At 48.0% G+C, this 70940-nt stretch overlaps 2 protein-coding genes and 1 non-coding gene across 4 annotated transcripts; all 3 read right to left on the bottom strand.

The window, feature by feature from the left end:
• Positions 1–19355: 19355 nt before the first annotated feature.
• On the bottom strand, positions 19356–26687 carry LOC133753405 (melanoma-associated antigen D4-like). 2 transcript variants are annotated; one of them, XM_062184001.1, is made up of 13 exons: positions 26584–26687; positions 25386–25599; positions 24280–25113; positions 23636–23839; positions 23465–23528; positions 23186–23265; positions 22719–22810; positions 22071–22150; positions 21944–21986; positions 21488–21550; positions 20487–20601; positions 19742–20172; positions 19356–19559 (listed from the first exon to the last, which is right to left on the bottom strand). In XM_062184001.1, exons 2-13 carry the CDS (start codon positions 25596–25598, stop codon positions 19550–19552), a joined length of 2229 nt encoding a protein of 742 aa, XP_062039985.1. In that variant the 5' UTR covers position 25599; positions 26584–26687; the 3' UTR covers positions 19356–19549. The 2 variants fall into 2 exon arrangements, with proteins under 2 accessions (XP_062039985.1, XP_062039987.1); XM_062184003.1 differs by lacking the exon at positions 26584–26687 and having other exon boundaries at positions 25386–25621.
• LOC133753926 (small nucleolar RNA SNORA11) lies at positions 20829–20954 on the bottom strand. Its single transcript, XR_009865156.1, has one exon. It is a non-coding gene; the product is annotated as a small nucleolar RNA SNORA11 (small nucleolar RNA).
• Positions 26688–54043: 27356 nt separating the features above from the next.
• LOC133752984 (histone H4-like) lies at positions 54044–54382 on the bottom strand. The gene has a single exon (XM_062183313.1). The coding sequence runs from the start codon at positions 54356–54358 to the stop codon at positions 54044–54046; it is 315 nt and encodes a 104-aa protein (XP_062039297.1). The 5' UTR covers positions 54359–54382.
• Between the last annotated feature and the right edge of the window lie 16558 nt (positions 54383–70940).

The raw sequence follows: 70940 nt of genomic DNA, 5'->3' as shown, positions 1-70940 counted from the left end.
CTCCCTAGGCTCTAGTCATGAGTTGCCAAGGCTATGGAAGCCTTTTGAGTTCGCCGACTTCAATCTTATTCAGACAGGGTCATAGGCAAAGTGGAAGTTCTCGCCTCCCTTCAGAGAAAGGTACCTCCTTCTTTGATGGCCCCGTTCTTTCCACTGGGATCTCACTCACAGAGATCTTTCATTTAGGCTTTCTTTTTTTTTTTGCCAGAGTGTTTTGGCTTTCCATGCCTAAAATACTTTCATGGGTTTTTTAGTCAGATCCGAATGCCTTAAGGGCTGATTCTGAGGCCAGAGTGCTGTTTAGGACATCTGCCATTCTATGAGTCTGCTGTGTATCCCGCTTCCCGTGTTGGATCTTTCTCTCCCTTTGTTATTCTATCATTTAGTATTAGCAGACACTAGTCTTGTTTGTGTGATCCCTTTGACTCTTAGACCTATCAGTGTGATCAGTTGTGAACTGAAAGTGATCACTTGGACTAGTGAGATGGCATTGGTACATGCAATCGTGATGGGATTGTATTGGAATCCCCTGGCACATTTCTAACTCCACCGTTTGGGGCAAGTCTGATTGAGCATGTCCCAAATTGTACATATCCTGTGTTGTCCAGTGTGAAGCAATGCTATAACTAGTACTGAAACAGTATTTCACACTTTGTGTTTCTGTGTGGGTGCAAGCTGATGAAATCTTTACTTAATATATACTAAATCGATCTACTGTATATAAAGATAATTAAAAATGAATCTTGATGTGAATGGAATGGGAGAGGGAGCGGGAGATGGGAGGGGTGTGAGTGGGAGGGAAGTTATGGGGAGGAAAGCCATTGTAATCCATAAACTGTACTTTGGAAATTTATAGTTACTAAATACAAGTTTAAAAAAATCTTTAAAAAAAAGAAACACACAGGTGTTTTTTACATTCATAGGAACAGAAGAAGTTTCTTAGAAAGTGTAGAAAAGGAGGAAACTAGAGCCCACGGCCACAACTTCAAGTAACTCCCAATGCACAGAAGAATTTATAGGAAGAGGAATCAATGACAAAAAACAGGATCCATATCAGAAGGAAGAAGGCCAAAGGAGGACAGCTTCATGGAATCCAAAACATTTCAATAAGGAAAATTGGTCAGCATATTCAATGATAACTGTATAGTAAGAAAGAAAGAGAACTGTATTTTGATATCATATCATGAAAGTTATTGCACACCATGAAAAAGAACATGGATAGAAGACATGGAGGTGGATCAGGAAGTGATCTACCCAAGCAGAAAACTTATCAAAAAAGTTCTTTCAGAAAAGACGGCAGATATGTGGAATAATCACTAGTAGGGAAGTGCCATCTAGGGCAACAATTTGTTTAAGATGAATAATGGTGGAACATAATTGTGCACTGATGGAAATAACCACTAGAGAAGGAAAAATCTGAAAATATAGAAGAAACAGTGCTTGCTTAAAGGAGTTAAAATCTTTATGGTGGGAGGTAAAGCCTCAAGCAACTGGTTGTGATGGCTTTGTTAAAATTATGACCCATGAGCTCCACGCTTCATACTCCTAGTTAAAAACGTGCAGATAGCCTCAATGACAGTGGATGCCTGTAGATGAAAATGAGGGATTGACAAGGCACAGATGGCCAGAGGATGAGGAGATGTAAAGTCCATGATATCCAGACTGAGTAATAAAAGTTATTCTAGGCTGACAAATTCAGATGGTGAGAAATGCATTAGTTAGATATTATGGTATGCCATTCATAGTTTCCTGATGTGTGTGTGTTTGTGCGTGTGTGTGTGTACATTCACAAGGAGGTGGTGACATGGATAATTCCTGTTTTTTTTTTAAACAAATCCCTACAATGAACTGCATCAATAAAAGGGAGTATCTTCTGTGCAGTCTTCAAGACAGAGATGAACTCAAATGGGACTCTCTCCAGAAGGTCATATCTGTTTGGTGGGGAGCAGGGGATGGATGATTCACCTTAAACTGTAGGAAAATTTATATTTAGCTATGACTTCCTAGTACTTTTATTTCACATAATAATTTCTTCTAGTCACTTTTCACCTTTTATTGAAGTCTGTTACATATAATCTTCTGCCATGTGAGTGAGGGGTGGGGCCGTTAAGGAGTAGGACCATCACTTGAGTCATTACTTTCCTTGCATTACCATTACTTTTTAGTCCTTCTGCAATGCAAACTTTTCTTGGCTATCCAAATAGATTTGAATAGCCATGTGGAGTGGGCTCCCAGATATAGATGTGAAACACAGATCAGTCACTAGCAGATGGGTACTTAGGAGTACCTAAGAGGCCAGTCTGTTTCCAAAAACTGAATGGATGTCAAATAAAGAATCTGTAGGTCTTGAGATGAATAGCACTGGGTGTGTTCCCTCCCAGTGTGGGACACGACTGTGGATATGGGATGACCAGATGGAATGAAGATAAGGACACTTGGGTTTTTGGACTAAGGAATTCCAAGACCTGGGAAATGGAGGCATTATGGTTTCCAGGAAATGAAAGTATTCCAGCACAAATAGACTCCCAGGGACATTCTGGGATAATGGGAACAATGAGAATGGAATATGGGGACTTTAGCGAGCATTTCTGTTGTCTTTCCTCACGAATTTATGCTCTGGGAGCATTCACATGAGGCCTGGGACCCTGAGTGTCTAGCCTCTGAAAATGGAAGACAAATACAAAGAAGGCAGTTGGCTACTCATTAAAAAAAAGGCAGGGAAGAGGCTCCTCATTAATTGGGTAGGTTTGCAAAAGAAGGAAACTAGCAGAAAACTCCCTTGTCAGAAGCGAACTGGAACTGAAATAAAATAGGAGTGGGGCAGCCCTACAACCCAGAACCGTGATTTGGGCAGAAGTCCCCCCGGCTAGAGGATCACTAGAAGTTCTGTTAAGTGGTGTCACCTCCATTCTACAATCTTTATTTTTGAACCTATAAATTCAGGCAACCAGAGAAAAGCATCACATAATGGCTATTGACTCAGAGTAAATATGGTCTTCTATAGAATCTTGACACTATGCTAGAAAGCCTTCAAAAGCCCACCCCACCATTCTATAAACCTGGATACTTCAGCATGGGGTGGGGAGTGGGGACATGGTAAGTAACAGTTGAATTTAATGAGTATGAGCCCATTTTCACACTTTTTGATGTGAAGTATGTTCCTTGACCAGAAGCAATGGTATGTGGAATATTATAGAAACGGTTAAAGTATTTTGTAACTCCATAGTTGGTAGTTTTGGAAGAAACACTGCATGTAGGTGAAGGAAAACTATATCCAGAGTACCGATTCCAGTAAAGACAAAGCATTGCCATTTCCATAAAGAGAGCCTTCCAATGTAAAGAAACCTCCACTGGCTAGCCAGATGAATACTCTGGGGACTCATGATACATAAAGGGGCTCAATGATGCCTTTACTGCTTGAAGACTGGGCACTTGATGGTAATGGTAGCCAAGTCAGTTTTGTTGAGTGGAAGTTCATGTTGCTGAGCCCATACATAACCTCTCTCCCTGCCACCACTGCTACTTTTTATCATGAACCCATTAGGTGATGACAGATGTGGTTGGTGAAAGGCTGATGACTATCACTGAATGTCATCTTGTCAACTTAATTATATAAAAATACTTCTCTGCTTGGGGCCAGCATTGTGGCATAGCTGGTAAAGTCACCACCTGTGATGCTGGCATCCCATATAGGTGTCAGTTCAAGTCTCAGCTGCTCCACTTCTGATCCAACTACCTAATAATGGCCTGAGAAAAGCAGTGGAAGATGGAAACAGTGCTTGGGCCCCTGGCACCCACCTAGGAGAACTGGAAGAAGCTCCTGGCTCCTGGCTTGAGCCTGACCCAGCCCTGGCGATGGTGGCCATGTGAGGATTGAACCAGTGGATGGAAGATCACTCTCTCTCTCTCTCTCTCTCTCTGTGTGTGTGTGTGTGTGTGTTTCCTTCTCTGTCTGTAAGTCTGACTTTCAAATAAATAAATAAATACACCTTTTTTTAGATTTATTTATTTATTTGAAAGTCAGAGTTATACATACATACAGAGAGAGAGAGAGAGAGAGAGAGAGAGAGAGAGGTCTTCCATCTGATAGTTCACTCCCCAATTGGCCGCAATGGTCAGAGCTGTGCTGACCTGAAGCCAGGAGTCAGGAGCTTCTTCCAGGTCTCCCACGTGGGTGCAGGAGCCCAAGCACTTGGACCATCTTCTACTGCTTTCCCAGGCCATAGCAGAGAGCTGGATTGGAAGCGGAGCAACTGAGTCTCGAACCGGCGCCCATATGGAATGCCGGCGCTTCAGGCCAGGGCGTTTACCCACTGTGCCACAGTGCCGGCCCCAATAAATACATCTTGTTAAATGATACTCCTCTGCTGAGGTCACACTTTGTTGAGCATTAACTGCAAAGAAATATCTTATTTTCTCTCCTATTCAGAGCGATTTATCTGTCTCTCCCACAAATTCTCCTACAAACTGTTTTGTCACAAATTTTTAGTCATGTTTCAATGAAGTCCCTGACTACCCAGCTGAACTACTGGCTGCCCATGAATCAGTATATAAATCTAGAACTGACCTTTCTCCTTCTAAGAAAAGTGCACCATCAAGTGTACTGCCACAAATTCTGCCTACTAGGAAGGTTTCCCTCCTCTGTCCTTTAGGGATGTCTCACGGTAGAACTGTATGCTATAGCTGTCCACTTTCAAGTGATACCTGCATTACCATTCAGAACCAGCTACAAACAAGGCCTGAGTTTTCTCTTCCTCTGCCATCTGATCATAGGGAACTCTTCATCAGGCCATAGGTGCAATCTGGGAGAGAGAAGTCAGTGTAGTAAAAGACAATGGGCATTTGGACATGTCATGTAACTTCTTTGTGCCTTTAGAGCCAGCTTAGGCCTCATATCTCTCTCTCTCCCCCCTCACACACACACACACACACACACAACTTCCGTTTGATGATAGAGTACTCCTGTATACAGTCAACTTTCTGGCTTGATGAGTCAAATGACATCCAGTTCAAGATGGGCTGCTCAGGTCACATGGTAACTTGGTTGCCCTAGGTCATGCAATTCAGTTTCTACAAAAACCCAGTAGTAAGCCAAGTGTTGTTTTCAAAAGGAGAATAGAAGATAATGGCAGGGCCTTGCTGCAAAATCTAAAAAGTATGTTCTGTGATTCAACTACAGGGACCTGTCAAAGGCCCTAAACTAGCACCTTATTTACCACTTACACCTCAAGCACCATTGCATTTAGTGGGGATCACGTGGCCTAAGAGGCAGAGCAGATTTCATATGGGCCTAGACCTATTATTGTGAAACCTTCTCTTGTTCTGAGCCCCACTCGAAGCCAACAGCTTTAGGAGTTGTTAGGCAAATGGAGTAAAGTATTACAAGGGAGGGATGTGTTGTCTCCAAAGTCCATATTGCCCCTGACATTGTGCCCCTATCTTTGCGGGGGTGAACAGATTCAATGATTATTTCTGTACTTCAGAATGAGTATCTTGACATGCCCCATATTTATGGAAACCTGGGATTTTCAGTTAAGTAGAATACCACTGAATTTTCAGCAGAGTTATTTCCCACTCTCAGTAAATGTCTAATTAATAAGCATAATCTCTATTTCTGGATCACCATGTCCAGTTAGCATAATGTCATCAATTTCATGGGATCAGTGTTATAGCTTGTGAAATGGAAAGATCATTGAGGTCTTGGTTAAGTAAATTATAGCATAGTGCTGGACAACTGACATAACCTTGTGGTAGGACGGTGAAGGTGTTTTTCTGGCTTTGTCATCTGAAAGAAAACTGCTCCTGGGGGACCTTATGGACAAGTAAAAGAAAAAGGCATTTGACAGATCAGTAGCTGTAAACCAGGTACAAAGAAATGCGCTAATTTGTGCAAACAGTGAAACCACAGAGGGTACAGCAGCTGCAATTGGAGTAACCACTTGGGTAAACTTATGATAATCAGCTGTTACTCTCCAAATTCCATCCCTCTCCACACAGGTAAACTGCAAGCTTACTTTGGAAATATTGTAGGTTCAGCTGTAGACCATGGCAACAAAGCGAATATTATGATAAAGTGAATCAATTTTTTTTTGTTTCATAGTGCATATAAAAGCTGTGTTCACACTATGTTGTAGTATGTTATGTGTGCAACAGCATTATGTCTACAAACAAAGGTAACTTAATTTAAAACTAATTTAAAAATAGTTTATAACTGAAATGCTAATGATCATTGGAGCTTTCAGCAAATCATAATGTTTTTGCTGCTGGAGGGTTTTGCCTTGATGATGATGGCTACTGAAGGATCAGACTGGTGCTAACTGAAGGATGAGGTTACTATACTTTCTTAAAATAAAACAACAATGAAGTTTCTCATATCAGTTGATTCTTCCTTGTACAAAAGATTTATCTATAGCATTTCATGCTGTTATATTGTATTTTACCTTCAGTAGAATTTCTTCCAAATTTGGACTCAGTCCTTTCAAATCCAGCTTTTGGTTTATCAAATAAGTTGATGCAATATTCTAAATCCTTTGTTATCATTTCAACAATGTTCACAGCATCTTCACTGAGAGGTAATTGTATCTATTTTTTAATTAAACATTTATTTAATGAATATAAATTTCCAAAGTACAGCTTATGGGTTACAATGGCTTCCCCCTCCCAAAATTTCCCTCCCACCCACAACCCTCCCCTTTCCCGCTCCCTCTCCCCTTCCAATCACATCATGATTCATTTTCAATTCTCTTTATATACAGAAGATCAGTTTAGTATATATTAGGTAACGATTTCAACAGTTTGCCCCCATATAGTAACACAAAGTGAAAAAAAATACTGTTGGAGTACTAGTTATAGCATTAAATAAGAGTGTACAGTACATTAAAGGCAGAGATCTTACATAATATATTTTTTAAAAAAATTAATTAATTTTCTATGCCATTTCCAATTTAACACCAGGTTATTTTTTTTTTCATTTCCAATTATCTTTATATACAGAAGATCGATTCAGTATATAATTAGTAAAGATCTCATCAGTTTGTACCCACGCAGAAATACAAAGCGTAAAAATACTGTTTCAGTACTAGTTATAGCATCACTGCTCATTAGACAACACATTAGGGACAGATCCCACATGGGATGTAAGTACACAGTGACTTCTGTTGCTGACTTAACAATTTGACACTCCTGTTCATGGCGTCAGTAATCTCCCTAGGCTCTAGTCATGAGTTGCCAGGGCTATGGAAGCCTTTAGAGTTCGCTGACTTTGATCTTATTCCGATAGGGTCATAGTCAAAGTGGAAGTTCTCTCCTCCCTTCAGAGAAAGGTACCTCCTTCTTTGATGGCCCCGTTCTTTCCACTGGGATCTCACTCACAGAGATCTTTCATTTAGGTCTTCTTTTTTTTTCTTTTCCATGGTATCTTGGCTTTCCATGCCTACAATACTCTCATGGGCTCTTCAGCCAGATCCGAATGCCTTAAGGGCTGATTCTGAGGCCAGAGTGTTGTTTAGGACGTCTGCCATTCTATGAGTCTGCTGTGTATCCCACTTCCCATGTTGGATCTTTCTCTCCCTTTTTGATTCTATCAGTTAGTACTAGCAGACACTTGTCTTGTTTGTGTGATCCCTTTGACTCTTAGACCTATCAGAGCCATCGAACGTGAACTGAAATTGATCACTTGGACTAGTGAGATGGCATTGGTACATGCCACCTTGATGGGATTGTATTGGAATCCCCAGGCACATTTCTAACTCCACCATTTGGGGCAAGTCTGATTGTGCATGTCCCAAATTGTACATCTCCTCCGTCTCTTTTTCCACTCTTAAATTTAACAGGGATCACCTTTCAGTTAAAATTTAAACACCTAAGAGTAATTGTGTGCTAATTACAAAGTTCAACCACTAGTACTAGAACAACAACAACAAAAACAACAACAAATACTAAAAAGGATAAAGTATTACATTGTACATCTAGAGTCAGGACAAGAGCTGATCAGGTCATTGTTTCTTGTAGTGTCCATTACTATCTTAAGAGACCACTTTCTAAGGCTGGCATTGTGCTGCAATGTGTTAAGCTGCCATGCATAATATGTTAAGCTGCCAGGCATCCCATATGAGCATACATTCAAGTCCTGACAGATCCATTTCTAATCCAGCTCCCTGTTAATGTGCCTGCGAAAGCAGTGGAGGATGACCCAAAATGGAAAACCAGGATGGAATTCCAGCCTTCTGCCTTTGGCCTTGCCAGGCCTGGCTATTGCGGCCATTTGAGGTGGGAACAAACAATTCTCTCTCTGTCTCTCTCTCTCTCTCTCTCTCTCTCTCTCTCTCTCTCTCCTCCCCCCATCTGTCTCTCCATCTCTATGTAACTCTGCTTTAGAAATAAGCAGATATTTTGTTTAAAAAGAAACATTGTTATTTTCTCATCTGTAAGAAGCAACTCCTTATCCATTAAATTTTTATCATGAGAGTGCAGCAATTCTGTTACATCTTCAGTTCCCTGATAACAATTCTCTTGCTATTATCTTCCAGCTACTTCTTCCACTGAAGTCTTGAAACTCTGAAAGCCATCCATGAAGGCTGGGTTCAACTTCTTCAGTAGTCTTGTTCCTGCTTATAAATTGAATTTCTCATTAGGAATCATAAATGCTTCAATGGTATCTAGAATAGTAAATGCTTTTATATGTTTTTTCAGTTTACTTTGTCCATATCTGTTGGAGGAACTGCTATCTATGGCAACTATAACCTTCCAAAACAATTTCTTAAATAATAAAACTAAGTTATCAAAATTGTTCCTTAATGCATGAGCTGCAGAAATTACATTGTTAGCAGACATGTACAGAACTTTAATCCTGTGCATCTCCATCAGAGTGCTTGGATGCCATGTGCATTACCAATGAGCAATAATATATTGAAAATATTTTTCTTTTCTGTATAATAGGTCTCAATTGTTGGATTAAAATATTCAGTAAGCCATGTTATAAATTCTTTAGGGATTTAGGATTTTTCAGAATGATAAACAAGGATTGGCTTCAACTTAAAGCCTGCAGCCTCAGAACCCTGTGCTAAGAGATGAAGGACCAGGTCTGGTCCTCTGAGTTCTGTGTTGGCTGCTACTGGTGACAAGCCCCAAGAATCAGAGGGGAATCTCCCTAGATCCTTCAGGGTAGAAACACATGCCTCTAGGACTAGTAACCAGCAATCCCGCAGCTACAGAATGCACAGGGGCCTGTTCTCTACCCTGTGGAGCATGCTGGCTCCGGCTCTGGAAACTTCTCATGTTGGCAAGACTATCTTCCATTCCCCAAGACAGAAGGAGTATAGCAGCGGCTATGCTGCAGCAGCTCAGGTCTGGGTCTTTGGATGAAAGGTAATGTGTGTTGCTTTCCTGGAACAAAGCAGTTGCCCAAGCAGCATTCAGTCTCCTAGCTGGAATTTAATGCCACTGACAGTTGTGGGATTCTGTCGCTAGGCTGGTCTGTCTGCAGCAAAGATGGGGGCACAGAGTTTGCACATCAGCTTTCCTGGCATGATGGAGTTCCCCAACCCTGGGAGTCAGAGGAGGAGCTACGCTGTGCTTTGTGCTACTCTCTGTTCTAGCTTTCTAAGTCTCTGTGCTGCTGAGAGTTTCTGTAACCCACACTTTCCTTAAATTTTCCCTCGGTCAGTCTCCTGGAAAGGCAGTTTTTCCTCTGTTTTATTTCTTCTCTGACGCAGAGCTCAATCTAATGGATTTATTCATCTATTTATTTATTTTCATTTTAGTTGAAAGGCAGAAAGAAAGAGAGAATCTTCCAGTTGCCATTTCACACCCAAATATCTGTGGGTTGGGCCAGGCTGAAGTCAAGGGCCCAGAATTCCATCTGGGCCTCCCATGTTGGGGTTGGGACCCAAGTACTTGAGCCATTATTTGCTGCCTCAAAGCAACTGCGCTAGCAAGAAACTGGAATTGGGAGTAGAATTTGGAGGCAAAAAAGGAATCTGATATAGGATAAGGAATACTATAGAGTAATTTAACCCCTGCACCAAACCAACATTTGAGTGGGTCCATGGGTAAAGGAATAGTGGGGCAGGAAGGGGCAGCCCTATAATCCAGAGCCGTGATTTGGGCAGAAGTCCCCCCGGCACAGACACAGAGGAGAAGAGAAGGAGCCTGCCCTGTGGGAACCACGAATGAAGACCCTGGAAGTGTTCTGGGGGCAGCACATCTGAAGCTGGGCTGGAACTGAGCTGTGTAGAATGAAACCGGCGGCAGGCAGATTCCCACAACACAGTGGAGTCTAGGGGATGGGAACAGTGCAGGGGAGGCGAGGGTAGCAGGATGCTGGATTGCACAGGCAGCATTTGGAGATAGAGCAAACGGTAAGAAAGTATTCAGGGGACAAAGAAGCCTGGGTCTCCAAGCCACTAAGGCACTTGGTGTAGGTACAGAACGCTGGATCCTTCTTGGATCCTTGTACCTTTCTACTGTCCTCCCCGAAGCGGGGAAGGGAGGGGAGGGCACACCAGAACGAAATAGAATTTCCTATTTATCGCTGAACAGAGGCTGGTGTGCCTCAGAGGAAGAGAGAGCAGGCAGGTTTCTTTGCTTTCTCTTTGTCTCATCCTAGTCCCTAGGCCATTAGTCCCAGTTGCCATGGGAACAGAAACTGAGTGGCTGATGCATTCATTGGACTGTGGGAGAAAAGCAGACTGGGTCCTTGAAATGAAGGCTCCCGGGGGATGAGATTGTAGCCAAGCACTCACAGCGAAAGAATGCACAATCTCTGCAGATGTATTGATCCCTGGATTAATCTCTCCTCTTCTCCCTCTCTCGCACTCTCTCTCTCTCTCTCACTCTCTCTCTTGCTCTCTCTGACATGCTTCACCTGAGCAGAGATGTTAGCATCACACTGGCCGGCCCATGGTGTTCTAACAGGCATAGCTTGTGTGTGTGTGTGATTCTGTGAGTGTGTGTATGTGTGTGTGTGAGTGTGTGTGACTGTGAAGAGGCTTGGGAGTCAGGAAGAATCTTGGCGTTAGAGGACCCAGGAGGAGCAGTGCTCTTCATCCAGCTTGCTTGTGGGAAGCCGCTGGCGGAGAAAGGGAGGGAAGGACGCAGCCTGGGTTGGCAGGTGGAGCCTGTAGCTAGACAAGGGCCCCTCTTTGGAGAGAAGGCTCTGAGATGGGGGATGAAGCAAGGCCACATGCACCCCTCATTCTTGGTTTTCCCAATCCACCCGCGCCCCGCAAGCCAGCCCTCAGGGGGAGCGCCAGGCCCTACTTGGAATGAGGAGGCCCTTGGACCAGAGGAAGGGGAGGGCCCCAGAGACCTGGCAGATCCCATCCCCCATGCTCTGCCCCTATGGACCGGTCTCCCCTGTCCGCTGCTCTCAGTCCTTGCTCCCCGATTACACTGCCTGGCTTCGACCCTCTCCAACTGGAGAGAGAGAGAACCTCAGACCTTACGCCTTCTCTTTGCTCTCGGATCCCCTGCCCTTGGCCCTCCCCTCCCACCTCACCCCACCTCCGGCATGAGCCTCACCTGCGCTCTGCCCAGGTTCCGCACCCCATCCGGCCTCACCGTGCAGCTTGCCCAGGCCCCTCACTGCCTCCTTCCGGCTCCACTGCCTCCTCCTCTCCTGCTCCTGGCTCCTGGCCCTGAGCTTTGTCTTCCTCTCACCCTAGCCTCCCTTGCTAGGGCAGCACACCTTGAGATCTCTCATGGATGAAACTGCCCCATCGCATGTAACCAACAGCAGGTGTAGCGTGTGGGTAAAGGACGCCCGGTTAGGCAGTGAAGGGCTCCGTGGGCAACCTCACTGCCCTTGGCCGCTTTCCCATCCTGCACCCCCAAGGCCTCTTCCCCCAGCTCCCTTCCCTCTCAAGACAGGGGCGCCTGTCTTCCTCTGGCCTTTCCAGCCCCATCGCACTGGCAAGGCCCGGCACCATCAGCTGCCCGGCCCCTGCCATGGGACTCAGCACCAGGCCAAGGGGGAGCCAGGAGCAGTTTCAGCTTCTTGATGACTCTGTCCCGCCCAGGCCTTCCCCAGGGGCACCCTTGTTCATGGGCGTCATCCACCTATTCTCGCCCTCAGCCTCACTACTGCCCTCTCCTCCCTCCCCCTCCCCATTTCCTGTACGGATTCTTCCTGGAGGGTTGAGTCCATGAAGACAAAAGGACAGGTGAGGAGAGGGCACCGACATAATATTAGAAGGTGGAAAGGAGGGGGATGAAGCATGGCCGACTTGGTCGGTGTTAGAGAGCTTGCAATTCAACCAGCAGTGGGGAGGCCCAAGAGCAGCCTTCTTTCCCCAAGGTGCTCTCGCCAACCCCTGGACGTGCCTGACAGGTTGCCGTTGAAAGGGCTCCTGCAGGTTGAGGGTTCTGGTGGGGCAGGGAATTGTACAGGTGTGTCAAGACTCATTGCCACACCGGATCCCGTCTCCACTCCCCAAAGCCAGGCAATCGCCCTCCCCCAATGCTGGGGTGTGAGCACAGATTTTCTCACTGGCACAGGCTGACCAGTCCATGGAAGGGCCTTGCAGCTGCAGGCTCTGGTGAAGGCCCATATCCAAGCCAACACAGGGACATCCGTTGACGTCCGGAGAAATCTTCAGTCACTAGCTTCGTCTGCAGTTTGGTGTCTGGAACGCAGCAGACCTATGCAGCAGATTCTTCCTTGGCTAATCTGACCTCAAGACCCGAGAGCGAACACTGCTTGTGGAGCAGTTGGGGAAGATGTGGCCTGCGTCACCTGTGTCCCATGTCACTGCACCTGTTCCAGTCTGGTCTGCTGTGCTTCTGATCCAGCTTCCTGATGTGCACTTAGGAAAGAGGCAGAGATGGTCCAAGTGCTTGGGTGCCCGCCACCCACACGGGAGGTCCGGATGAAGTGCCAGGTTCCTGGCTTCAGCCTGGCCCAGCCATGGCCATTGTGGCCATTAGGAGATAGGACCAGCAGATAGAATCTCTCTCTCTCTCTCTCTCTCTCTCTCTCGTTCAGCCTTTCAAATAAATATATAAATCTTGCAAATGCAAAAGACAAGACACAGTGGAATCAGCTAGCAAAAGTCCATTCAAGATTTCTCTATGAGTCCAAGATAATTCCTGTTTTCACTATGATTTCTTTCCCTCATAGCCAGGGGTCACATGAAGAATAGTTCCCCATTTACAAACATATGGGGGATTTTCTAGAGATCTCTGTTATTCAGTCCTAGATGTGTGGCCTTTTGTGCAGAGAATATACAGGTCACCAAAGATTCACTTTGTGTGTGTGTGTGCACCCTCCTGGGATTCTAGCCCTGGTAATACCCTTATGCAAACTTCGTGGACTACAATACAACAAGGGAAGTGGCAGAACGTGAATGAACTGCTTAGTGAGCTGTCACATTGTAGACGTCTACACATTCGGGTTAGGAGGTGGTGTGCCACGGACCCCCTTACAGCACACTGGGGTCCTGATCAGGCACTCCTGTGTGCTGCCACAGCACATCCCCCCAGGTAGGACTTGAGCAGTGTAGCTTTGCCTCCCTGAGCCCTCTGTGTGTGTAACACAATGCCTCCTCACACAGGGTTCTTCCAATGCAGCTTTGATTCAGGACTGGGTGTTCCCTTTGCTGCTCTTCGGGTCGGTGCAGGGTATAACTAGCTCATGGTTTCGGTAGCGAGTGGTTTGTCCCCAACAAAAACACACCACAGCTTCTGGCTGTGCTGAAGTACGGGCTCAACTTCTCCTGGGCGGTTCAGGGTTTCCCGGTGCTGGAGAAGGCCAGGCAGCCCCATGGGGAGTGTGCACACGTACGTCTCTGGGGAACGCACATGCGCATTGAAGACAGACTTGCTGAAGCGTATTTGTGATTTTACATCGCCCATGGCCCTGGAAGTGGTGACAGTGGCCACGCACACTCAGGGGAAGGCTTTCAGAGTTGCAGTGAAGTGCCATGGTTTATACAGGCTTTCAGCAGATCCGCTCACTGGACTGAGACAGCTCTCTTAAGAAGGCCCGGGGGGAGGGGGTGGCGGACACACGGGGGACATGAAATTTGATCCCTTTATATAGGTGTGCATGTATAAATATGTGTGTGTTTGTGTATGTGCGTGCGTGTGTATTTGTCTATACCACAGTTCCTGTTCCCTCCTAGTTCGCTAAGATGCTTCATCGTAAGTGCATGTTCATTTTCTAAAAATCAGCATTTCTCTGCTTCTGTAAGGAACATCATATATTTTCCCCCTTGACACATTGCCTCTGTGCAATACAAAAAATTCCCACTCTAGAGCCACTCCATGTCTAGAATGCTCTTGACTCCTTTCTGCTGTACTTTTGTTTTTAGAAGAGAGTTGGATTTGCGTGGCTGATGCTTTGGTCAAGACGTTTCCCTCTGTGCTCTCTGACAGACAGTCCTGTGCTTTCCACCTGTGGCCTTTCTGGGCACCATCTGTGTCCGCGGGTTGTTCTGCTGTCGGTCCTGCAGCGACTCTTTCCCTCAGATTCCACACCTCTTCTCCTTGCAGGAACATTCACTGTTCAGATTGTTTCTGTTTCATCATGCCGTGCCGAGTTCCAGTCTGCACCTGATGCCCAAATCTCCCAGCTTCTCAGCATAAAGCTGCTGGCCATTCTGATGGATGAGGTCCTTACTGTCTCCATTGGGGTGCTTTCTGCTTCCCCACTTTTCCTCCGGGCAAACCCACGGCATGTGTGGAAGGCGTTGTCTTTACGAAGAGCTGACTATTGGCTGCGTCATCCTACCTTTAACTACTCTGTAGTTGTTCTCTACTTCCCTTCATCTGCTCTCTCTAGGTTTAAGATGAAGTCTCTCTCCTAAACATGTGAGGGACAGACGTGGATTGTTCATTTTCTATCTCAGGTACAGCCCTTTCAGGTTTTCCCTATTATACAATTCACAGTCTATTTCACCAGCTATCCTCTTAGAGTGATGAGTTGTTTAATGGGATATTTCTTAACATAAAGGCGTATTGGAAACTACTTTTGTTTCATTCTCTTGCCTAATTGCCCTGTCTAGAGCTTCCAGCAGGATGTTGAGAACATGTGGTAGATGCAGGTTTCCTTGCTTTGCTCCTGATCACAGAGGAAAAGCTTTCACAGTTACCCATGGAGTGGTGTACGCTTCTGATTTTCTTTCTTTTTTTTTCTTGCCAGGCAGAATGAGACAGTGAGAGAGACAGAGAGAGAGAGAGACAGAGAGAAAGGTCTTCCTTTTCCGTTGGTTCACCCTGCAAGTGGCCACTATGCCCGGTGCGTTGCGGCCGGTGTGCTGTGCCGATCCGAAGCCAGGAGCCAGGTGCTTCCTCCCGGTCTCCCATGCGGGTGCAGGGCCCAAGTACTTGGGCCATCCTCCACTGCCCTCCCGGGCCACAGCAGAGAGCTGGACTGGAAGAGGGGCAACCGGGACAGAATCCGGCACCCCGACCGGGACTAGAACCCGGGGTGCCGGCGCCGCAGGTGGAGGATTAGCCTAGTGAGCCGAGGCGCCGGCCACTTGTGATTTTCAAGAATGCCTCTTAATATGTTGAAGTAGTTTCCTTCTGCTCCTACTTGGCTAAGTTTGTTTTCTTTCGATCTTGAAAGGTGTTGCATTTTTTCTTTCGGATCCCTCCACTGCATGCATTGGGATGATCAAGAGCTCTCTGTCCTTGCTTTCTGTGAGACCTTCTTTACATTACACGAATGGACCGCATAAGGTCCTAGGCTTTTGACTGTAATGTTGAACTCGGAGTCCTGCCGTTTGGGTGAGTGGTTTTTCATCGACAGTCTTTCAGCAGATTGCTCTGTTGTTTTCTTTCCTTGTGGTCTGACCGGTGATGCTGGCCTCGTCACAAGAGTGGCAAGAATTCCCTCTGTTTCACCTTGGGAAGAGTTGCTGCCGATGGCTGCTCATTGCTGTTTAAATGTTTTGTGGACTTTGCCAGTGCAGCCAGCTAGTCTTGGGCTTTGCACGGGTGGCAGGACTGTGATTGTGGCTTCGGTCTCCCTCCTCACGAAGGGTCCCATGGATGCCTTATTTCTTCTCGACTCACTCCCTCTCCTTTGTATCTGTTTCTCCGAATCTGACCGTTTCTGCTAGGCAGTGCAATTTGTTGCTACAAATGGTTCATCGTTTCTCGCAGAACGGCTTTCTATGCGCCATACCTCTTGAGCTGTCCACTCTTTCATGTGACTTCAGTCGCTGGGGTCCTTCATTCCTTTTTCTTAGCTGCTGTACTGAAGGGTCTCTCCTGCCGTCGACCGTGTCTGAACATGCAGCTCATCTCATGGATTTCCTCTGTGCTTTCTCTGCTCTCTGTTTTGCTTCATTCTGCTCTAGTGTTTATAACTCCCTTCCTTCTGCCAACGCCAGGTCAGGGCTGCTCTTCCTTTTCTCGTTCCTGTAACGTGTTGAGGTGTTTGATTCGAGATCTCTTCTCTTCCAAGGCCAGCAATTACTGCCGTAAACTCCATCCCTAATACCGCAGTGCCGCTTTCCTTGCGTTCCCTAAGTTGTGGCAGGCTGTGTCTCTCTTTCTGCTTGTTTCTCAAGCTGTCTTGTCACATCCCTTTGGGTTTGTTCTTTGACCCATTGGTTGCTTATTTAAGAGGCTGTTGTTTCATCTCCCACAGTTGTGAATTTTCCCATTTCCCTTCTGGTGTTGCTGTCTAGTGTCCTTCCACTGTGCCCAGAAAAGATAGCGGGCGCAGTCTCAAAGTTCTGACACTTGGTAAGAACCTGAGTGTCAAACAAAGCCCCACAATGTGAAAGTTCTGGAAATCAACGCAGGACAATCTTGGTGCCAATCTTGGTGCCATTGCTCAAGGCAAATGGTATCAGCTCTGACAGACTGACATCAACAGCGAGAGACCAGATAATGTGGACCAAGTTCCATCAGATGGAGAAACCCTGCTCTTCACCACGAACAAACGCACAGGCAAACCGTGGACTGTGAGAACAGTTGCAGTGGGTACACCTGATAAAGGAAACGTGTGTAATCCACAGGAAGACTGCTACTTGCCAGTTACTACCGAGGTAATCCTGCCATTAATGAGGGGACAGTGCACACAGAGAGAAGGTGCACAGGGCCAAGGGAAGGCGGGGATGGATGAAGCTCCTTAGCAGAGGCAGTGGCGTGGCTGGGTCCCAGACCTCAGGCACTTCTCTGAGTCTGTTCCTCACGTGGACATCGTGGACGTACGGAACCCAGGGGCATCAGTGAGGAAGCAGGGAGACTGTGTGCCAAGAGCCCTTGCCCAGGGTCGAGGACAATGAGGACCAAGTGGGGGAGGAGCAGGATGGAGGCCCAACCTGGTGTCCCAGGAGGCTGGGCTGGGGGACAGGCTGGAAAGCTCAGGATGATCCTCAGGGGCGGGGAAGCAACCTGCGGTGCTGTTCAGGGTCAGTGAAGGCAGGTGGGGCCCTGAGCCTGCATCCTGACCAGGGAGCCTCCTGGGGTCTGGTCCCCATGCAGCCACTTCCTGCTGTGTGACTTCAGGGTGGGGTCTCCCCCCTGGACGCAGCTGCAGTCTCCTGATCCATGGGACGGGCGGCCCAGGGCCCGCCTCCCTCGGGGCTGCAAACGAAGGGGGACACCGGCCCAGACAAGAAATTGTTCACGAAGGGTCAGAGGAGCCTCAGATGTGACCCTCGTGTCCTGGAAGCAAGGGAGATGACTGCTGTGTTCTCCAACAAGTGCTGAGGAGTCGAGAGGGCGAGGGCCTGGCCTGGCCTGGGAGAAGGCTGTGGGCTCGGTCCCATGGACCCTGGGGCTCCCAAGGGTCCCAGGAAACACTTTTTGACAGGAACTGTGGATCCTGCTTATTCCTTTGGAAATCTCTGCGTCTGTGTGTGTCTCTCTGTGTGTGTGTACACCTGCTTTCTGTCAGCCCTGAGTGAGGAGGCGCCTGCCTCCCTGTGGCCATGCCTGACCCTCCTATGGCCCACCCACCTCGTCTGTGCCCTTCCTCAGAGCCCCCTTGCTCCTGCTCTGCCCTCCCCCACTGCAGCGGCTCTCAGTGCTCCCGCCTGCAGACAAGACGGGGAGGGTCTTCTGCAAGACCCTCAGTAAGCCGGGAGGCCTGTGGAGGGGGTGCCTGTCCAGCACCCTCTGAGTGCCGCTTCCTCCTCTTTTGTAGATGACTCCGTGAGGTCAAGTGCCCTCTGCACAGTGCTCAATCTCACACCTGTGGCTGATAATGAGGCCCCCCACTACTGAATCTGGGCAAGGCATGGGCGCACCGGGTGCACAGAGTCCCATGGGTTCCTGCCTGCTGTGTGTGCAGTTCCCACAGCAGGGCTGTGGTCCCCAGCATCCCTCGTCTCTCCCACAGCCCAAGCCTCAGGGGTGCTCCCTGCCTCCCTTCCTTTCTTCCTCTCGCTCCTGCTGACCACCCACAGATCCAACAATTGAGCTGGAGAACCAGCCAGAACCCGTGTCAGGGACCAGGCAGCCACCACAGGTGGCTGCTCTGTGCAGTCTCACACTCACGGGGGCTCCACAAGTCAGATCGGCTTTGCTGAGAAGGCCTAGAAAACCGGAATCCCTTCTGAGCTGGGGTGCTGTGCACGCCTTGTCGCCTGGGCCTCTCAGTGAGTACAGCCCAGAGAGGGGCAGCAGCTGGGTCTGGCTGGGCTGGAAGCCTTTTGTGGAGAAGGAGGCAGACACACTTACAGGCCCATCCCCTTCTCCTCTGTGTCTCTGTGACCCTAAGCAGTGACCACTGTGGTGCAATTCCCTGGACCCGGCCCTCCCTGCTTCCAAGTCCTCCACAGGAGTGCAGGCTGCCTGGGCGTGGAGCGTTTCCACATGCACACTGTGAGACCCCACCGCGTTCCCTGCCTTTAACACGGGAGGACCTGGCCTTCAGGTCGCTGGGGAGCCATGGTTGTGGGAAAGAAGCGCTCCCGAGCCCATGGGGGAGGCAGTGGCTGTGCAGGAAGTGTGTGTGCTTTCAGCGCCCTGACTCCCCCTCTTCCTGCAGAAGGGTGGGCCTCTCGCGGGAGCGTGACCTCACTGTGCTGAGGACCCCGCCCTGGGGCACTGCTGTGGGTTGGAGGAGCACAGGTTCTGGAACGCCAGGTGCAGGAGGCGGCTCCTGGTGAGGGCCTGCACACCGGGTCTGCCCCTGCCATGGGCGAGGCTGCCACCCTCGGTCCTCAGCTCCCTCTGTCCTGCACACGCACTGCTGGCATCCGAGTGGGGACCAGTCAGACCCTGTGGTCTCCCCCCGCAGCTGGCGCTCACACCGCCAAACGCGATGCTCAGGCCTTTTCGCAGGTGGGTCGCTGATCACACAGAGCCCTGAGGCGCTGCCTAGCTGGGTGTTCACTCGCCAGCCCCCTACAGCGACTTGCCCCCGGGCAAAGGAGGACGCGACCCTGTTCATTCTGCAAATTTAATGTAACACTGATACCAAAAACATGAAAGCACAAGAGAAAGCACACGAGAAAGCAGGAGCAGCGAGGAGAGCTTCATCTTGCAGGCCACGTCCGACCCCCAGGGAAAGCCACCGCCGGGAGGGCTGTGTTAAGAAGGAATCCAAGGCGGCACTCCGGCTTGGTGAGGAAGATGGCTCAGGCCATCAACGGTGTCTGTCAACGCAGGGAACAAGGGCGTGATCGCTGAGCCCGCCGCGGGAAACCCCACGGGACGTCGGCACCCCCACCTGCACCTCTCCCCACGCTCACCGCCGGGCCAGCGGCCCCCACCCTGAGCCTCCCTCCAAGGTCTCCCAGCTCCTGCACAGCCTGCTTGCTCTCCCGACAAATCTTACTGGATCCAGGAGAAGAAGCTGGCGCCGACCCGGGCGGCGTTTCTGGTCCGGATGGTGGAGCTGGTGCTGGGGCCGTCTAGGACGCTGGTGCTGGCCCCGCCGTTGCTGCCGCTGCTGACGCCAGCTCGCCACGTGGCCCTCCTGTTGGCACGGTTGCTGTTCAGGATGTACTGGTGGTAGCGGGCCCAGAAGGCAAAGGGGATCCGGGCCCAGGCGTCGCCAAAGTCCCCGTCCTCATCCCAGGTCAGGAGCTCGGCCTGGATGTCGTCCCAGCTCCAGCGGCCGACCAGAGCCTCGTCGCCGATGTTCATCTGGGCCCTCATCTGCGCCCGCGCGTGCTCCTCGGCCATGTCCACGTCCATCGTCTTGAAGGCATCGTCCACAGCCTCCAGGAAGCGAGCCTTCCATTCCCGGGGGTCTCGGTTCTGGTTCTGAGGCACAAAACAGAGGCCACGGTAACAGGGGCGCCGCCGCCTGCCACACGCCCTCCAGGGTGCAGCGAGCGACCCCTGAGAACCAGCACAAGGCAGAAGGCCGCCATCGGGCTCCTGCTGTGTGGGTCCGGCTGGGGACTTCCCTGCCCCCTCATGCTCCCGGCTGCAGCGAGCTTCTGGGAGCTCTTGGACCTTTCTCGGCCTCGGCTTCCTCCCCAGAAACTTGGCGGAGGGAGGCCGGGAACCAGAAAGGAGGCAGGCTCAGCCCTTGTTCTCTCGGGACGTGGTGCCGGCCAGGGGGACTCCCGTACCTGCGCGATGAATCTCAGCACCCGCATCTTGCTGGTCTCATGGCGGGCGCGCAGGCCCCACAGGAACTCATACTCTGGGGGGCTGCTGTTGGGGATCTTCTTGTACTCCAGGTACCTGAGGGTGATGCCAACACGAGCTCGGCTTCTGGTCCAGCGGCCTTGTGGCTGAAGTGATGAGCTCCCAGGCCCCCCTTCCACCCATACACTGCAGCTCAGCTCCTCCTGCTGCAGCCCCTGGCTCCCTCCCTAAACTCCCTGCCTGGACCCTGGCCTCCAGAGCCTTCTGACACCAGCACTGCCCTGGGGCACACGAGAGCGCCGCAGGCGCAGGCGCAGGCGCAGGCACGACAGGTCAGGAGCTCCTACGGAGGCCACAGGTTTGCTGCCCCTCCTCGCCATGACCTGATTCCTGTTGGCTGCCTTTCAGCAGGTGAGCCACCAGCACGCCCACTGCTCTGAGCCCAGCCCTACCCCGCCAGGGTTTTCTGTGCAGACAGACCGAACCCTGGGAAGGCCCCAGGTGCTAACCTACCCAAGAGGAAGAAATAGCCAGGAACAGCATCCCCAGGTACACTGGAAATTCCTGTCACTGTGTGTGTGTGTGCGGGCATGTGCGTGTGTGTGTGCGGCCCTGGTGTGTTGTGCACATGCATGCCCCAGTGAGTGCCTCCCTGCCCCCTCCCACAGTGTCCAAGGGCCATGGGGAGGGTGAGCCCTGGCCTGAAAATCAGCAGAGCAGGTTGAGGCCTCCCCAGCCTGGGCTGCCTCAGACTACTTGGCTCGGTGCCCCTCTCCTGTGTGAGCCCTTGGGGCAGGTGCACAGGGAGAGGGCGGTGCTGTGGCAGCCCTTGCCGCATCTCAGTCCGCGTCTGCTCTTGTCCCCCAGACTGGCCCAGAGCTCTACTGCCCACAGGAACTCTACACCACAGGCCCCTGACACGGGCAGCCAGAGGCCACACCCCTCTCGTGTAGTGTAACCTGTGGGCTCAGCCGACACTTACTTCTGCTTCACGAAGTCATCGGTGATGAGCTTCCTCAGGTCGCCCAGGAACGGGTGCCTCACCCTGAGGGCAAGCAAAGGAGCCCATGAGGGGCGGTGGTGGCAGTGCCCACACGTGGGCCACAGCACTCCCTGGCGGGAGCAGGAGCCTTGCAGCCCACAGGGCAGTGTCACGGGGGCGCGGCCCCACAGCAGGGGCCAGTGGCTGCCTATCAGGGTGCCCTAAGAGCGTGCTGCCCGAGAGCCCCGACTCTGTCTCTGACGTCTCTGCTGGAGACGGCGCAGACATGGGGCTGATCGGCCGCGAGCTGTCGCCATGCGCTCTGCTGAGGAACCCTGTCCCCTACCTCATGCAGGGAGCCCCCTCCCCTGCACCAGACCACCAGGTATTGCAATCCCAGGATCTCTTCTGGAGGAATTCAGCACAGAGGGGCAGGAGCCGAGAGGCCAATCGTACCCGGGGCGCAGTCCCATCTTGCGGAGCGCCTCCCAGAGAACAGCTGTGAGGGGAGACGAGGAAAAGGCTTTGGCGTGCCAGGAGGGCACCGAGGGCCAGCCTCCCGGCGGCAGGGCCGCCCACTCACCCTCGCTGGCGCGGTTGCCGTTCATGAAGATGACGCCCAGGATCACCAAGAGCAGACTCAGCCTGGGGGTGTCCTTGGTCCTGAGGGCAAAGACACAGGGATCCTGTCTGCAGGCCACATGCCCCCGGGATCGCAAGCCGGCTCCCGAGCTGTCCTGGCCCCAGCAGACTCTCCCCGGCTGTTCTCAGGGCCCACCTCCTCAGCTCCCACGGGACACACCTGCACCTGAGACTGGAGCAGGACCAGTCACCCCCGGGGCTCTGCGGAGGACACGCAGAGGAAGGAACAGACGCATGGCAGGGGGCACTGTGCAGAAACACCTGCAAGCCTCGCCTGTCCTCCCTAGAGCTGGGACCGTTCTCAGCAAGAATAGCCCCTTCCAGGAGGCTCTGCTCTGCCAGGGCCAGAGTGGGGGAGGAAGACTCCCGCTCCTTTCCTCTAAGCTCCCAGGGCCGGTACAGGGCATGTGCCCACTCCCGCCACTCCGTACCCCAACACAGCACCCCAGGAGGCTGTTGCTCTTGGACCCAGCAGTCACCGGGCACCAAGGACTGTGCGTGAGGGCTAGGCTGCGGACCTGAACCTGGGTCCCAGGTCTCCCAGGGGACACGGGCAGGAAGGGGAGGGGCCCCCTTGTCTCTCTCTTACTTTCCCAGGAGGCGAGCTGAAGAGTCCCGCGTGCATATGAGGATGTACAGGTGCTCCTCCTTGTCGATTTCCTTCAAGTGGATCCCAAATTTCTACGAGGGGAAGGCAGCAGGACGTGACATGGAAGCCCCAGGCCGGGCACCCTGTAGGTAGCCAGCTCAGGCACAGGTAGGGCTTTTCCTCGGCAAGGGGCAGCACTGGGCAGGTGGGGTCAGGGGGGAGAGAGGACAGGCAGGTCCTGCCCCAGGGGAGCCCCCGCCCCTCACGAGGCAGGAAGACACTGGGAGAGCAGCAGGGAGAGGCACCCGGGCAGGGGGCACGTGTTTTCCTGCCATGCGAGGCAGTCCGGCAGGAGCAGAGGCCACGGGTCCCTCCAGTAGCAGCATCACTACAGTGGGTCCGGAAGTGTGGCAGGCCGAGCCAGCCAGCGCTCTGAAGTCCCGGAGCTGCTCCCAGGCCCGACCCACCTTCTCCAGCGTGTAGGTGGCTCGCTCGATGATCTCGGGGAAGTGCTCGTCATATTCTCGGATGACGTCCTTCATCATGTCTGCAGCAGGGCAGAGTTGGAGAGAGCAGCCGGGCTCAGAGGCGCCTGGGCTGCTCCCCCACAGGCAACTCTGCCGAGGGCAGTGCAGGGAGGCTCCCAGGGCAAGGCAACCCCAGCCCAGGCCTGCCGGGGGGCGGGGGAGGGCACTCGAGTGAGGGGTGGCCAGCATCGGGGCTGGCCCAGGGCACAGGCTGCCTACCTGAGCGCTTGATGGGGATCTTCTTGTAGTCCTTGATCATCAGGTATTTCACCAACTTGTTTGCCTAAAGGAGGAAGAGCCCAAGGTGAGACGGAGGCAGGGTGTCCACAGGGAACTGGCCCCGGGCACAGCAGAGGAGGGGATACGGGGATGGGTGCGCAGACTCCTTACTCTCTCCTGAAGAAGGGTCACGTTGCGTGGGGGCAAGCACAGGACGTGCCTGGACGGGATCTGAGACGTGGCGGCCATCGGGGGCCGAGAGGCCACCTGAGCCCGCGCCGGCAGGGGCGGCTGTGACGCTCTCCAGGTCTGTGGGACCGCCACAGGCTCTCTCTCCTCCTCGCTGCTCTCGTGTTCCTCGTCCAGGTGCTTGGACTGCATCATTGCACAGAGGGGAGACGCAGGGCTGCCAGGCTGCCCGTGCCCGAGCGCCTGCCCCACGCCCCACCCTCAGCAGGCAGCGGCCACAAGAGTAGCGCAAGCGGCCCCTGACGCCTGTTGTGCTGTGCGCTCTCTGAATGCCAGGCCCTGGGCTGGCCTCTTCTCCCACCAGTCCTGAGCGCAGGAAGCGTGGCCCATCAGAACCTGCTCAGCAGACTGGGGTTGGGGAAGCAGGGACCTGAGGCCTGGGGGCCCCTGGAGGGAAGGCACAGGGGGAGGGGAGGGGAGGGGAGGGGAGGGGAGGGGAGGGGAGGGGAGGAGGCGAGGAGAGGAGAGGAGGGGCGGGAGGAAGAGAGGCAGGGAGCACCAGCACCTGCAGCAAAAGCAGAGGGCCCAGAGCACAGGGAATGGGGTGTGGGGAGGGCAGACCTCACCTTCTTTGTCCTCTTGCCTCCCATCCTGGCCCAAGGATCAGCGCTGTGCTGAGCGGTGGCAGCTGCACCCTCAGGCTCAGGGGCGCTTGTGGCCGTCTTGGCCTTGGCCGCAGCTGCTGCCACAACATTCTGAGGCTCCACCCAGCGAGTCTTGGCCAGAGCCTTCCCAGACTTGGTCATCTTGGGCCGGGTGGCTTCCACCTCCCCGGCAGGTGCAGCCTGGGGGCCCCCGGACGTATCGCTGGGGCCCTCTGTGGCCGCTTCCTGGGCCGGGGCCGGCCTCTTGGGGCGTGGGAAGGCCATGCCGCTGACACCTGCGGGCTGAGTGAAATCAAAGACGTCATTCTGACCCAGCAAGGCGGTCGGGGCCCGGGTGGCATCCGTCTCGGCGGCACTGGGGGCCTGCGAGGATGTGCGGGCCGCACTGGGGCCCTCGGCAGCAGCCTCCTGGGCCTGGGAGGCAGTGGGCGACGGTGAGGAGGAGGCGGCCGGAGCCCCAGGGGCAGCCATCGTGCTGGGGCCCGACATCGGGGGGGAGATCTGCGGAGAAGCAGGAGGTGTTTCCGGGGCGGCCCCCGGGGCCCTGGCGTCCGGCACGGGCTGGCTCACACGTCCCGAGGCCTGCGGTGTGGGCTGCCGGTGGTTCCCCATCACCTGGTTGAAGGACCTGCGGGCGGCAGCGGCAGCAGCCCGAGCGGCTCGGTTGGAGGCGGCAGAGCGGGCTACGTTGGCAGCACGGGCGGCCGTCTCATTGGCCAGTGTTTCCGGGTCCAGCTGCAAAGCCTCCACCAGGGTCTGGGCCAGCACAGGGTTTTCCAGTTCCCAGGGCTCGTTCTGCAAGGCCAGAGAGAAGGGGAAGGGAGGCACGTAGCCTGGCACACTTGCACCCAGGCCTCGCTGTGCCCGCCAGCCTCCTCCCAGAAGCCAGTGCCGACCACCCCCAGGACCTTCCCAGCCCCCTTCCTCTGAGCACCCGCGGGAAGGTGGCAGGGAGCTGGCCTTGGCCACTGGGAGGGTGGGGGAGGCTGGCCTTGGCCACCGGGCCCTCCCCTTCAGCCAGCCCTCCTTCCCGGGGGCAAGCAGGTGTCCAGGCCCGGGCGCCTCACCGATAAGATGCGAAGGCCCGACCCCAGGCTGCCGAAGGCTCTGAGCAGGTGGATGTCAAAGCTGGTGAGGGCGCCATAGCCACCAAAAGCACCGAATTCTTCGTAGTCGTTTCCTTCCACCATCTCTTCCTCCCTGCCCGCTTCGCCTCTGCCTTCCTCCATGTCTTCAACAGCGTAGCTCCCCGACTGCACGCTGTAGCTTCCCTCGGCCATGCTGCCAGTGCCAAGCGGAGCAGAGTGAGGGCACAGCGTTGGAGGACAGGGAGGCGAGGCAGCTGTGCGGGCAGGGGCTGGGCTCAGGCGGGAGCAGATCTCCCAGGAGGCCAGGGAGGGCGGGCGATCCTCGGGCTAGTGGGCAGTACTGCATGGAGGTGGGTGTGTGCTGGGCCCACGAGGTCAGGGACAGGGCCCTCGCCCAGAGGCTAACGACGTAGGAGGGGACTTGAGGACCCTGAAAGCCGCGTGCAGGAGTCCCGCCGCCCCCTCCCCCTACTCCCCCTCCCAGGGGCTAGATTTGCAGGGGGCTCTCCATAGGGCTGGGTCCCCAGAGTCACCAAGGGGACTCACCAAGATGTGGGGAACAAAGGACTAGAGTGGGAAGGCTGGGGCAGGCGTCCAGGTAGGGATGGTGGGGGGGGGGGGGGGCAGGGCAGACGCCGATGCGCGCACACAGGCGGGGGCAGCGTGAGGCTCCAGGCTCCGGGAAACTGGATCCCGGGGGACCCTCTGGCTGGGTCACAGCGCGGGGCTCAGCGGACTCCGGTCTCGGTCCGGCCCGCGCTGGAGCGCCGGGGGGGTGCGAGGGGTGGGCGCCTGACACCCAGGTGCGGCTGGAACTGGATGGAGCGCGACGGCTCTGGACTCCCAGCACTGGCTCTCCAGGAAGGGGCAGGCGGTCAGCCGGGCTGGAGTAATCTAGGCGCGCCGGGGTGGGGGTGGGGGTGGGGCCCCCGGGCTCCCAGTGCTCGAGCTGCTGACCGGGTCGCAGCGCGGGCTTCGGCGGGGCCAAGCTCGCACCGCGGCGCCCGGCTCTGACGGAGACGGCCGCGGGGGCGGGGGCGTCGGCGTGGACCTCGGGGCTAACGGGTTCTGCGTCCTCGGGCTCGGACTCCGCTCCGAACGGAGGGCGCGCGGGGAGGGCGCCGCGTGTCAGCCTCCACTCGCCCCGGCCCGCTGCGCCCTGGGGCTGGATCCCTACCTTCCCTGGGGCTCCAATGGCGTCCGTCCTCAGCACCAGGAACCCCGCAGCCGCGCCCTCGCCTACTGCTGCCAGCACAGCAGCTCCGACCACCCCGCCCCTTTTCTCCGCGCACCCCCCGCGGCTCGGCAGGCTGCGCATGCGCCGACCCCTCCAGCCCGCCCGCTTTCCCAACAAAAGCCCTTTCCTCCAGCTCCCCAGTGCGCATGCGGTCCCGCAGGTGGGTGGGCGGGTGTGCGTGTCGGGGCGCGGGTGGGTGGGGGGTTTCTTCTTCCCGCGCGATTCCTCCCAGCCCTGACGCTGCCGCCGCTGGCGCGCAAGCTCCCTCCCTGCGCCGCAGCTCCACCTCCCCATCACCTACTGTCCATCTCCCTGCCGTGCCCCGTGTCCGCTCAGTCCTCCTGCCCGCACACCCACGCTGCCCGAGGCGAGTCTGCGATGCCCCGTGCCCCACTCCCCAGCGCGTCCCCGTGGACCGCGCTAGAGACGGCTCCCGCAGGGTCTCCACCTGAAACACGTGGGAACCCTCAGCCCACCGAGCCAGGGCATTTCAATGGCCAGAGGGTGGCAGTCGCCATTCTGTTCCCCTCCGCTGTCCTCCGTCCCTCCACGGTCCATCTCTGTCCCCTCCGCTGACCTCCTCTGTCCGCCTCTTCTGTCCCCTCCAACGTCCACCCTGTTTCCCTCCGCTGTCCTCCTTTGTCTTCTCCACTGTCCTCCTCCGTGCCCTCCACTGCCCTCTGTCCCCTCCACGGTCCATCTCTGTCCCCTCTGCTGCCATCCTCCATCCCCTCCGCTGTCCTGCTCTGTTCCCGCCAGTGCCTCTGTTCCTGTCCAATGTCCAGCTCTGTTTCCCTCGGCTTACCTCCTCTGTCCCCTCCACTGTCCTCCACTGTCCACCTCCACTGACCTCCTTTGTCCCCTCCACTATCTTCTGTTGTCCCTTCTACTGACCATCTCCGACCCCACCACTGTCCTCCACTGTCAACTCCACTGACCTCCTCTGTCCACTCTGCTGTCCATCTCCATCCCCTACGCTGTCCCCTGTCCCCTCCACTGTCCACACCTGTCCTCCACTGTCCACCTCTGTCCCCTCCACTGTGTTCTGTTGTCCCTTCCACTGACCTCCTCTGTCCCCTCCACTGACCTCCTTTGTTCCTCCCCACTGTCCATCTTTGTCCCCTCCACTGTCCATCTCTGTCCACTTCCTTGTCCTTCTCTGTCCCCTCCACTGTCCATGTCTGTCCCCTGCTCTGTCCGTCTCTGTCCCTTCCACTGTCCTCCTCTGTCCCCTACACTGTTTATCTCTGTTCCTCTCCACTGTCCATCTTTGTCCCCTCCACTGTCCATCTCTGTCCACTTCCTTGTCCTTCTCTGTCCCCTCCACTGTCCATGTCTGTCCCCTGCTCTGTCCGTCTCTGTCCCCGCCACTGTCCTCCTCTGTCCCCTACACTGTTTATCTCTGTTCCTCCCCACTGTCCATCTCTGTCCCCTCCACTGTCCATCTCTGTCCACTTCCTTGTCCTTCTCTGTCCCCTCCACTGTCCATGTCTGTCCCCTGCTCTGTCCGTCTCTGTCCCCGCCACTGTCCTCCTCTGTCCCCTACACTGTTTATCTCTGTTCCTCCCCACTGTCCATCTCTGTCCCCTCCACTTCCCTTCTCGCTTCCTCCCCACTGTGCACCTTTGTGTTCTCCTCCCTGTTCCGGCTCTTTACCCCCAATCGGGCTTGCGACACCTGCTTCCCCAGCTACCCTGCATAGCAGCTTTCAATGTCACCCCAGCACCTGCGGCTCGCCTTCCTTTCACAGCAGCCCTGGGGGATGCATGGCTGCATCCCCGTTTGACAGACCCAGAAGCACGAACCACACAAGGCCACAAGAGAAAGTGCACATGTTGCGCCTAGGGCTCGTGTTCTCCCAGTGGTGCAGTGGTGCGTGGAGATGACGCACCCTCCCCTGCTCTGTCCGACTGAGTGTTCTCCCTGACTGCAACATCTGTCACAAACAAGCAAGGTGTGTCTTCTCCGAGGCCTACGCTCCTGTTCTGTGGTCAGGAAGACACACCTGTGGTCAGCTCCCCCCCACACCAGTATGTACTATGGGGGTGTATGCAGGTTTGGGCATTGCTCCTCGGGGTGCACTCTCTGCTCCCAAGGTCAGGCCTTTTGCCCAAAACTGACACCATCACCCTGCTCTCAAGGCCTTCCAGGTGCCTCCTGGAGTGGCCGGGACAATCAGGCATGTGTGTGTGTGTGAGCACGGCAGGCTCTGGCTCAGGCATCTGGTTCGTGGTGTTGCCAGTGTTCAATGTTTGCCCTGCTTCCTTCCAGGGCTGGAGCCTGGGGCAGCTGTGGTCCTCTGGAAGTAGGCTGGGCTGGCTTCAGAATTCCAGCCGTGGAGTGCCCTGTCTGTCCCTGGCTGTGTGAGCCCGCTCAGTCGCTGGACTTCTCTGAGCTGGATCCTCAATGTGCAGCCTGGAGAGCACATCAAGTGGGTCCTCCCCAACAGCACATATGAGGTGCTGCTTCTGGGGTGGCAGCCAGCACCGTAAAAACAGAAAACGCTGTGGCCTCATCTCAAATTGAACCTGGACATTTCGGCACATCCGTTACAGGTCCTTACCTATTGTCTTCTCTCAGCCTTGCCCGGGTGAATGGCGGGACCCAAGGTTTCATTCTCAGGGGCCAATGTGAAGCATACTGGGCTCCGTGGCTTTCCTCGGCTGTTGCGTGTCGATCTCCCCGTCAGCTGCCTGCATCTCTCGGCCCTTTGCCTGTAACAGGTGCTCTGTGAGGGAAGTACAGACCCTGTCAAAGAAACCTCGAAAACTGGGGTTTTGTGAGTAACCGCCGGCTCTGCAACTGCAGGCAGCACTGCACTTCCGAGCACGGAGTGCAGGCGTGCGCCTGCTTAGGTGACAGCTCTTGTCGCATGTCGGAGGGGCTCCTCGCAGTCAGCCTGTGTGAGGTCACTGGGTGTCCTCACCCCTCCCCTGCCCCCACACATCCCCATCTCTCTTGCTGCTCTGCCATCTTCACAAGCCCAGTAAGCGCCACCGTTAGCCACACAAGGACTCACAGCGGAAAGCTGGATTCATAGACCTCCACTCCCCCTTTCTCATGTACTCGGACAACCACTCGAACTCTCCCGAGCTGCCTCTCAGGGCAGCTCTCTCGCCTGCAGGAGTCCTGGCAAATTATCATCACATTGGCCTCTCTGCATCCTCCACGCTGTGCCCGTCACCCTGGTTGCCCTTCAGACTCTGTGTGCACTCTCCCTGTGCTGCTGCCCGTGAGCTCTAGGCAGGCAAGACCTTGGGGCCGGGGCACTGGGCAGTCAGGGCTCACCTGCTCAGGTTGCCTGCGGTCCCGGATGGTAGGTGGAGCCATGACAGAATGCATTCTGTGGTTTTGTTTTATTTATAGGTGTTTAGCTGGGATGGTACCTGTGGTTCCTCTTCATCTACGGTTTGTGCAAGGAAAAGTTCCCAAAGTGACCCGTGGGTAGACCTTGATATGCTGTAGGTGCATCCACCTGAAAAAAGAACAAAAACCGCAAAACTCTACTGGGTGCACGTTAAGCCACCCCAGCTGGTAGCCCTAGTATGCAGCAGAGTTCTTCAAACTTTTCACTGAAACCCATGCTTTTAAGATCGATGCACGGCACCACGCTTGCGTCTAAGAAGTTTCCGCATCGCTGTGCATGGAAAGTGCATGGTGTGTGATCCTGACATTGCACCTTGCCATTCTCCGGAGGGCAGAAATGCAGTGTCCCCATCTGTGGTCATATGCACGCCTAAGGGTTCTAAGCAGCACATTTGTTTTTATAAGTCTTCCGTTTTCTGTGGAGTGTGTCTGGGATGGTCCAAGAGTAAGGTGGGAGACGCAGGAGACCCAGCTAGGAGGCTTTGTGTTGTACAGGTCGGAAGTACTGCTGTGTTGAACGATGGCTTCCAGGGAGAAGGAGATGTTTCTTCCTTTGGATTCTCAGTGACTTTTGCTCCTGTCTGGCCTCTATGGCATCTGCCGCCTTTTCTGCTTTCATATCACGATGTCACCAGGGTTCATGTCACTTCTCACGCGTGTGCCAGTGCAAAAGCACGATTGTGGGCACCCGGGAGATCTGATGATGGGTGGACGCTCAAGGCCTTCCGAGTGCCAGCAACTCTCCCACAACTCTCTTTTCCCTCAGGACCTCTTTCACCGACCGCAAGTTCCCGCAAGCCCTTGCTACTGTGCCCAAGCTGGCCTCTCAGCAAACGGTGCATCCTCATTGAGGACTCATTTTCTTCCTCAGTTCTTTGACCTTGATGTCTGACAGGTGCAGATTGCTCTGCCATCCCGTGGCCAACTCACCGACTGCTCAGATTCCTCAGGTGTACCACTCATAACTAGATGTGGCCACTTCCCGTCGTCTCCCATGAGGACAGCCACGTGACTCCTTAATGCCTGTCTTTTCTCATACATGGACAACGGTGCTTCACGTGTCTGGCATTTTACTGTCACCTGGAGATGGACAACACACCTCACGGCTGGCCCTAGGCACAGCTCTTTCAGCCACTACTGACTTAACAGTGTGAGAGCATCCTCCACAGCTCATCATGACATTGCAGGGAGCAGCGTCTCTGGCCTCACCCCCAACCCCCAGAAAGGGGCAGGAGATGAGACAATTTCTTTGATGATGAAGTTTTCCTTGATGACCCTTCGTGGAAGGAGTCTGACGTTGTGCGGGCTGCTCAGCCTCTTGGTTAAGCCTGTATTTGATGCCGTAGGGCTGCTGGTGTCCCTGGAATACCAAAATGACAGCCTTGGAAGTTGACACCGCGCTCCTCCCCAACCCCTGTCCTCCCCAACCCCTGTCCTCCCCGCAGCCCTGCTGCCTGCACGCCCACTGGTACCCACACTGCATCCCTACGATCCACCCCTTGTCTCAGGAGAGGGAAAGGGACAGACTGGTGACCAAACTAAGGTGAGGGCGCTCCAGTGGCTTCTGTTTGGGAGGCGGCCCTCCAGGATAGAGCTCTCTGATACTCAGGTTGTTGCCCGTGAGCCTCCGTCAGCCTCAGCTGGCAATTCTGGCCCACGCTTGAGAAACACTGGTGCTGAAAAATACGATGGTTTTTTGGCCACTCGTTACCCTTACATCACTTGCGAAAACGTCCTGGGAGTCAAGTGACCCTGACTCCGACATTCTCATGGCGTGGGAGATTGAACTCAGGAGTTCATGTTCCAGGTTTGATGTCATGAAGGCCACGGCTAGCAGAGGGCCGCGTGCCATCTGGAATTCTTCCCTTTGTCCCCGGGAGGATTCAGTGTCTCCCCGGTGCCCCACCGTGGACGGTTCTCCGTGCACTGATAGACCGTAGACTCCGTGCTTCCTCCTTTCCCCCTTCAGCTGCAGCCCAGGCATCCGTCTGTAACCTTCCCCGTCGGTGTTTCCCACACCGACACCAGAACGACGCTTGCTTCAGAATGACGAGTGCCTTTCTGCCCCTTTCTCTTTCCCTCAGGCTTCGCCCCGCTGACATCTGAGCTACTAGCTTTTTGCCAACAGCGATGACTGGAATGAGATCTTTGCTGCCTTCCTGTGGGCCAGCGCCTTTCGTTTTCCATAGCAAATGTTGACATCTGGTGGTGAGGGGAAGAAAAGGGGGAACTTGCGAATCAGTGTCTTCCTTGCTGCACAGGCTCAGGAGAGGGGCTCCTTTACTTTCTTCCTGCGCTGACCCTCTGCTTGTCACCTTGCAGCTGGCCTCCTGTCTCTGTCCTCCATCTCTCCCTCATCTCCTCTGCCTCCTCCCTCTCTTTTTCTGCACAGACGTAGCTAGAGACCGAGAGATGACAGAGCTTGAGATGGGAGAGGGAGAGAGAGAGAGAGAGAGAGAGAGAGAGAGAGAGAGAGAGAGAGATTTACAGAGATATTGAGAGAGAGAGAGAGAGAGAGAGAGAGAGAGAGAGATTGCTCCTCCTTCCTATAGTTTTCAGTCCCCCGTCTGATTTTAACTCCATCCTTCTCTCAGTTTCCTTTTCTCCTCTGTATATTCCACCCTGGTTGTCTTTCTGCCCTTTGCCCTCCCTCACACATCAGGGTCTGTCTCCCAGCCCTGGGGTCAGGTGGTGCTGTACCTGCAGGGAGAGCTTTCCTATATACACTGATCCTGCAGTCCCTCTATCAGCTCTTCCATCCTTTCCATTTCATTTCTCAGTTTGCTCATTCATTCCTCCTACAGATGTCTCTGAGAATGTGATTTGCTTATGTAGTAAGCACTGGACTAGGTCCTCAGGATATGCAGTGAGAATAAAGCAGGTTATGTTATCTTTCACCATGGGGATTGCACTGAGATGGAGACACCTAGGTTTCAAAAAGGATCCCTCTGAAGTTTATATATCCCTGTGACACATACTCATAAATGCTGTGGAGGAAGTTTTCAGGACATGAAGAGAATATAAAATATTATGAGAATAGCAACTTTAATTGGTTTTTGATTATGCTTCATTATCATTTGTATTTTCATATCCATGATGGCTATTGTTACTGAACATCTTTTCATGTGCTTTTTTGCTACTTGTGTTTGTTTCATAACATATCTCTTGATATGTTTTCCCCTTTCTTAACTGTATTTTAGATTTTTCATGAATATTTAAATTCTTATATTTTCTGGATAGTAATCTTTAGCAGTTGTGTGATTTGAAGATATTTTATCTTCTGTTGAATTCCTTTTCTCTTTGTTGTTTGCTTTCTTTATTTGCAAAGATCTTTAGTTTGATTAAATCTCATTTGTCTATTTCTGGTTTTATTGCCTGCTTTTAGAGCCTGATAGAAAAATTATTTCCTGTGCCAATGTCTACAACTATATCACCTAAGTTTTCTCCTAGCAGTTTCACATTTTCTGCTCTTACATTTAGATCTTTAATGTATTTGGTGTCGACCTTTTTCTTGGGTAACTGGCAGTGGTATTCTTTCAGACTTCTGCATGTGGAAATAAAGTTTCTCAGTACCATTTCTTGAAGTGAAAATATTTTCTCCACAGTTTCTACTATCTTTATTAAGGATAAGTTCGTTGTAGATGTGCAAGTCTATTTATGGTGTTTCTGTTCTTTCCATCAGCCTATGTGCCTCTTTTTATGCCACTAACATGCAGTTCTGGTGACAACAGCCCTGTATTATGTCCTGAAATCTAGTAGGAACATAACAAAAGAAAGCTATAGGCCAATATACACAATAAACTTTTATGCAAAAGTTCTCAATAATGTATCAGAAAATTGAATCCATTAGCACAGTAATAAGACTATTTACTATAATCTGGTGGGATTGGGATGCAAGGATGTTTTAGCACACATGAACCAATTAATGTGATACATCCCATCAACAAAATGAAGGACTAAAATGATATATTCATCTCAACAGATGTAGAAAAAACATTCAATAAAATTTAACCTCCATTCATGATAAAAACTTTGAACCAATTAGATATAGAAGGAATATACCTCAACATAAAATGACTCTATATAACAGCCCACAGATAACAGCATGCTGACTTGGGAAAAGCTAAAGACTTTCTCTTTAAAATCTTAAAAAAGACATCTACTTTTACCATTCTTATTTAACATATCATAGGAAATGCTAGCCAGAACAATTAGGCAAGAGAAATAAATAAAAGATGTCCAAATTGATAAGGAAGAACTCAGACTGTGACTGCCAATGATGCGATCTTTTATATAGAATTGCCAAAAGCACAAACAAAAACTATTAGAAGTAAAAAATGAATTCAGCAAAGTTGCACAATATGAAATCAACACACAAAAATCAGTAGTACACCAATACTGAATCATCTTCAAAAGAAATCAAGAAGGTAATTCCATTTCCAATAGCAACAATTAAAATAAAATACCTACAAGTAAATTTAACCACAAATGTGAAATGTATCTACAATGAAAACTGTTAATCATTGATGAAAGAACTTTTAGAAGACACAAAGAAGTAGAAAGGTTTCCCACATTTGTAAATTGAAAGAATCAATATTCAAATGTTGATACTATCCAAAGTTATTTGCAAATTCAATGCAATCTCTAATGAAATATTAACTAAGTTCTTCCAGAACTAGGAAAACTTAGCAATTGTAAGATTTGTATAGAATCACACAAACACCAAATATACAAAGCAATCTTGAGCAAAAAGAAAAAAGTATGAGACAGTTCTCTAGCTAACTTCAAAATATGCTATAAAGCAGTAGTCATTAAAAGACTGCATGGCATACTTGTCTTTCTGTGCTTGGCTTATATCATCTAACATTATGATTTCCAGTTCTATCCATGTTGTTGCAAATGACAAGATTTCAATCCTTTATGTTAAGTAACATAAGCCAAGCACAGAAAGACAAGTATCACAAGATCTTACTCTTTTATTTAACGATTTATTTTTATTTATTTGAGAGACAGATTTACAGAGAGAGGTAGAGACAGAGAGAGGGGTCTTCCACCTGCTGGTTCACTCCCCAGATGGCCGCAACAGCTGGAGCTGCGCCAATCTGAAGCCAGGAGCCAGGAGCCTCTTCCGGGTCCCCCACGTGGGTGCAGGGGCCCAAGGACTTGGGATTCTCTACTTCCTTCCCAGGCCACATCAGAGAGCTGGATTGGAAGAGGAGCAGCCGGGTCTAGAACCGGCCATATGGGATGCCATTGCTTCAGGCCAGGGCTTTAACCCACTGCACCACAGCGCTGGCCCCCAGAAGATCTTACTCTTAAGTGGAGTCTTTAAAAGGCTGATTTTACAGAAGATAAAAGTATAATAGTGGTTGCCAGAAGCTGGGGGGGATGGGGGAGGGAGATAGTGGAATGTTGACTGGCAACTAGTAAATTATAGCTAGATAGGAGTAAGAATTCTGAAGTTCTGTTGCACACTAGACTGACTATAGATACTATTAGTGTATCTATTGTATGTTTCTTTGTAAAATACATAAGAAAATAGAACTTTGGATATTTTCACCTTAAATGTTACAGGTTTGAAAAGACAGATGTATGCACACTTATCATCAGATATTTTACAACTCACGTATATATATCTCAAAACTTTGCATCATAGCAAATAAATAAATAGAATTTTAGTGTTTGTTAAAATATTTGAAATAAATTTTTAAAGAAAATCAGCATTGTACTGGAATAACTAAAAACTTATAGAGAAGTGGAACAAAATAGAAATCCTAGAAGTAAATTCATGCATCTACAGCCAACTGGTCTTTGACAAAGGTTATATGAACATATATTCAAGACAAGACAGTACTTTCAATAAATATTCTGGAACATTGGATGTCCACATGCAGAAAAAATGAAGCTAGACCCCCATCCCTCACCATTTACAGAAATCAAAATGGATTAAAGACCTATATGTAACACTTGAAACTATGTGGTCACTAGGAAAAAGCAGGGAAATGGTTGAGAACATTAGAATGAATGAGGATTGGATTTTTCAAACAAGATCTGACTAGCACAAGAAATTAAGGCAAATTAGTACAGACATTCCTGATAACAGAATAGGAGAAGTTCTCAAAGACAAATCAAAAATCAATCTACCATACAACCTAGCAACCCCACTTCTGCATGTATATACACACATACTATATATGTTCATATATATACAAAAGCAGTGTGAAAAGAGACATCTGCACTCCTATGTACAACAGTCATCACAATAGATACGAAATTGAAACAAACTGTCTATCAACTGATGAAGAGATAAAGAAAATGTGGTTCCTAAACACAATGGAATACTATTCAACCATAAAAAGGATAAATTCTGTCATTTTTAACAACATGGAAGAAACTGAAGGTCATCATGTTAAGTGAAATATACCAGATGTAGAAACAAATTCTAAGGATCTTATTCACATGTGGAATATAAAAAAAAATCATGTGGAACATTCAAAATCCTCTCTTTGAGCTTTTAAAATTTAGAGAGGACACAATAACTTCTAAATTTCCAGTGATCTTTGAATTCTGTATCCCTCATTAACTGGGATTGTATCATTGCCCTCAGGGTACAGGATTTGATCAATTTTCCCCTTTAAGTTAAATGTTTTACTCTGTAATGGAGATAGGGAAGATGTATCTAGGTGTATTTGATAAATATTTATTTGAAAGTCAGAGTCACAGAGAGAGAGGCATAGTCAAAAGAGAGAGACATCTTCCTTCCCCTGGTTCACACTCTAAATGGCCATAACAGCCAGAGCTGGACTAGGTGGAAACCAGGAGTGAGAAGTGCCATCCAGGTCTCCCATGTGGGTGTCAGGGACCAAACACTTGGGCCATCTTGTGCTACTTTTCCCGTTCATTAGCAGGGAGCTGAATGGGAAGTGGAGTAGCCAGGACATGAGCTAGCCCTCATATGTAATGCTGTGGTGGTGGCTTTAGCCATCCCAGGTGGTGGCTTTAGCCACTATGCCAAAATGCTGGCCCCATGGTGGACTTTAAAGTAGTCAATATTCCCTTCCTCCAGGCTATAAGAGGGAGAGAGTTTTTTCTGGTTACCTGATTATCCTCCTAGTAAAAATTTGGTAAATTTCCTTGAGGAAAAGCATACCAAGTTTGTAGGAACATCCTGTGCCTATAGCTCCCAGAAATTTCAGATTATCAGGCTTGTCCATACTGGGTTCTTAGCAATTTAAAAATGTTCTCAAGTTTAATCTTCCTGCCGCTTTGTATGATATCTGGTGATATGCACCCCAAGTGAACAGATAAGATATGATCTCTCCCTGCAGTCTTCTGTCTCTAAGTTTTGAGTTGACTTTTTGTTCTGAACTATGTTTTCTGATAAACTTAATAAAATTTGTTAATTTGAAATCTGTCCAGAGTTTTCTTGTTGTAATGATGGGAACAATGTTCTTTCTAGCTCTCTACATCTATGTTCTAAAAGTAGAAGTGAATGAATAAATAATAGTTTTATATTTAAATTATGAAGTAACAGATAAAATGTTATTTTGACATCTGAATAAATATATGACATCTTTGTTTGATTACTGCCTAAGTGAGATTTTGAGACAACTGAAAAGGAAAATATGAGTTCTGATACTCACCGTTTGTTCTAGTTTCTTTTAGATGATCTACACATCCTTTCCTATGTTCCAATTGCCCATCCACTATCACATGATCATTCAGACATTGCTAGTGACTTCAACCATTCTCATAGACACACAAGTACAGACATTCATGAGGATATATCTGCCCTTCTTACATGTACTCAGGGTTAAACATAGACTCCTTACTTCCCTGTCTCAAAGCTTTTGCCCTATGGATTTCTAATAGAGTGAATGGCATCAGCACCACCCAGTCTTTCAAGCAGTGAACCAATCTACAAGTCATCCTTGAGGTTTCCATATACTCTTTCACCAAAGATCTCTTTAGTCAACCTCCACGATGTGTCTGCAGTCCATTTCCTCCTTAGATTCTCCAGTGTCACAGCCTTATGTCAGCCACTACACCAGGATTTTCATTGACACCCTTCTAATCCATCATCCACCCTGAAACTAAAGTGGTCTTTAGGAAGAACAAATATGTTCACACCACTATCCTAACTAAATACAATTTACTAATGGCTTTCCATTGCCCTTTTGGATAAAGTCAGCTTTTCAGCATATACTGTAAGCTCCTTCTTAACCTGGCCTCTAAAAATCTCCTCTCCTGTGTGTTCAGGTATCTCTCTTCTTATAGATAGGCCCAGACTACTATCCAGTTACTCTGTTGTACTTTTCTTGGTTCCCTGATGTCTAACAACATGCTTGGGCTAGAGAAGCTGTTCAACAAATACAATCTGGTATTATACACACATTAACACACCATGGATAAGGTATTTCAGACATTACTCAACTAATATATATATATATATTAGTTATATACATAACTATATATGGTTATGTATAATATATAAATTAGCATTTTCCAAAATACCACTCTCAAATGTAACAGAAACATGATCAGATGTTATAATTTTGATGTCACATGCACACATTTTCAATCAGAAATTTATGTCTCCCTCAGATGTCATATGTCTCACATTCATCGACACATTACACAAAGCATGTACATGCATGTAGATCATACTCACACAGTGAAATGTCACACTAAAAAGTCACATACACATTCATTGTCATATGAGGGCACATCAAAAAACTTCATGGAATTAGAAAGTTCATTTTATCTTAAAAATTTTGGAATCCGTATATAATTTTTTCATAATATGCATTATTCCTGAACTTTGTGAAGACTTTTTGTACTGCACAGACACTCAAATGATAGAAATTCTCAGAAGTTGCAACAATTTAGAAATTACACACAGTTATTGAAAGGTAAGATACACCCATGCACTACTAAACACTTTCACTAAGATCCCACACTCCTAGTGTTGTCTAGGTGTTGTAGTATTGAACATGAACACATTTTCGTATGGGTGCTTTACACATTCCTTTGTGTTATCCACACTCATTTAGAAGTCATATATATGCTGATGGTAAACTAAAATTTGAGTATCAATTTTACAAAATACTTTGAGCACATATTTACAGAAACTTCCATGAAAACCACAAAGAAAGAACAAAAAAGTTTTAAAAACTTAAACAAGAATTAAATTTCATCAGTTGGTGACGTGTATGGAAACCAGATGTCAGATGGAATCACTATGTATCCTTAGATTAAGACAAATTTTTTAAAAAATATTTATGTTTTTTATTTCAAATGCAGTGTGACAGGGAGAGAGAGAGAGAGAGAGAGAGAGAGAGAGAATCTTTCATCTACTGGTTGACTCCCCAATTGTCACAATGTCTGCAAGTAGGCCAGGATGAAGCCAGGAGCCTGGAATTCCATCCAAGTCTTCTACGTGGATAGCAGTGGTACAGGTACTTGGGCCATATTCTACCGTCTTCCTAGGCACATTAGCAGGGAGCTGGATTGGAAGCAGAGCTGCTGAGGCTCCAATTGGCACTCCAATATGAGAAGCTGTTATTGCAAGCAGTAGCTTAACCTCCTCTGCCACAAGCTGGCCCCAAAAATAAAACTGTTTTTAACTACAAGCCAAGGGCACCATGAGAATTATATCTTCGCCCTAATGTTTGTGTGATTCCATGAGCAGATGACTTTCTCATGATTATATTTGATTTTGAATGTATGCTTTCTGAATTCTCTAAAATATCAATCCAGACTTTGAATTTAGCCCTTACTACAATTTCCACAAAGAAATTAAAAAGTAATACCATTTGGTTATGATTTGGTGAGCAGCCAATAACTTCAACAACACAAACTACACAAAAATAGCAATTCTATTGAGGAAAAGCCTCTATACTATCACTACTGAAGATTTTTCCCTTCCATTGTGTTATTCCACTCATTGTGATAGCCACAGTCAATGCCATTTTCAGTATGACAGTTTTCTGACTCTTCCTTTTTCCTGCACACCTCATACTTCACTGTTTATCCCTCAAAACTACAAATGCTGCACACTCTGCTCTGAAACATAGTTTATAATTCTAATCTCTACTCCAAATTAAGCACCAGGCCTATCAATTACCTATGATTTTCAGAAAATCAAAAAGGCCAGAACCAGCACTGTGGCATAGTAGGTTAAGCCTCTGCTTCTGGTGCTGGCATCCCATATGGGTGCTGATTTGAGTCCTGGATGCTACACTTCTGATCCAGCTCTCTGCTAAAGTGCATGGGAAAACAATGAAGGATGGCCTGAATGCTTGGGCCTCTGTACCCAAAATGGATACCCAAAAGAAGCTCCCGGCTCTTGGCTTCAGTCTGGTATAGCTCTGGTCATTGAGGCCATTTATGGGGTCAATCAGTGGATAGAAGACCTCTTTCAGTGTCTCTACCTCCCTCTCTCTCTGTATGTCTGCCTTTAATTTTAAAAATAAAAATATTAAAATATTATATGCATACACATAAATATTTTCCTTGAGGTAGAGATATTAATACAATAACATGGGATTCATGACAAGGATCATAAAGTAAGGAAAAAAAGGTATATTATTATGTGAAGAGTATAACTATCTATCTATGACATCCACACATTTTTAAAACATTTTAATTCAGAATATACTTAAATATCAAAAAAATTGTAGACTTGTACAAAGAGTTCCCATATACATCACACTCAACTTCCCCTATTATAATTATCCAAAAGTAGTATGTTTGTTACAATCCATAGATCACACCCAACTTCCCCTAATTTTAATCCAAACTCCCTCTATTCCTCCCCATCACTCCCAGCCTTTAAGTCAACATTCTATGTTCATATTGAGGTTTTATTCTTAGCTCCCACACATGAGAGAGAGCATGTGGTATTTGTCTTTCTGTTTGACTTATTCCACTTAACATGATGTCCTCTGGTTAATCCTTTTTGCTGCAAATGACAGGATTACTTTTTATGGCTGAATAGTATTCCAGTCTATACAAATACTACATTTTCTTTATCCATTCATCTGATGATGAACACCTTGATTGATTCCATATTTTAGCTATTGTGAACAGTCCTGCAATAAACATGGTGGAACAGGCTTCTTATTGATACAACAATTTCATGTCTTTTGGATATATATCCAATAGTATGGTTGCTGAGCCATGTGGCAGTTCTATTTCTAGCTTTTAAAGGCATCTCCATACTGTTTTCCATAGTGACTATACTAATTTACTTTCCCACCATCAGTGTATAAAAGTCCCCCTTTTACCACATCTTCCACAGCATTTGTTAATTTCTGTCTTTTTGATAGTAACCATTCTAATGAGGGTGAGATGATAACTCATTAGTTTTTTAAACTAATTAATTAATTTATTTCCATGCATTTCATAAATACATCTTTAGGAACATAGTAATTCTTCCCATCATACCCACCCTCCCACCCACAATCTCATCCCTCTTCGTCTTCCTTCTCCTTTGCCCAGTCTTGTTTTTGGCCAATTGTATTTATTTTATTGATAACTGTCTATTCAGGTCCTTTGTCCTTTTCTTAACTAGATTGTTTGTTTTTTGGTTGTTGAGTTTTTTGAGTTCCTGATAGATTCTTGATATTAATCCTTTGTCTGATTAATAGCTTGCAAATATTTTCTTCCATTCTATTGGATGTCTCTTCACTCTACTGATTGTTTCCTCTGCTGGAAAGGAATTTCTGAGTCTGAAATATGCCTCCCAGACAGATTCTTCGTGCAGAAAATACAGGTGCACTTCCACATAGCACAGGTGCCCGTAATTCCCCAACGCGCCAAGTGGCGGGGCTCTCATCTGTCGACCTGGCACTTTGGGACTGGGCTGCGGAGGCGTGGGAGTGGTCCCGCCCGGTCCCACCCGGTCCCGCCCTGCCTTCTGTCAGCTCTGCCTTGGGGTTTCAGCCACACGGTGGGGTTCAGGACACCAACTTCCAGGTGTTTATTTGTGAGGATGAAGCTTGTTGCAGAGCCTGGTCCACAGTTATTGTTCTCTTGCGTTATTCAGAACACTCAACTTTGGACACTGGACTGCGACCACATCCAACAGAAAGAAAGCGTTCAGTAAGCTTTTAGGCAAAGATTTAGGGACATTCAGCCAAGACTCATCAGCTAATGGCATGGGGCAAATGGGAATCAAGACGTGCGTTCTAGTTACAAAGGTTTGAGCCGGGCCGTTGCTGTTGCTGCGGCATAGCGGGTTAAACCAGTGCCTGCAGTGCAGTCATCCCACATGGATGCCAGTTCAAGTCCTGGCTGCTCCACTTCCAATCCAGCTCCCTGCTAAGGCACCTGGGAAAGCAGTAGAAGATGGTCCAAGTGCTTGGGCCCCTGCACCCATGTGGGGAACCTGTAAGAAGCTACTGGTTCCTGCCTTCAGCCCGGCTCAGTCCTGGCTCTTATGCCCATCTGGAGAGGGAACCAATAGATAGAAGATCTCTGTCTCTCCCTCTCTCTCTGTAACTCTGCCTTTCAAATAAGTAAATAAATCTCTTTTAAAAAAGAGGTTTGGAGGCCAGCGCTCTGGTGTACCGGGTAAAGCTGCCGCTTGCAGTGCTGGCATCCCAGATGGGCGCAGGTTCAAGTCCTGGCTGCTCCACTTCTGATCCAGCTCTCTGCTATGGCCTGGGAAAGTAGTAGAAGATGGCCCAAGTCCTTGGGCCCCTGCACACATATGAGAGACCTTGAGGAAGATTCTGGCTCCTGGCTTCGGATCAGCTCAGCTCCTGCCATTGTGGCCATCTGGGGAGTGAACAAGTGAATAGAAGACCTCTCTCTCTCTCTCTGTCTCTCTCTCTCTCTCCCTCTCTGCCTCTGCCTCTCTGTAACTCTGCCTTTCAAATAAAATAAATAAACCTTTAAAAAAAGAGATTTGAAGAACAGTATAGTGTGCATGGAGAAGACAGGTGCAGGTGCCCTGACCTCAACCCCTCCCCCCCCACTCTGTATTTCTGGGAGCCCTGTGTTAAGAAAGGCATCCAGCCAGCCTTCCAACTATCCATCTGCCCACCCTTCCATCAGTCCTCACCCGTCCATCTGTCCATCCATCCGTCCGTCCATCCAGTCTCTGTCTACTTCCCTATTTGTTTCCTCTATGCACCCATCAATTTCCTCTACAAGCTGCAAAGGCATCTGGGCCTCTGATGGACACTGTGGGAGGTTCTGCAGACTGAGACGTCAGGCGGAGTCCGTGTCTGCAAGGCATTTAAAGATCAGCTGAGGAACAAGACAAGCGACATTTGCAAGACAGCGTGTGCGCTCAGTCTTCCAACAGAAGGGACCTGGAGTGGGGAGTGAGCACTGAGCAAAGGTATCTTCCAGTCTTGGAAAATCCAGAGGGTCCTTCCAGGTAGCTGAGCTGAGCATCACGTGACCGTCAAGGGGACGGCGGTGTGAGAAGAGGCACTCCGAATTGCAGGTGCAACTGACCCAAAACCTGAAGCACGGGCTCGCTGGGGGAACGGAGCCTTTGCCAGCTCAGCTTCTGTAACCAAATATCATGGACTGGGCAGCTCATCAAGAGGCAGTGACAAGCCCAAGTTCAAGGTGCTATCAGGGTTTACTTATGCTGGGGCCTCTTTCCTGGGTGGCAGACACCTGTGTGTCCTTATGGGAACTTCTCTCGGGTGCACATGGAAAAGAGATGGCTCCAGAGCCCCGGGGCCCCACTCTTTTGATCTCATCTCACCATAATGGCGCCCCTACATGCCCTAGTTCCAAACAGAGTCGCTTGGAGTTCACAGGCTTTCAGACATAGATTAGGGGAGCAGAAGTTCACTCTGTGACAGGTGGCGACTGGCCTCCTACATCTGGCTCTCAGGAGGGTTGGGGCAGCACTGCAAGGCAAGCGGGGTGCACTGGCAGGGGCCCTGGGCCAACGAGGTCACGATAAGCACCCACTTAGCACCCGGTGGGTGTGAGAAGGCAACTACCACTCAGTCCAGGAGACCAAAGCCAGGAACCATGAGCCACTTTCACACTCCGTTCCCTGCACACGAACCCCCTCCCACCAAAGCCCTGCGGGTCTCAGAGCTCTGCTTCCCGGGGCTTCGTCTGCAGGGTGGAGGCGTCCGTCCGCAGAGGCCGCACACCGGCCTGGGCGCCCCCTCTTGGACAGCAGGTGCTGGCTGGCGGGTTTCCACTCAGGATTCCGTCCCCTTGGAGACAACCCCAAGTGGTCTCCGTCTCCGGAGGAGGCTCAACTCTTCTCTGGGACCTGCGAACAATGAGCAGCGTGGGCCTGGCTGCTGGGCAGTTGGCAGAGGAGCCCTGGCCCCTGGGACGCAGCCTGAACGCCCTGGGTCCGCGGATCTCATTCCCTGCTGAATTTACGCAGTCGGTATCGAGTCACCGTGTCCCTTCCTGATAGTACACAAATCCTCCGAGCGCTGCAGAACCCCGGGTCTGTCCTCTGACCTGTCAACACAGCTGCCTTTTAGTGATGTTAAAAGAAACCCTGACTGTCACTCACATCACCCATTCACTTTGTTCCCTGGCTGTGACACTCTTGTTTTGTTTCTCTCGTCGCCGCCACCGACTCCCGCGAATTAGCATTCACCAAATTTATACGCGCTCATTAGCCTGAATAAATTTAAAAGCTGCTGCTCCCGAGTTTTAAAAATGTAACCACGCTTCTCCTTGGATATAATTGAGGCGTCTTTAGAAAAGTAAATTACAAGCCGGCGCTGCGGCTCACTAGGCTAATCCTCCGCCTTGCGGCGCCGGCATACCGGGTTCTAGTCCCGGTCGGGGTGCCGGATTCTGTCCCGGTTGCCCCTCTTCCAGGCTAGCTCTCTGCTGTGGCCCGGGAGTGCAGTGGAGGATGGCCCAAGTGCTTGGGCCCTGCACCCCATGGGAGACCAGGATAAGCACCTGGCTCCTGCCATCGGATCAGCGCCATGCGCAGGTCCCAGCGCCAGCCTCGGCGGCCATTGGAGGGTGAACCAACGGCAAAAGGAAGACCTTTCTCTCTGTCTCTCTCTCTCACTATCTACTCTGCCTGTCAAAAAAAAAAAAGAAAGAAAGAAAGAAAGAAAGAAAGAAAGAAAGAAAGAAAGAAAGAAAGAAAAGTAAATTACAGTCTGACTGACTCCCAAGGAGGCATTTTCTGCGTTGAGAGGCAAGGGGTCTCTTTGTGGCATCCTGTGGGCTATAAATAACCGGGGGTGGGAGAATAAAATAATAAAGCCCCCCATCAATTGTTCCTGCCCCTGTAGACTCTTCACCCCCAGCCCTCTCCCCCACACGTTCAGAGCACAGCAGCGGCTACTCCTGCTGACCAGTGGAGACTCAAGTGCAACTCTCTCGGCCATCTCCATGGGGAGCAGCAGCTCGGAGCCTGGGACCCTCAAAGCTGGGTCCAGGGCCCTGGCTCTTCAGAGCCACCCGGGGCTGCTTGCGCGAGAGGGGATTCCCTCTCGTCTGTGTCCTGAGACCCCGCAATCAGAAACTACATCGCCAGGGCCCATGAGCCCCGATGCACCAGACAGCTTGTGTCAGCTTCTGGCATTGAATAAGCTTGCGATGGGTTAGCCAAAGACCCCTGGCTCCCAACTCTGGTTTCCTCCCCCACCCGTGAGGCTGCCAAGGGAGTGGCTCCTTCCCCAGAAGGGGGCGATGCTCAGTCCCTCATCTTCCTCTTGCAGTAGGAAGAGGGAGTCCAGCCTGGAGCACTGGGGGTGGTGGACATGCAGTTGCTGTACTGTCACAATCAGCAGTCAGCCGGGGAGTCTCCTGTGGGTCAACATTCATCAGGCCGTGAGTGCCTGGACTCACCTCTGCCCAGCCTGCTGGGTCAGAACACCTGCTGCCTGAATTCCACCCTGGGAGGTGGGGGCCACAGCTGGGAGTGTGGCAGGTGTGTCCGCGGAGGCCCCCTGACACCGAAATCAAGTCCTAGAGCAACTTGGCCACCAAGGTAGACAGCACAAGTGTCCACTGCATAGCGTGGTGTGTGGTGGGGGGAGGGTGTCACGCAGTGGGGAGGATAAAGGCAGAGGTACAGGAAATCCAGTGGCGGGGATGGCGGTCCGGAGGCCACATGCAGGGGATAGCATTTCAGCAAAGGGCACCAGCCCGAGCCTGCGGGAGAAAGCTGTGACCTCCCAGTGACAGAGAGCACGGGGGAGCCCCAGGGGCACATCAGCGCGGCTTCCCCACGGGAAGGTGGGGTGCAGTCTCGTTAGGACTGGGCTGGGACGTGCTCTCGCTCCACTCAGCATCCCCCTGCTCTTGCCTACGGCAAGGGTGACTCCAGGTGTCTGGTGCAGGCAGCCAGCAACACCTCCTCCAGGCAGGCTTCCTTAAACACGCAGGATTAGGTAAATGTCCGTGTTCCTCACCAAGGCACTGCAGCGCCTCCTACCCCTGCACAACCCTGCGCTGACCTGACGGTCTCCTCCTGACTCTGGTCTTTGCCAGGCTGCCACGGCAGGATGCTGCAGAGAGATGGCTGCGGAGGCCGGGGGCCACAGCCCAGTTGGCAGCAGAAATGGAGAGAGCCCACTTCCTGGCCACAGATGGCCACCTCCTCCTGGCTTCTCTGAGCTCTCTTTCCCAGGACACTGGTCCCATTGCCTTCCTGGTGACTTCCCGGTGGCCGGAAACCATCACTGCAGGGACAGGGAGTTCAAGCTGTCGATTTCGGCGGACACATCTGCTTCACTCTGCAGCGGAGGTAAGTGCCTGGAGACTGTGTTGGACACACACTTGCTCTGCAAGGTTTAGGACACACACAGAATATTGCCAAAACTTGCATGTCTGTTAGAAAACAGCCAACTTGAACATCGGAGGTTATCCAGGATCTGCTTGTCTCAGTGGAACGCAGGAGCTAATAAAACCTTGTCATTCCAAGGAGTACAGTGAGACAATTAAGAAGAGCCTGGGGCAGGCATTTGACCTGGCAATTAACACGCCTGTCGGAACACCCACAGCTCCGACTGGAGAGCTACAGTTCAACTCCCGGCTCCGCTCTTGATCCAGCTTCTTGCTAGTGTGCACCCGGGAGGCAGCTGGTGGTGGCTTAAGTACTTGGGTCCCTGCCAGCTGTGTGGGAGACCCAGACCGGGGTCCTGGCTCCAGCTTGGGTCTGGCCCAGCCATGCCATTGCAGACATTTGGGGAGTGAAACAGTGGATGGAAGATTTCTCCTCTCTTTCTCCCCCGCCCCCTGGTTTTTCTATCTGCCTTTCAAATAAATAGATGAATGAATAAACAATATTTTCAAGGCTCTTAATCAATAGTCATTGCAGTCACCATTGATTATCTCCATCACCATCGTCAGCGCTGTCACTTGGATGTCGTCACCATCGCACCTGCATCATCACTACACCAATGTCGTCACCGTCATTGTCACCATCACAGCCAAGTTCCAGTGTCTTCTAGCACTGGGCACGAACGTGAGGAGCAGTTCCAAGTTCCTTTGTCACCAGGGCCCCCAAGTCCACCAAAGCAGGGCTCCAGCTCTGTGGATGAACTGGATTTTATCTCCTACTGTTTCCAAACGGGGCGCAATGGAAGCTGGAGTTTTCCTTTGAGCCTCGCGTTTCGGGAACTTCCCCCGGAGGACTTCACGGGACAGCAGCTGTCGGGCATCTGTGCAGACTCTCCCTCCTTTCCTGTGGCTCTTCACACACTGGGGACGGCCACAGTGCAGTCCCTGGGCAGGTGGCGCTGGTCAGGCACTGCCCAACTGCACCCTGCCTGCGTCCACTCTGGGGTTCTGCCTGGCCACCTTTGTCTCCTCCACACATTTTTATTTGGGCACCTTTGGCAAATGTTTCTTCATAAGAGGACCCAGAAGTTCCCTTGGAAGCCATAGCATAGTCCTGATAAACAGCAAAATCTGCCTTAGCATAAAGTGACTCTGAACCCAAACAACCCAAACAGCCTGTGGCTCTCACCTGACGGAGGGGCCAAGAAGGCTTGTAGGGATTTGTAAAGAGTTTCCTGCCTTGAAGAACTCAGGGCCCCAGTGAACCATCAGAAAGGGCTGCTGGCTGGCAATGACCGTGAGGAAAAGCCACGTCGGGGCATCTGCACGCCGTGTCCACCTCTTATAGGGTGTTTCCAGCGATGTTGGAGGTAGGCCTGCCGTGCGGGCATGCCCACGAGACCTGCTCACTGAAACCCACTTTTCTTTGACAGAGCCCAGGCCTGCTTGACTGATCCAGACCGGGGAAGGGCAGAGGCGTCCTCCATGACGTCATCCAAGGCTGCCTCAGTGGCTCTGAGAAATCGTCACAGACTGGGTCACTCACAGCCCCAGGTTAGAGACCCAAGGTCAAGGGGGCACAGGGCCAGGCCCCTTCTGAAGGCCTTGGGGAAACCTTTTCTTGCCGTTTCTGGCTTTGGTGGCTCCAGGCACTCCTTGGCTTGTGGCTGCATCTGTCCGATCTCTGCCTCCTCCCCCTCCCATCTCCAAACACCCTGAGCCTCCTGTTTCAATCCCCATCAATCCTATCTCTTGCCACAAAAGGCCAGATACAGACCCACAGGTTCTGTAATTAAGGGCATGACTCTACGGGGGCCGCCATTCAGCTCACCCCATGGGGCCGGGGGGCAGGTACTTGGTACCAGGTTACACCAGGGTTTGAATCAGATGAGCATTTGCAAGCTGGTGGCCACAGACGTGCGACTCTGTTCCCTGGGTCCAGGTTTTCTGGTCCTAAATGGTGTGAAGAATCTCTGGGATGCACATCCTCAAAGCGTGATTCAGGGAGGTGACGACGCTAAGAGCTACCTGGAAGTGTGCGTCCAGCGCTCGCTGTAGCCAGATCTTCTTGGCTGTGTGTTGGCGCTGACAGTGAATTCCCGTTGGTCATATTTTTCCTTGCTGGGCTCCTAGATGTCAGTTCCAGCTACACGCAGTCCAGCACTTGGACTTCCTCCCAACACTCGTCCATAGGAACGTGGATTCCTCATCTCTCCTCTGTCCAGGGACAACGAGGGACTTAGCTCTGGGCTACTGAGCTCATTCTCACACACAGTTCCCAGGGAGCTGATCGGTGCTGCTCACTTGGATTCGGCTGACATTAAAAGCCTGTGAATGAAGAAGGGCAAACGTGAGCATGGGAAGGTCAAGACCACTCCCTCCCAGAAAGTAAGCGCACAACGGCACACAGCCACGGCCTTGGGACACACTGGCTCTGATTCCATTATTGTCCAGCTTGTGGCAATGGGTGAAGTTCTTCTCAGGTTAGGAGTAGACTCTCTGGTTTCTAATCCCAACTACACTGCTTGCTTGTGAGTTTGATCACTTCCTAACAGCTTCTGTTTCTAATGTGCACTGTGGAGATAACGGTAGTGTTCACCTGGCAGAGATATGAGGAATTACAAGCTATCATACTCAGGCAGGTTCACCTAGCATCCATCCACCTGCCCGTCCATCCCTCCACCCACTCGTCCATACACACACCCATCCACACCTACCTCAATCCATCCATTTATCCATCCATCCACACATATTTGGTAAACTCAGTAACACTTGAAAAGATGTAGGTAATTGAGAAAACAGATAAAAACCAAGTACCTGCAGAAAACAGCAAGTGCTAAGACTAAACACAAACTCAGACCCAGGACGATGTCCAGCTGAGCCTTGAGGCCCTGACAAAGAAGCAAGAGCTGCATAATTTATGCATAATTTATGCAGGAGCCCTAAGTGATCTGTGAATGAAGGCTCAGGTCCTTAGCTCATGCATCACACATGTGTTAAATAGGAAGCAGCTCATTCCCTGTACCCTTGGGCCAGACATCCTTCCCCACTGGTCTCAGTTTTCTCAACTGCAGCACGGAAGAGCTACACTGGATTGCCAGCCAAATGCCATGACAGAGTCACCCCCAAGCCCGTCACCTCTCCCCGCAAAGGCCTCCAGCCAAGCTCTGATAGTGGCGTGGGCCCACTCGTGTCTCCGGGAGCTTTGGGACTTGCAGGGCGCATTCAGTAGAACAGTGACCCCTCAAGGTGTCCACGGCCTTGGACCTGAACCTGTGGTTGTGCCACTTTTCATTTAGACTTGGCAGATGTGATGAAGATATGTTCCTGAGATGGGAGAGAGCTCCGTGTCACAGGGGGTCTGGGAAGAGGGTGCACGAGGCCCAGAGTCGGGGGACAAGCTGTGAAGACAGCAGAGCACGAGAGAGTTGAAGGCGCTACGGGGCTGACTTTGAAGACAGGGAAGGGGCCACCAGCCCAGGACAGCGGGCAGCCTCAGGGGGCTGGAAAGTGTAGGGAAGTAGCCTAGCTTCTGGGAGGAATGCACCCCCCAACCCCACCCCTATCCAAATACTGATTTCTGGCTCCGGAAGCTCTGTTTTGGAATAAGATGGGAAGTTTCGGAAGAGGTAATGCGAGCCTACCACTTCCATGCACGGTGTGGGTGGGGCTGCCTGTCCCTCTATTGACGGTGCTAACAGTGCTGCCAGGAGCTAACCACAGCAGGAGGAGATGGGGCGTGATGGAGGAGTGCTCAGTATGCCCTCTGACCTCCCACTGCCACAGCCAGTGCATGGAGCAGATGGGGCGTGATGGAGGAGTTCTCTGTATGCCCTCTGACCTCCCGCCCTCTGACCTCCTGCCCTCTGACCTCCCGCCCTCTGACCTTCCACTGCCGCAGCCAGTGCAGGAGCAGACTGGTGTGATGGAGGAGTGCTCTGTGCGCCCTCTGACTCCCGCTGCCACGCTACCCGACCACAGGATTCAGCATCAGGATGGCCCAGCAGCTCCCCTGATCCCTTTCCAGCACTCTGGTGCCCACAGCCCGGCTTTGTCCAGCGCCTTTGAGCCTCTTAGCAGCTCGGGAAATGGAATTCTGAGTCTGACCCAGCTCCCAGGTCCCCCAGCCCTCACCATAGTCAGAGTCTCAGAGGCTGAACAGTGCTCCTCACTGTGTCCTGGTCTCCCCATCTCTGAACGCATGGCAGCAGGGCCGCGTCTGCTCTTCTCTGGTTTCTGCCAGGCCACCTGGACTTCCTCGTGGCTGAGCCAGCCTCTCCGGACCTGCCCCATTCTTGCGAGCCTGTTGAGGGCTGGTAGGGGTGGTCTGACCCTGAGCCCCCAAAGTTGGCCCATGAGGTCCTCCTGAGATGCAGAGCCATAGTTAGAAGCTGGGCTGCAGAGATGCAGGAACCCACGTCTGCTGCCTTAGTCTGGTGGGTTCTGAACAGTGCAAGTCATCTTCCTCAACCTCGGTGCCCTCATCTGGAAAGCAGTGGCTGTGCGCACCTCCCAGGTTCTTGTGGGAATTATGGGAGATCGAGTATGAAAATCACACAGCTTTTATCGTTGTTGCAACACAACTTCCTACTCCACTGTAATGTGCTGGGTGTCTAAAGAGCTATGATCTTTGGGGATAGGAGGGTCAAGGGGTGTGGTGGTTAAGTTTTGCTCGGGCACTCGCAGCTCATGTCGGGGTGCCTGCTTCCAATAGTCCTGGTTACTCCACTTCAGGTCTAATTCCCTGCCAGTGTACATCCTGGGAAGCAGCAGGTGACACCTTAAGTATTTAGGTCCCTGCCACCTGCATGGGAGACTTGGACTGAGTTTCAGTCTGCCAGCTTTGCCTGACTCCAGCCCTGATGGTTGTGGTCACTTGGGGAGCAAGCCAGCAGACGGAAGATCTGGAAGATCTCTCGTTGTCATCTCTCTGTCTTTCTGCTTTCAGATAAAAAAAATATCCAAGTCCTAGTCTCAGGGTCTCTGTTTGCCTTTGAAACACTCAATCCAGTCAAGAGTTATAAAGCCAGTGTCGCTGCACTTCCAGCTTGTCATCTGCCGTGCCTATGTCAACTCGCTCTTTCTCTGGCGATGTTGCGGCTAAAATGCTGAGCCCTGACGACTCCTGTGTTTTCTTGAGCAAGGGTCCTGACGTCTCTGTTACTGCATCTCCTCAACTGGGGAAGAACCGGATTGAACAGCCTCCTCTTGCAGGCTTCCCCCCAGCCTGGGGCCCCACAGTCCCGAGGAACATGTGGCCTTCACCTTGAATTAGCCAAGGTCCATCTGAATTTGGAGTCAACATTTACATCTGAGGAAGATGCTAAACTCTACAAGGTAAGTACATTTTAATAACAAGCATTGGGCAGGGAAGAAGACCATCAGGCCTCCTGCCGTGTTCTGCAGAGAAATGACCTCAGCGAGCTGGGTGGGGACGAGGCTGAGGGAGACCCAGGCCCCTTCTAAGGACAGGCGTCCATTTGAAGGAGGATGAGCAGGTCTCTGGGCACGCGGGTGAGGAGGTCCAGGGGAAGCCCTTGACCCTGCAAAGGAGGGTGGACCCAGCAGGTGCTGGGGTCACTCTGATCAGTACCAGGACCCTCTCAGCATCACTCAGAGCCCCCAGGACCAATCAGGAAGACCATTGCAAAATATCGGATTCCAAGGGGAATGAACACTGAGACTATTTCCTCCTAGGGAGTCCAACTGTGGAGTAGAAACATCTAGAAGAAAGGCACACATAAGGGCACCCACCCCAATCAGAGAATCTGGAGAGAAAACAAGACTGGTGTTCATTTTAACAATCTGTGGCGCAAGGGGAGAAGGAGAGACGAGGCAGGCCTCCATGGCTCCCCTACTCGCTAGCTATGTGGGGTGAGCTTGTGTCCACCTGACAGGGACCAAGGGAGTCCAGAGAGAAAGGAACTCCTGGGCGTGTCTGCCAGGGCTTGCAGGTGGGGTCGGCATTTGAATCAGTGGCTCCAGCGAGGAGTGAGCGGGCATGCTTCACCCCATCGGAGGTGGGACCAGAGACCACAGGCAGGGGGGTCTGGCCACAGACACAGGGGGCCTCACCTCCCTGCAGCAGATCCATCACTTCCATGGCACTGTGAAGCCACCAGGCCTCGGCGGCTCTGCTGCCTCCTCTCTGCCATGCGCAGGAGCAACTGAACCCAGGGTGGAAGAAGACACCGACGTAAAGCATTTTACAAGGTTCCGAGGCTATATATATATATATATATATATATATATATATATATATATATATATTTTTGCCTAGATTTGCTTTTGTTGCCTGTGCTTTTGGTGTCTTATCCAAAAAGTCATTGTCTATAACAATGTCTTGAAGTGTTTCCCTATGTGTTCTTCCAATAATTTCACAGATTCTGGTCGTATATTTAGGTCTTTGGTCCATCTTGAGTTGTGTTTTGTGGTGAGAGTTAGAGGTCTAATTTCATTCTTCTACACATGTGTGTCCAGTTTTTCCAGCACCATTTATTAAAAAGATTCCCCTTCCTCCAATGCATGATCTTGGCCCCTTTGTCAAAAATCAGTTGACTGTATGTGCATGGATTAATTTGGGGGTTTTTATTCTGTTCCATTTATCCATATGTCTGTGTCTCTGCCAGTACCATGTTGTATTAATTACTGTAGCTTTGTAGTATATATGTTTTTTTAAAAAAACTATTTTCTTTCTTTTTAAGATTTTTAAAAAATAGTATTTGAAAGTCAGAGTTACACAGAGAGATAAAGAGAGGCGGGGGGGGGGGCGGTCTTCCATCCGATGGTTCACTCCCCGATTGGCTGCAATGGCCAGAGCTGTGCCAATCCAAAGCCAGGAACCAGGAGCTTCCTCCAGGTCTCCCCCGCGGGTGCAGGGGCCCAAGGACCTGGGCCATCTCCCACTGCCTTCCCAGGTCACAGCAGAAAGCTAGATCAGAAGTGTGGCATCCGGGCCTCGAACAAGGGCCCATATGGGATGCCATCACTGCAGGTGGCAACTTCACCCACTACACCACAGCGCTGGCCCCTCTGTAGTATATCTTGAAATCAGGTATTGTGCTGCCTCCACCTTGACTATTTTTTGCTCAGAATCACTTTGACTGTTCTGGGTTTTTTGTGGTTTCATATGAATTTTAGCATTGCTTACTCTAATTCTGTAAAGAATGTCATTGGTATTTTGATAGGGATTACATTGAATCTGTAGATTTCTTTCTTTCTTTTTTTTTTTTATGGCCCTGAAAAGGGCCTTTGGGTGAGGTTCCGGGGCCGTGGGGGCCGCTCAGCCACCGAAGCCGTAGAGCGTGCGCCCCTGGCGCTTGAGCGCGTAGACCACGTCCATGGCCCTGACCGTCTTGCGCTTGGCGTGCTCCGTGTAGGTGACGGCGTCGTGGATGACGTTCTCCAGGAAGACCTTGAGCATGCCGCGGCGGGTCTCCTCATAGATGAGCCCCGAGATGCGCTTGACGCAGCCGCGCCGGGCCAGGCGGCGGATGGCGGGCTTGGTGATGCCCTGGATGTTGTCGAGCAGCACCTTGCGGTGGCGCTTGGCGCCGCCTTTGCCGAGGCCCTTCCCGCCCTTGCCGCGACCAGACATCTCTATCTGCTATCAGAACCAGCTCAGGAGTAACTGAATCTGTAGATTTCTTTAGGTAGTGTAGTCATTTTAGTGATATTAATTCTTCCAATTCATGAATGTGGAATATCTTTCCAATTTTTTGTGTGCTTAATTTCTTTCATCAGTGTTTTATAATTTTCATTTTAGGAATCTTTCTTTAATTTAATTTATTCCTAAATCTTTACAAAGCTTTGTAGCTGTTTCTAATGGAATGTCTTTCATCATCTCAGCAAAATCATTATTGATGTATAAAAAATGTTTATGATATGTTGATTTTTGTATCCTGAGACTTTACTGAACTGGTTTATTAGTTCTAACAGCTTTCTGGTGGAGTGTTTACATGTTTCCATTTACAAACTCATGCCATCTGCAAGCATGAATATTCTTACTGTCTTCTTCCTAATTGTGATGCCCGTTATTTTTCTTCTCCCTAACTTACTAATACCTCCAATACTGTATTGAAAAGAAGTGGTAAAAGTGGACATCCTTGTCTTATTCCAGATCTGAGGGGACATGTTTTCAGTTTTTCCTTATTCAGTGTGATGTTGTCTGTGAGTTTGTAGTGTAATGCACTTGTAATTTTGAGGTATGCTCCTTCTATACCTACTTTATTGAGGTTTCTTTCATGAGAGGATGTTGAATCTTTCCAATGCTTTCTCTGCATCTATTGAGATGATTGTAGGGTTTTTGTTCTCCATTCTGTTGATGTTATTTAAAACAACTATTGTTTTTAAAATGTTGAATCAGCATTGCATATTTGGGATAAATCCAACTTGAACATGATGTGTGATCTTTTTGATAAAGATTTTGATTCAATACGATAGTGCTTTGTTGAGAATTTTTGCATTCATGTTCTTCATGGCTGTTGATCTACAGTTTTCTTTTTGTGTTATATCCTTGTTTACTTTTGGTATTGGAATAATGCTGACTTCATAACAAGAGTTGGAAAGAGGTCTGTCCTTTTCAATATTTTGGAAAAATTGCTTCTCAGCCTTTTGGTTAAGACCCAGTATAATATTTTGGAATAACTTGAAAACTATTAGAATTATTTCCTCTTTAAATGTCTTGCAGAATTTATGTGAAGCCATCAGTTCCTGGACTTTTCTTTGTTGGAAAATTCAATTCAATTCAATATTGTTACTTAGTATTGGTCTGTTTATATTTTCTATATCGTCTTCTTTTTTTAAGATTTATTTATTTACTTGAAAGAGTTAACACAGAGAGAAAGGGAGAGGCAGAGAGAGAGAGAGAGAGAGAGAGAGGTCTTCCATCTGCTGGTTTACTCCCCAATTGGCCGCAACGGCTGGAGGTGCGCCAACCTGAAGCCAGGAGCCAGGAGCTTTCTCAGGATCTCCAATGCGTGTGCAGGGGTCCATCTTCTACTGCTTTCCCAGGCCATAGCAGAGAGCTGGATTGGAAGTAGAGCAGCCGGACTTGAACCGGGGCCCATATGGGATGCTGGCACTACAGGCGCTGGCTTTACCTGCTATGCCACAGCACCGGCCCCTCTATGTCTTCCTATTTTAATCTTGGAAGGTCACATGTAGTTGGACATTTATTCATTTATTTGAGATTTTCTTCAATTTGTCAGTATGTATTTGTTCATTATAGTTTCTTCTGATTATTTGTATTTCTGTGATATCAGTGGGAGTGTATCCTTTTTCAGCTCTAGTGGCATGTTTTTGAGTTTTTTCTCTTTTTTTCTTTGTAAATCTGGCTAAAAATCTGTCTATTTATCTTTTTTAAAAACTAGCTTTTGTTTCTTTGATCTTATTGTTTTTTAGTTTCAATTTCATTTATTCCTGCTCTGATTTTTGTTATTTCTTGCCTTCTGCTAAGTTGCATTTTGTTTTATTCATGCCTTTCTAAGTTATTGAGATTCATAATTAGATTAATAGGTTTCTAATTTTTTTCAAGTAAACACTTATTGGTATAAACTTTCTTGTTTTTTTAAAGATTTATTTATTTATTTATTTATTTGAGAGGTAGAGTTACACACACAGAGAGAGAGAGGTCTTTCTTCCATTGATTCACTCCCCAAATGGCTGTAACAGCTAGAGCTGCGCTAATGCGAAGCCAGGAGCCAGGAGCTTCTTCCAGGTCTCCCATGCAGGTGCAGGGGCCCAAGTACTTGGGCCATCTTCGCCTGCTTTCCCAGGCCATAGCAGAGAGCTGGATTGAGAGTGGAGCAGCCACTTGAACCGGTGCCCATATGGGATGCCGGCACTGCATGCCGTGGCTTTACCTGCTATGCCACGGCACTGACCAGCCCCTCCCAGTGTTTTTGTATTTGATTCTATCTCTCCCTTTAAATCTAATAATATTTGGTTTCTATAATAAGGCAATATTTTGTTGGCTGCATGTGTATTTCTGATTGTTATATCATTTTGCTAAATTGAACCTCTAACTGATATGTAATGTCTCTTTTTAAAGTTCTTTGCTTTAAAATCTGTTTTATCTGATGTGAGTATGGCTACTGCCTCTTGTTTCTGGTTTCCATTTGCATGACATATCTTTTTCCAACCCTTCATTTTCAATCTGTGTGTATCTTTAACTGTGATGTGAGTTTCTTGTAGGCAGCATAGTTATGTCATTTTAAAAAAATCCATTCTTCAAATCTGTATCTTTTGACTGGTGAATTTAATTCATTCACATTTAAGGTTAGTATCCATAGATAAGAACTAACTCCTGTCATTTTATCTTCGGTTACTGGTTGTATCTGCTCTGTTCTTAAGTTTTGTTCTGTTCTATATTTTCATGATGGTTACTTCTAATGTAGGACTCTCATCAGGAATTATTTTAAGGGTGGTCAGGTAGTGATGAATTATCTGTTTCTGCTTGTCTGGGAAATATTTTATTTCTCCTTCACTTCTAAAGGATAACTTCACTGGATATAACATTCTAGTTTGAAGTTTCTTTTCTTTCTTTTAAGACCTTGAATATATCATCCCATTCTCTTCTTGTCTTCAGGGTTTCTGCTGAGAAACCTGCTGTTACTCTAATGGATTTTCATTAACATTTAATTAGACATTTATCTCCCACTGTTTTTAGGATTCTCTCCTTGATGTTAACTTTTGACAATTAGACTTACAATATTGCCTTGCATAAGGTCTTCTTTTGTTGAGTCTGTTTGAGGTTCTTTGAATTTCCTTTATCTGGATGATTGTATCTCTTTCAAGGCTTGGGGAGTTTCAATTATTGTTTCATTTAGGAGGTTGTCAATGCCATTTTCGTTGATATCTTCTTCTTTTTGTAACCTTAAATCCCAAATGTTTGTTTGTTTAATGATCTCCCATATGTCACGTAGGGTTTATTCACTTTTTAAAATTCTTTTCTCTTTATTTTTGTCTGGGTTGTTCCAAATGTCTTCTCCTTCAGATCAGACATTCCTTCCTCCACTTGGTCTATTGTGTTGTTGAAACTCTCAACTGAATTTACATCTCATTGCTTGAAGTTTTGGCACCAAAGTTTCTATTTGCTCATTTATCGCAATTTCTATCTGCTCAGTGAATTTCTCAGTCATGTGGTCTATTTATTTCCTAATTTATTTCAGCTGTCTATCTGTATTCTCTTGCATTTCATTGAGCTTCATTAGGATCAGTATTTTAAAATCTTTTTTAGACATTTCATAAATTTCCTTCAGATCAGAATTTATTTCTGGAGAACTATTGTGTTCTTTTGGAAGTGCCATGCTTCCTCACTTGTTCACCTTTCCCATGTCCCTGTGCTGACATTTGTGCATCTAGTGAAACAGTTTCTTCTTTACGGAGAAAGTTTCACTGGAAAAGATTATTTAGGTGGAATGCAGGGTATCACTTGGGTTGTTGATTTGGCTCTGATTTTAGTTGAGTGCAGATGTGTAACTTCTAAGTGATTAGTTTTTATCAGTTCAGCAGTGTCTACGAGTGTCACCATTGTCTTGTCTGCAGCAGGTTGTGGAGGTAGAAGTATAACTTTGAAGTGGATATAGGCTTCCTAGGTTTTTTGTCTTCAGTCTCCAGAGAGTTGGGTGTCAATCATACTAGGGTTTGTGATGGCTAGACCCTACATCTTGGTGTTGCAGAACACAAAGCAGGTTCTTCTCTTGTCCCACCCGGCAAAGGTGAGTGATATTGTAGTTAATGGTTCTTAGACTGTATGATGTGGATGGAACCTTCCTCAGGCCCTGTTATGAAAGTGTGATTGGTGCTGGGTCTTATAGCACCAAAATTCTTAATCACTAATTGGAGAATGTGAAAAGGACCTTGTCCCAGTTCTACAGGATGGCTACAAGGTATACTGGGGGATTTATGCTGTAAGGTGTGGCCTGGAGTGGTGGAATTCAGGTAGCTTTTTCCCTAAGTTCCTCAGGGTAGATTTCAGTGACACTGGGGACTCTAGTATTGAAAGTCACCATCCTAGCATTGCAGGATACATCGGGTCTTCCCTCAAGTCTCAAGGGCAATAGCCAATTTTGTTGGCAATTGTGGATTTGCAGCCACTAGGCTGAAATGGAGGAATAAGATAAGGCTCTCCAGATACCTCAGGTGAATTTGAGTTATTCTAGGAACTGTAGCACCCGTAGTAATTGTCCCATATCTACAAGGTACAAGCAAATCTGTGCACAGGTTCCCTAGGGCATTAAGGGGTTGCACTGGGGATTGTGCATGGGGCACCCAGCACTGTGTGTAAGGAGACACAGTGGAGCCTTCCTCAATTGGATATTTTATGCGCTACTGGTGGTGCTGAGCACCAAGATGACAAGGGGAACTTTCCTGGAATATGTAGAATGAGTGAGCGAGGCTCCAGGTGCAGAGGGCTTGCTCTCTGTGCTTGGAAGTACACTGTTGAGGTGGAGCCAAGATGGCAGAATAGTGAGGGCATGCATTGATTGTCTGAGAAAAGATAGTTTAATAACAGTGGAGTTACTGTAGTCTCAGGGAAAGGTTCGGGAAAAAAACTGCAGAGGAAACTCTTCCGGATCTAGTGGATATGACATGGAGGACCTATGGGGAGAGCAAGGGCACCTATGGTTTGGCAGTCCAGCCATGGAGTCTACACACCAGCGCTGGAAGGGGAGGGGAGGCGAAACCTCAGTAGCCCGATACATTGATGGGGAACCTAACAGAGCTCCCATCACAAGCCACACCCATCACAAGCCTCTAAGGATCCATCAAAAGCAGACAGTCCACTTAATCTGGAGTCATAGTATGAGAAAAACCATGACAGCAAAGAAACCAAAGAATATCTCCACAATGCCAAGCAACGAACGCAGAAACAAAGGAAACAAGAACAAGGAAGACACTATGACGCCCCCAAATGAACAAGACACCCCAATTCAAGATTATGAAGATGATGAGATAGAAGAAATGCAAAAAACGGATCTCAAAAAGTAGATAAGAACATTAAGAATTTCTCAAAAACAGATTCTTGAACTACAGAAATCTTTACTGGACAGGATAGAAAATCTCTCTCGCGAAAATGAAATATTAAGGAGGAATCAAAATGAAATGAAACAACTAGTAGAACATGAAACTGTGATAGTGACGAGAAATCATAAGAAATGAAGAATTCAATAGATCAAATGACAAACACATTAGAGAGACATACAAACAGATTTAGTGAGACAGAAGAGAGAATATCGGACGTAGAAGACAGAGCACAGGAAAGTATACAGTCAAACCAAAGAAAAGAAGAGGAAATTAGAAATCTAAAAAATATTGCGAGGAATCTATAGGCTACTATTAAAAAACCAACATTCGGGTTCTAGGAGTTCCTGAAGGCATGGAGAGAGAGAAAGGATTAGAAGGTCTTTTTAGTGAGATACTAGCAGAAAATATCCCGGGTTTGGAGAAGGACAGAGACATCTTAGTACAAGAAGCTCACAGTACCTCTAGTAAACATGACCAAAAGAGATCCTCACCACGACACGTAGTAATTAAACTCACCACAGTGAAACATAAAGAAAAGATCCTAAAATGTGTAAGAGAGAAATAATGTCAGACCACTCTCAGAGGATGTCCAATTAGACTCACAGCTGACTTCTCATCAGAAACCCTACAAGCGAGGAGGGAATGGTGAGATAGAGCCCAGGTACTAAGAGAAAAAAAAACTGCCATCCCAGAATATTATATCCTGCAAAGCTCTCATTTATGAATGAAGGTGAAATAAAGACCTTTCATACCAAACAGAAATTGAAAGAATTTGTCACCACTAGTCCAGCACTGCAAAAAAATGCTTAAAGATGTGCTACACACAGAAACACAGAAACACAGCCATCAATATGAAATAAAGTAAAGGAAGAAAACCTCACAGTAAAAGATCACAGGAAGCTCAAAGCATATATTAGAAAATATCTTTGGGAAAATGGCAGGGCAAAGTTACTACTTATCAATAGTTACATTGAACGTTAATGGCCTGAACTGTCCAGTTAAAAGACACAGGCTGGCTGAATGGATTAAGGAAAAAAACCTATCTATTTGCTGCCTACAAGAAACACATCTTTCCAACAAAGATGCATACAGACTGAAAGTGAAAGGTTGGAAAAAGATATTCCATGAAAACAGAAACCAAACAAAAGCAGGTGTAGCCATATTAATATCAGACAAAATAAACTTTAACACAAAAACTGTTAACAGAGACAAAGAGGGGCACTATATCATGATTAAGGGTTCAATTCAACAGGAAGATATAACTATTATAAATGTATACGCACGTAATTACAGGGCACTGGTTTATTTAAAAGATACATTAAGAGACTTAAAGGGAGACTTAGATTCCAATACAATGGTACTGGGTGAATTCAATACTCCACTCTCAGAAATAGACAGATCATCCGGACACAAGATCAACAAGGAAACAGCAGATTTATTCGACACTATAGCCCAAATGGATCTAACAGACATCTACAGAACTTTCAATCCTACATTTAAAGAATTTACATTCTTCTCAGCAGTGCATGAAACCTTCTCTAGGACTGACCACAGACTAGGCCATAAAGCAAGTCTCAGCCAATTTAAAGGAATTGGAATTATACCATGCAGCTTCTCAGACCACAGCGGAATGAAGGTGGAAATTAGCAACTCAGGAATCCCTAGAGACTATGCAAACATATGGAGAATGAACAACATGCTCCTGAATGAACAATGGGTCATAGAAGAAATCAAAAGAGAAATCAAAAACATTCTGGAAGTAAATGAGGGTAACAACAAAACATATCAAAACTTATGGGATATGGCAAAAGCAGTGCTGAGAGGAAAGTTTATAGCAATAGGTACCTACATCAAGAAATTGGAAAGGCACCAAATGAGCTTTCAATGCATCTCAAGGACCTAGAAAAACTGCAGCAAACCAGACCCAAATCTAGTAGGAGAAGAGAAACAATTAAAATCAGAGAAGAAATCAACAGGATTGAATAAAAAAAAAAGTACAAAAAATCAGCCAAGCAAAGAGCTGGTTTTTTGAAAAAATGAATAAAATTAACACACCATTGGCCCAACTAATTAAAAAAAAGAAGAAAAAAAGACCCAAATCAATAAAATCAGAGATGAAAAAGGAAATATAACAACATACACCACAAAAATAAAAAGAATCATCAGAAATTACTACAAAGAGTTGTATGCCAGCAAACAGGGAAATCTATCAGAAATGGATAGATTCCTGGACACATGCAACCTACCCAAATTGAACCAGAAAGACATATAAAACCTAAAAAGACCCATAACTGAGACAGAAATTGAAACAGTAATAAAGGCCCTCCCAACAAAGAAAAGCCCAGGACCTGATGGATTCACTGCTGAATTCTACGAGACATATAAAGAATAACTAATTCCAATTCTTCTCAAACTATTCAGAACAGTCGAAAAACAGGGAACCCTAACAAATTCTTTCTATAAGGCAGCATCATGTTAATTCCTAAGATGGAACTAGATGCAGCAGAGAAAGAGAATTACAGACCAATTTCCCCAATGAACACAGACGCAAAAATCCTCAATAAAATTCAGGCCAATAGAATACAACAACACATCAGAAAAATCATCCACCCAGACCAAGTGGGATTCATCCCCGGTATGGAGGGATGGTCCAATGTGAGCAAATCAATCAATGTGATACACCACATTAACAAACTGCAGAAGAAAAACCATATGATTATCTCAATAGATGCAGAGAAAGCATTCGATAAAATTCAACACCCTTTCATGATGAAAACTCTAAGCAAATTGGGTATAGAAGGAAAATTCCTCAATACAATCAAAGCAATTTATGAAAAACCCACGGCCAGTATCCTATGGAATGGGGAAAAGTGGGAAACATTTCCACTGAGATCTGGGACCAGACAGGGATGCCCACTCTCACCACTGCTCTTCAATATAGTTCTGGAAGTTTTAGCCAGAGCCATTAGGCAAGAAAAAGAAATTAAAGGGATACAAAATGGGAAGGAAGAACTCAAACTATCCCTCTTTGCAGATGACATGATTCTTTATTTAGGGGATCCAAAGAACTCTACTAAGAGACTATGGGAACGCATAGAAGAGTTTGGAAAAGTAGCAGGATATAAAATCAATGTACAAAAATCAACAGCCTTTGTATACGTAGGCAATGCCATAGCTGAGAAAGAACTTCTAAGATCAATATCATTCACAATAGCTACAAAAACAATCAAATACCTTGGAATAAAATTAACCAAGGACACTAAAGATCTCTATGATGAGAATTATAAAATATTAAAGAAAGAAATAGAAGAGGATACCAAACAATGGAAAAATCTTCCCTGCTCATGGATTGGAAGAATCAATATCATCAAAATGTCCAGTCTCCCAAAAGCAATTTAGAGATTCAAGCTATACCAATCAAAATACCAAAGACATTCTTCTCAGATCTGGAAAAAAATGATGCTGAAATTCATATGGAGGCACAGCAGACCTCAAATAGCTAAAGCAATCTCATAAAACAAAAACAAAGCCGGAGGCATCACAATAGCAGATTTCAGGACATACTACAGGGCAGTTATATTCTAAACAGCATGGTACTGGTACAGAAACAGATGGAAAGACCAATGAAGCAGAATAGAAACACCAGAAATCAATCCAAACATCTACAGCCAACTTATATTTGATCAAGGATCCAAAAACAATCCCTGGAGCAAGGACAGTCTATTCAATAAATGGTGCTGGGAAAACTGGATTTCCATGTGCAGAAGCATGAAGCAAGATCCCTACCTTACACCTTACACAAAAATCCTCTCAACATGGATTAAAGACCTAAATCTATCACCCGACACCATCAAATTATTAGAGAACATCGGAGAAACCCTGCAAGATATTGGCACCGGCAAAGACTTCTTGGAAAAGACCCTGGAGGCACAGGCAGTCAAAGCCAAAACTAACAATTGGGTTTATATCAAATTGAGAAGTTTCTGTACTGCAAAAGAAACAGTCAGGAAAGTGAAGAGGCAACTGAAAGAATGGGAAAAAATATTTGCAAACTATGCAACAGATAAATGATTAATAACCAGAATCTGCAAAGAGATCAAGAAACTCCACAATAACAAAACAAACAACCCACTTAAGAGATGGGCCAAGGAACTCAATAGACATTTTTCAAAATAGGAAATCCAAATGGCCAACAGGCACATGAAAAATGTTCAGGATCACTAGCCATCAGGGAAAAGCAAATCAAAACCACAATGAGGTTTCACCTCACCCCAGTGAGAATGGCTCACATACAGAAATCTACCAACAATAGATGCTGGAGAGGATGTGGGGAAAAAGGGACACTAACTCACTGTTGGTGGGAATGCAAACTGGTGAAGCCACTATGGAAGTCAGTTTGGAGATTCCTCAGAAACCTGAATATAGCACTACCATACAGCCCAGCCTTCCCACTCCTTGGAATTTACCCAGAGGAAATTAAATTGGCAAATAAAAGAGCTGTCTACACTTCAATGTTTATTGCAGCTCAATTCACAATAGCTAAGACCTGGAATCAACCTAAATGCCCATCAACATTAGACTGGATAAAGAAATTAGAAATTAGAATACTACACATAAGTTAAAAAAATGAAATCCGGTCATTTGCAACAAAATGTAGGAATCTGGAAAACATCATGCTGAGTGAAATAAGCCAGTCCCAAAGGGACAAATATCATATGTTCTCCCTGGTCGGTGACAACTAACTGAACACCAAAATGGAAACCTGTTGAAGTGAAATGGATGAGGAACAAGTTACTACTTTATCCCTTTTAGTATTTTTTTTGTTCTACTTAATACTATTGGTTGAACTCTTTAATTAACACAGAATTATTCTTAGGTGTTTAAATTTAACTGAAAAGTGATCCCTGTTAAATATAAGAGTTTTGGGAATAAGAGAGGGGGGAGATATACAATTTGGGACATGCTCAAGCTGACTTGCCCCAAATGGTAGAGATAGAAACGTGCTAGGGGATTCCAATTCAATCCCATAAAGGTGGCATGTACCAGTGCCATCTCACTGGTCCAAGTGATTAATTTCAGTTCACAATTGATCATAATGATAGGTCTAAGAGTCAAAGGGATCAAATAAACAAGACTAGTGTCTGCTAATATTAACTGATAGCATTAAAAAGGAGAGAACGATCCAACATGGGAAATGGGATACACAGCAGACTCATAGAATGGCAGGTGTCCTAAACAACACTCTGGCCTCAGAATCAGCCCTTAAGGCATTCGGATCCAGCTGAAAAGCCCATGAGAGTATTTTAGGCATGGAAAGCCAAGACTCTCTGGAAAAAAAAACAAAAGTCCTAAATGAAAGATCTCTGCGAGTGAGATCCCAGTGGAAAGAACGGGCCATCAAAGAAGGTGTTACATTTCTCTGAAGGGAGGAGAGAACTTCCACTTTGACTATGGCCTTGTCTAAATAAGATCAAAATTGGCAAACTCAAAAGGCTTCCATAGCCTTGGCAACTCATGACAAGAGCCTAGGGTGATTACTGACGCCATAAAAAAAGAGTGTCAATTTGTTAAGTCAACAAGAGGAGTCACTGTGCACTTACTCCTCATGTAGGATCTCTGTCCTTAATGTGTTGTATAATATGAATTAATGCTATAACTAGTACTCAAACAGTTCTTTACACTTTGTGTTTCTGTGTGTGTGCAAACTGTTGAAATCTTTACTTAATATATGCTAAATTGATCTTCTGTATATAAAGAGAATTGAAAATGAATCTTGATGTGAATGGAATGGGAGAGGCAGCGGGAGATGGGAGGGTTGTGTGTGGGAGGGAATTTATGTGGGGGAAAGCCACTGTAATCCGCAAGCTGTACTTTGGAATTTTATATTTGTTAAATAAAAGTTTAAAAAAAAAGAAATTGTGGGGGGGTGGAGCCAAGATGGCAGAAGAGTGAGAGCGCACACAACAGTTTGGGAAAAGAAATTTAAACAAGGGTGGAGTTACTGTACCCTGAAGAAGAGTCTCAGAGGAAAAAACTGCAGAGGAAACTCTTCCGGATCTAGTGGATGCGACACGGAGGACCTACTGGGAGAGTAAGGTGGTCCACTGCCGTGCCGCACTGATCCCTGCCGAGCTGCACCTAGCCGCACTGAGCCGCACCTAGCAGCGCCCAGCCGCGCCGCACCGACACGACCCGACCCGCACGGAGGCGCGCCACGGACACGGCCCACCCACAGAATTTGAGCCCCGGCGCTGGAAGCAAAGGTAACCGGGAGACATTGGCCGTGAAGGTTAGACCATGGTCGGAGCTCACGCGGTGGGGAGGGGGAGCTACACCAGGCTGACTGGAAGAAAAAAAAGGGGGGGGGGACCAGCTGGGACACTAGCCTCTCTCTGCACTCTCCTTACAAACCCCAGAAAGACAAAGAGCAGGGACCAATTACTTTACATAAGTAAAACAAACTCCTTAGCCTAGGCAACACTGAAGAATCAGAGCTCTTTGGCAACACCTCCAAGATGCCAAACAAACGTAGAACAATCCAGTTAAAAGACACTGATAGGCTGATTGGGTTAAAGAACAAAACCCATCTATCTGCTGCTTACAAGAAACACATCTTTCTAACAAAGATGCACACAGACGGAAAGTGAAAGGCTGGAAAAATATATACCATGCCAACAGAAATGAAAAAACAGCGGGCGTAGCCATCTTAATATCAGATAACATAAATTTTACCACAAAAACTATTAGGAGAGACAAAGAGGGGCACTATATAAAGCTTAAGGGATCCATTCAACAGGAAGATATAACGATTATCAATATATATGCACCTAATTACAGGGCACCAGCTTATTTAAAAGACTTGTTAAGGGAATTAAAGGGAGACTTAGACCCCAACACAATAGTACTGGGGGACTTCAATACTCCACAGTCAGAGATAGACAGATCATCCAGACAGAAGACCAACAAGGAGACAGTAGATTTAAATGACACTATAGCTGACTCTGGGGGGAGGGGTGAAATAACAGGAGATTAGCATCTAACTTGGCAACCCAGTGGGAGACTGCAGGAGAATTGGAGCCCACACTGAGGACAGCACAGATTCCCTGTGTGGTCCTTGGGAAAGAGCTTCCAAACTCTGGCTCCTGTGGGTATATCATTTACCTGCTAACCACCTCCAATTACATTCAGCTGTGCGGAATTACTTCCCTTTTGAATCAAAAAAAGAAAGAGAGATTTACCACACCTAACCTGGGAGTGTCATCTTTGACACACCCTCAACCCTGAGGAACCAAACACAGCTCTCAGTCCACACTCATCTCAAGCCTCTAAGGCTCCACTGAAAGCAGACAGTCCACTTAATATAGAGCCATAGTGTAACAAGAAAAGACACCACAGTGAAGAAACCAAATATCTCCAACATGCCAAACAACAAACGCAAAAACCAAGCTAACAAGAACAAGGAAGACACTATGAGACCCCCAAATGAAAAAGACACCCCAATGCAAGATTATGAAGATGATGAGATCGAAGCAATGCAAGAAGCGGATCTCAAAAAATTGATAAGAACATTAAGAAGTTCTCAAAAACAAATTCTTGAACTACAGAAATCCTTAATGGACAAGATAGAAAATCTCTCTCGTGAAAATGAAATATTAAGGAGGAATCAAAATGAAATGAAACAACTGGTGGAACAAGAAACTGTGATAGTGATGAGAAATCATAATGAAATGAAGAATTCAATAGATCAAATGACAAACACATTAGAGAGCCTTAAAAACAGAATGGGTGAAGCAGAAGAGAGAATATCAGACTTAAAAGACAGAGAACAGGAAAGGAAACAGGCAAACCAAAGAAAAGAAGAAGAAATTAGAAATCTAAAAAATATTGTCGGGATACTATTAAAAAACCCAACATTCGGGTTCTAGGAGTTCCTGAAGGCATGGAGAGGGAGAAAGGATTAGAAGGCATTTTCAGTGAGATACTAGCAGAAAATTTCCCAGGTTTGGAGAAGGACAGAGGCATCTTAGTACAGGAAGCTTATAGAACCCCTAATAAACATGACCAAAAGAGATCCTCACCACGACATGTTGTAATCAAACTCACCACAGTGAAACATAAAGAAAAGATCCTAAAATGTGCAAGAGAGAAACGTCAGATTACTCTTAGAGGATCTCCAATTAGACTCACAGCAGACTTCTCATCAGAAACCCTACAAGCTAGGAGGGAATGGCGAGACATAGCCCAGGTACTAAGAGAGAAAAACTGCCAGCCCAGAATACTATATCCTGCAAAGCTCTCATTTGTGAATGAAGGTGAAATTAAGACTTTTCATAGCAAACAGAAACTGAAAGAATTTGTTGCCACTCATCCTGCCCTGCAAAAGATGCTTAAAGATGTGTTACACACAGAAACACAGAAACACGGTCACCAATATGAAAGAAGGTAAAGGAAGGAAACCTCACAGCAAAAGATCACAGGAAGCTCAATTTCTCTTTGACATAGAATTAAACTCTGATGCTCTGTTAAAGCAATGTGTTAAAGTAATCTATTATGTTCTCTTGATGTCTGTTAAATTCTAATTGTTCAAAAACAGCTGAATTTTTATTAAGAGCTATGGGTTATTTAAATATGTGCTTATTTTCAAAGATTTGAATAATCACGTGTAACAATGATCAAATTTTGTCTATGTTATGTCATGATTTTAAGGAATCTTATTTCAACCAGATAATTTGGATTATGAGCCTTCTTGGCATTCTTGACAGGCATTCAAAAAATCAAAGTTTCAAACAATCTGGTCTCTAACATTTCCAGTAAATCCTGGACTTTGGTTTTTCCAGTTTGGGCCCAACTGAAAAAATCGAAGGACCTATGTCTCTCATCTTATAGAGGCACCAACTAATCAGGCTATTTGGATTATATTAGAAGGACTGTCAAGATGTGATGTGGTACCAGACTTTAAGTTTCTATAATGGAAAATGCTATTAATACAAATGTTTGAGAATTAAAAAGTCTAATGATCTTGTGTTACTAGACATGATAGTTATCTTGATGAGAAAGCACCAGAGGCCTAAAGGGTTAAATACTTGTAAAATCCTACAGGTGCTTTCAAAAATACTGTGAAGTAAGCAAGTGCCTCTTGTTGGTTGATGAGTTTATAATTTTAAACATGGCGAATTAAAGTCTTTTGTCATCCATAGTTATATATGATGTGCTGCTCATAAAACTAAAGCATTGTTGGTTCTGTGTTTAGCTGTCCTCCTATAGGTTCCTATGGACTTTTTCCAGCCACTTTTATTGTATTCAGTACTTTGGGATGGCTCTGTAAACAGATGAAGCCAATAATGTATTAACAGTACCAACTGAAAGTATGGTTAACTGAGGTTACTAAAAAGAAAAATCAATTCAAATCAATTGGCAATCTACAAAAAGAGTTAAAGATTTTAAAAGCTATTATTAAAATTGCTATATTGGTTTATTATGCTATGTTACATGTGTGTACATATTGTATGTCCAAATGGGAAAATTTTATTAAGAGTTTTATTTTAAATGGCTTATAGATAAGATTGTCCATAAATTTAAGCTGCTAAAATCAATCAAAGATACATTTTAATTTGTGGGACCTGAATCTGTGTATCATATGTTTTAGACTTGTTGGTAGAAAGAAACTAAAAAACATTTTAGATGGTTGTGCTTAAGTTTACTGGCTAAACAAACTACACCATGTTAGATATTTAAGAGGTGTTTTCAAATACATGATTCTTAAAATTTATAGAAGGCATTGGACCTTCTGGTAAATGTTTTTCTTAAGTTGTTATCTAATGGTTGAAACGGTTTGCTAAGTATTCATGTGATACTGCTATTGTCAGCAAGCGATCTAGGACTCGCTCCCTCATTTCTCTATTCTAAGCCCAACTTGTTCTTTCATTTCTCTATTCTCTTCAAGGTAGGAAACTAATTCTATTATGAAGGAATCTGTAGGACGCACAATTTAATCTTTAGACCTTATAAAAGAGATGGCTAACATTTTTCTGTCATAGCATAGCCAAAATAAGAACTTAAATAATAATCTCATAGCTAGATTCACTTGTCCATCAGCGAAGTATACAGTAAGTAGAAAAAACCTCCCTTTCAGACCAAAGGGAAAGAAAGTTTTAAAGTGAGAATATAATTTTCCTCATGGGCATTGTCTACCTTAGAAAAACTACTACAGAACATGCCTGTGACTATAGACTTGTAGTTCAGGCCACTGAAGATTAGAGATGGGACTTGGGCACTCCCCTGACTTGCATCCTCTGGTCTGCTTTAACACAAACTAGGAGGAAATAAAGCTTGGCATCAGAAGCAATGGGTGGCAGGCCTATTAATGGCTGACCTGTACAGTGATCTGCCCTTAAGGAGACCCAACAGGCCAGTCCACTGCAGTGGCTTTCAATGTGGTAAGCCTGGGCTTCAGCAGAAGTCAGCTTGTGAAGAGCCCTGGCAGCTCTGCCAAGAGTTGGATCACTGGAAATGGACCTGCCCTGGAGTCGAAGGATGCCCAGGTCAGAGCCACAGATCTTATTGGCTCTAAGCTGAAAAGCCCTTCACTCAGCCCAACTTCCAAAGTGACCACTGCAGCTGAGGGGATGGTCAAGTAGGGTCAGCAACATTGCAGGCAGAACTGTAAATTTCTTGTTAGAGATGCCCCCTGCCTTTACCTGGCCAGCTCTCCTCCCAGGCCAGCCAAGTAATGAAAGTCAACAGAGTGCCTTCCCCTAGGAGGTTCACACCTCTCTTAGGATATACCCCATGTGAAGAGATAGATAGGTCTGGGCCTCTGAATTTACAAGGCCTAAAGCCCACCAGATTATTATCAAGCCCCTTCTATCAGGTTCTATTTGCCTCTCAATCAGAAAAATTACTTGTAGCTTAGACAGCACCTTTCTTAGCTCCTCTAATAATGACTCTGTGCTTTGTTCTAGACCCTGTCTAGTGCACTTGGGCCTCATTCCTTTGTAATCATAACCTCTACTCTACCACCAATGGCTCTACTCCCAACCTGTGTGTACTGATGGTCCTCTTCCCCACTTAATGCTGTATAATTTTTCAAACCTGGTAAATTCCACTCTTAGGATCATTGGTTACTATCCTCACTCTGTCTTTTATGACCT

This window comes from Lepus europaeus, chromosome X (genome assembly GCF_033115175.1).
Source record: "Lepus europaeus isolate LE1 chromosome X, mLepTim1.pri, whole genome shotgun sequence".
NCBI classification, from domain to species: Eukaryota; Metazoa; Chordata; class Mammalia; order Lagomorpha; family Leporidae; genus Lepus; species Lepus europaeus.
This window is presented reverse-complemented; position numbering and strand designations above follow the sequence as displayed.

Coding starts and splice junctions, on each gene's coding strand:
- LOC133753405 (XM_062184001.1), bottom strand. CDS start 25,598: ATGGCCGAGGGAAGCTACAGCGTGCAGTCGGGGAGCTACGCTGTTGAA. Junction 23,840..24,279: donor GAGGCAAGAGGACAAAGAAG/GTGAGGTCTGCC, acceptor GCAATGATGCAG/TCCAAGCACCTGGACGAGGA. Junction 21,987..22,070: donor CGGCAACCGCGCCAGCGAGG/GTGAGTGGGCGG, acceptor CTCCCCTCACAG/CTGTTCTCTGGGAGGCGCTC.
- LOC133752984 (XM_062183313.1), bottom strand. CDS start 54,358: ATGTCTGGTCGCGGCAAGGGCGGGAAGGGCCTCGGCAAAGGCGGCGCC.